This window comes from Triturus cristatus, chromosome 2_2, assembly GCF_964204655.1.
Source record: "Triturus cristatus chromosome 2_2, aTriCri1.1, whole genome shotgun sequence".
Classification (NCBI taxonomy): Eukaryota; Metazoa; Chordata; class Amphibia; order Caudata; family Salamandridae; genus Triturus; species Triturus cristatus.
In genome coordinates, this window is record NC_140582.1 from 1,116,057,818 (window position 1) to 1,116,129,906 (window position 72,089).

Below are 72,089 nucleotides of genomic sequence, written 5' to 3' on the forward strand. Positions count from 1 at the left end.
TGACTGTTAGTGAAGGCAGGCTGGCTAGTAAGGAATTCACAGTACTTAGGGCCCGATTCACAGAACTAACTTAAGACAAAATCCTAAACTTACTACCATTTTGGTATTCACAGAAGGCACTTACTCATTTTGGTATTCACAGAAGGCACTTACTCATTTCGGTATTCACAGAAGTTAGGAGTCCTAACTTTAGGACTCTTAAATGCCTTCTGTGAATACCGAAAGTCTTAAAATTAGGATTTTTCTCAATTCAGTAGTAGTAAAGTTAGGACTCCTAACTTTATGACTCCTAAATGCCTTCTGTGAATACCGAAAACCTTAAAATTAGGATTTTTCTTAGTTTAGTAGTAGTATAGTTAGGACTCCCAACTTTAGGACTCCTAAATGCCTTCTGTGAATAGTGAAAGTCTTAAAATTAAGATTTTTCTCAATTTAGTAGTAGTAGTTAGGACTCCTAACTTTAGGACTCCTAAATGCCTTCTGTGAATACTGAAAGCCTTAAAATTAGGATTTTTCTCGGTTTAGTAGTAGTAAAGTTAGGATTCCTAACTTTAGGACTCCTAAACTTAGAAAAATCCTAATTTTAAGACTTTCGGTATTCACAGAAGGCATTTAGGAGTCCTAAAGTTAGGACTCCTAACTTCTGTGAATACCGAAGTGACTAAGTGTCTTCTGTGAATACCAAAATGAGTAAGTGCCTTCTGTGAATACGAATATGGTAGTAAGTTTAGGATTTTGTCTTAAGTTAGTTCTGTGAATCGGGCCCACAGTTTCCTGCATTTATCAACATATGTTATTTGCGTTTGTACAATACTTTACATGTAAAGAGTATTTTGATTTCGCAGAGTGCAATGATGTTCTACTACTCTCTCACTTGCATATCCTGAGCAAGGAGGAGGTAGTCATTCTCCAGTGTTCCATCCATTCTCTGATCTCCAGACCATCCAGGAGAGGCACATCATACAGAAATACAGATAGGATCTTCTGACTATCCTGGATCTGACTAGTCAGTTGGAGCAGGATCTCCAACCAGAGATAGAAAATCCCCACAGTATCACCCCTCTTGGAAAGGTTTTGTCTGTTTTGCACTTTTTGACCACTGGGTCTTTTCAGCTTACTAATGCCACTTCAGGTGGGATGTCACAAGCGATGCCCAGTCATGTCCTGACAGAGGTGCTTGCTGCATTGTTTAAAGATGTGAGCCACTACATTCAGCCCCCCCTGTGATGATTAGGGCACAGTGAAGGCACCTTTCTATGGTCAAATCCCACATCTAATTGGATCCATTGATTGTACACAAATTCCCATAGTGGCACCACACAACCGTGAGCAAGTTTACAGAGAACTGCAAACACTACCACTCCATTAACGTGCAAGTTGTCTGTTTGGCAGATCTGTACATCTCCAATGTCTGCGAACAGTTCCCAGGAGCTGCCCATGATAGCTTCATCCTGCAGAACAGTAACATACCAAGGCTGATGTCACAGCTCTAACCAGAGAGGATATGGCTTGTGGGTAAGTATGATGTGTGGTTTCTTGATTATGCATGGATATCATGCAAATTCATATGAGTGTGTGAATTAATATTTTCATCCTACATATTTTATATTTAGAAGACTCAGGATATCCCAACCGACAATGGTTGTTGACGCCACTCCAAAATCCAACAACGCCTGCTGAACAACGCTTCAATGGCGCACAAGGAAGGACAAGTTGGCCAAGGTGCGGACATTTGGTCTCCGGAAAGGCAGGTTCCACTGCATGGACAGGACTGGTGGATCCCACCAATACTCACCAGAAAAGGCCTGCTGCCTCGTCCACAACATTGCCCCTAGACAGGAGATACTGTATATCCCAGTGGATGGAGAGCATGGGAACCCAGCTGCAGGGCGCCAGGAAATGCCGTGATGATGATGAAAGTGGTGAGGATAATGTAGCAGATGTATGTCAGGAACTCATCCGCAACTACTTCTCCTGATGGTAAGTAAATCTGTGAGATGCGTTGTTAACATTTGCACTAGGCCCTAAAGTACAGACTGAGAACATATTTTGAGTGAATCAAACCATGCTGAGACATGGGGAAGTGCTGTAGTATTACCCTTTTAATGTGATTAATTAAGCCAATATGCACTGACATTGTTTAAAAATATTGAGCCTCTGAACAAGCAGACAAGGGGTATGTGTACTTATTTAATACATACCTGATCACTGTATTGTTCACTTGTAAGTATGTGCACCATCTCGTCTTTATGTATTGATAAGCGAGTTGTGACTCATATGTGTTGCTGTTTCTGAGAAATAGGAGTGACCATGGATTATTCCTAGGACTGTGTGTTTTAGATGATGGATGTGCACATCTTTGTAAGGACAGCATGTGCTGCAATGGTTTGGCAAGTACCTTGTTTTTCATGGAATTCTGTCTCATGGTGTGTTGTTCCCAATGCAATATGCGTGCCATCATGTGTCACAACAAATGTTTGGTTTAAGGCTAGTTAATGTAAATCTGACTTCACATGACCTCATTTCTCATTGCTTATTACTTGCATGTGACTGTTTCTGTGTCTTCTTATAATGTTTTAAGTGTTCTTGTCACACTTACTGACATTTACATGTGTAATCCCACGAAATGTAGGCAACACATGAATGGTAAGTTTCTGGGTTCAAGGACTGTGGTGAAGACAAGTGTCTGTGTACTTAATTTCTATCTGTTATTTTGATAAAATGATCTTTAAGGCAAACCACATGAGCACGTCATATGCGTTTTGATTAATTAACGGTTCTTGACATGAAGTGAGTTAATGACTACTTTGTATTGTGATATCAAGTTGTGAAAATGGTGCTAGTACAGATTTTAGCTAGTCCTGCTGCAGACATATATCTGACCTGACACACATTTAATCAGTCTCTGTATGTACAGATTCAATGATGTAGAAGATGAAACAATATGTGTGTACCCACATGTGACCTACCACTGTACAGAGGGAATTTTTTTCTTTACAAATATACTATTTTATTTGACCATGAATGATTCAACACATGAAACAATGTTAGATACTATCTGATGGACAGCAGTATTATTGGGGTATATCTCAATTTATTTAAATGAGAATACAAGTATTAAAAATAATGAGTGATTGTGAGAACAACACTGATAGGAGTGTGGATAAAAACAAACATTTGAAGTGGAGGATACAATCATGGTGGATGAAAGAAGTAGAGTCCCTAGTTTCCGGGTAGCAAAGTCCAAATGACTCCTCACATCAGAGTGGGAAATGTGGGGTGGTCGAGTCAGCAACATGAATGTTTGGCACACACAGCAACAACATTAGTGGTGAGGTGGTTCTCTGCCAGTGGTTCTGGTCTTGCCACCCTTCCCTCTTGAAGTTCCTCTTTCTGGGTGAGAGGGTATCAGAAGCTGCTGAGCATGGGGTGCCTTCGGATGCAGATGCAAACTCCTCTGTCAGGGCCTCCCTTTCTGTGGCAGCTGCAGAGGTTGTTGGTGATGATGGCTTTGGCACACAGGGAAGGGTAGCTATTGGGGATAAAGCCCTGCAGAAGGTGTTATTGATATCCCTCAGCACCCCTACCATGGAGGCCACCTCAGAACGCAGGCTGGTCACCTCAGTGCGGACAACTGCCACCTCAGTGAGAAGGCCCGCTACCTTGTTGTTGAGGCTAGCCATATTGCCCCAAATGGCAGCGACCTCCTGGAATGTGGACTGGTACAACCCCTGCATTTCCCGTAATTGCAGTGACAACCTGGCCCAACGCATCTTGAGAGTCCTGGTAAAGAGCCAGGACCTGTGTATGGCAGCCTGGGTGCCCACCTTATCAGTGGAGTCACACTGGGGATCCACATTGGCCCTTCTCCGATCTCTAGCACCACTGCCCGCTGCCCTAGACACAGACTGCACACTCTGAGTCGGTCCTGGCTTCTGACTGACTGGTGTGGTGGTGGTTGTCTGAGAATCTAGGACTGGGGTGAAGGAGAGGGTACTCCCTATGCTAGGTGCAGTGGTCATGGGGACATATGTTGTCAGAGTTGTTTCTGCCAACATAGAAGGTGTGGTCTCAGAGTGGCCAACTGTTGAGGTCTGCCCAGACTGGCCAGGTGTGCGAGGCCGGTCGTCGACATCCAATGCTTCTGGAGCTTGTTGGTCACTGAGGGCTTTGTCGTCGTCATCTTGGTAGGAACTCTACTGACTTTCTACTATCTACTTGGCAGCAGTTACTGGGTCAGCTATGAATTCAAATGGAGATGAAAGTTAATGGCATCATTAATGTGTGTTCTTCCAGGACATTTGTGTCCAGTCCATTGCTGAGCTGAAGAACTGATATCTGTAACTAATCACATAAATCATCTTCCACATTAATAATGTAAATCTGCAATAATGTAATATCATTTTCTCAAAGGTCCAAGGCCTACTCTCTCCCCTACAGCTCAGCTGTACACTGCTGCGCTGCGAGCCCCACTCTGGTAGGGTTTGTGACAGCCTCTTCCGTTATCTCGTTTCTCTGCCCTGTGTGTTTTGCTTTGTAACCTTGCCCTAGCTTGATTATTGTGCTTTTTCTTTTTGATTGAACTTTATTGTTGTTTTTCTCCTCGTCGCATGTGCCCATCTCCCCTCTCAGCCCTCCTTACAGTGCCCTTGTTACTGTTTTTCCCGCTGTTTCCTGCGCCCGCCTCCCAGCTGCTTGACCCTCTCCCTCCCCTACTCATGGCGACCGCTGCGGGGAGCGCGAGCTAGGCCCCAGACCCTCGGTCCGAGGCCTGGTCTCTCACCTACAGCTCCACTGTACACTGCAGCGCTGCGAGCCCCACTCTGGTAGGGTTCAAGACCGCTCTCTGCCTCTTCCATTATCTTGTTTCTCTGCCCTGTGTGTTTTGTTTTCTAACCTAGCCCCAGGTTGATTATTGTGCTTTTTCTGTTTGATTGTACTTTATTGTTGTTTTTCTCCTCGTCACTTGTGCCCATCTCCCCTCTCAGCCCCCCCTTACTCTCCCCTCACTACTGTTTTTCCCGCTGTTTCCCGCCCCTGCTCCCGCCTCATCCTTTGCCCCTCCCCTATTTATGGCATGTGCCGCTGGCACACCGAAGGTGCACTTAAGGCAAGCCCATCTGCCCCCTTCCGCGTGCCAACTGCGGCCAGCACCAGGAACCCTGGACCTACGACCCTCCATCACTACAACTCCACTACCATCCATGCACTCAACCCCGGAAGACTTGGATCATGCACAGAGGCCTCGCCAAACACAACACATGGCCAGTTCTCCTTCCTCCATTGCCGCCAGACCCTCACACCACACCGGCCACCAAAACCACCGATGCCAGCAAGAAAAACCCCTGAGATGCATCCTCCTAAATGTACGCTCCTTAAACAAGCACGCCACAGAAATCTGAAACGTCTCCATCTCGCCCGACATTACCTTCATCACGGAGACTTGGACCAATTCCTCCGCTGCCCCGACATCAACATCGCCATCCAAGACAGATACAAGATCCAAAGGAAGGACCACCACAACCACCCAGGAGAGGGCCTAGCCATCACCCACAAAAGCACCTTCCACCTCACCACCTCCAGCGAAACACTTCCCACCGCTAAATACCTGCATTTCAATATCCAAATCACCCCCAATGCCACACTCAGAGGAACCCTCGTCTACAGACCCCCACGGCCCCTGGGCACCCTTTGCCATCACCGTCACTGACTTCATCGCACCCCACGCCATCGCATCGACAAACTACATACTCATCGGAGACCTGAACTTCCACCTCAACAACCCCAATGACCCCAACTCCGCCATCCTCCGGGACAACCTCACCAGCATCAGACTCAAACAACTCATCACCACACCGACCCATCGAGCAGGACACACCCTCCACCCCATCTTTGCCACAGAAAACAGCATCCATTTCAGCCACACAACGCAACCACCATGGCATGACAACCACTGCGTACACTTCACCATCGACAAACCTAGAGCACACAAACCTGTGCCACGCCCACCATGAAGGAACTGGAGCAAAGTCACTGACGAGCAACTTAACTCCACCCTCACCCAGGACAGCCACACCTGGACTGCAGACGCCAACAGCACAGCCAGAGAACTGCACACCTGGATCTCCAACTCCACAGATGAGCTCGCCCCACCACGCAACCCCGACAAGCAACACCCCAGGAAAACCACCTGGTTCACCACTGCCCTCCAGGACACCAGGTGCACCTGCAGACACCTGGAGAAGAACGGGAGAAACACCAAGACAGCTGAAAAACTACGACACCTACAAGAACGCCATGACAGACTACAATACCAAATCAGAACCACAACAAAATCCTAGCCAACTCCACCAATTCCAAGGAACTCTTCAGCGTCATCCAGGAATTCACCAACCCACACTGCGAAGCTACAGACATCACCCCCTCCCAAGACCTCTGCAACAAGCTCGGAACTTACTTCCACCACAAGATCAAAACCCTCTACGACAATTTCAGGGACCGTCCTCCAGACACCGCAGCCTCCCTCCCGCCCCCCTCGGACAACAACCAACTAACCATGTCCAGCTGGACACTCCTCAAAACCAAAGACACCGCCTCAGCCATGAAAGGCATCCACTCAGGGGTTCCCACCGACCACTGCCCTCCTCACACCATCGCACCTGAACTGAAACGCACCATCAACACCACCTTCAAAACAGGCACCTTCCCGGACGTCTGGAAACGTGCAGAAATCAGGCTCCACCTCAAGAAGCCAACAGCGGACCCCACCTACCTCAAAAACTACCGGTCCATCTCGCTTTTCTCCTTCGCAGCCAAAGTCGCAGAGAAACTGGTCAACAGAGAACTAACACGGTTCATGGAACAGAACTCCATTCTCGACCCGTCCCAATCCGGATTCCGAAGCAACCACAGCACAGAAACTGCCCTACTCGCCGCCACAGATGACATCTGCACCCTCCTGGATCAAGGCCTCATCCTATTCAACCTATCAGCAGCGTTCAACACCGTCTCTCCCCGCACACTAGTCACCAGACTACACGACTCCGGCATACAAGGAACAGCCCTTGGCTGGATCCGATTGTTCTTCACTGGAAGAAGCCAGAGAATCAGGCTATCTCCCTTCCTCTCCACAAGAGTCATCACTGAGCCCGACCCTCTTCAACATCTACATGGCCCCCTTAGCAACCATCCTATGAAAACATGGACTCAGCATCGTATCCTATGCCGACAACACCCAGCTTATCCTCTCTCTCACCCGAGACCCCACAACCGCCAGAAGTCCTCATCCTTGGAACCACCCTTTCAGCATGGGATAACACCTGGTGGCCAACCACCCTTGGGAGCCCACCCACCCTGCAGACCACGCCAAGAACCTGGCTATCATTCTCGACTCTGCACTCACCATGAACCGACAGGTCAACGCAGTCACATCCAGCTGCTTCAAGACACTCGGCATACTCCGCAAGACCTTCAAATGGATCCCCCCGGAGTCAAGGAAGACAGTCACCCACGCACTCATCACTAGCAGACTTCACTATGGAAACGCACTCTACGCCGGCATCAACAAGTCCCTACTTTGCAAACTCTAGACCATACAGAACACCGCAGCCAGACTCATCCTTGGCATCTCCCAACGAGAACACATCAGCCAACATCTACGAAGACTCCACTGGCTCCCCGTAGCGAAAATAATCACCTTCAAAATCCTCAACCGCACCTACAAATGCCTACACAACAACAGACCCAAATACCTCAACGACAGAGTCAACTCCCACGGACCCAAAAGAAGCCTCCGTTCCTCCAACCTCACACGAGCCGAAACCCTGTGCATCCACAGAGCCAGAGAAGGTGGAAGATCCTTCTCCCACATCGCAGCCAAGAAATGGAACAAGCTACCAGCAGACCTCAGAAGCGCCCCCTCCCTGATCACCTTCAGAAAGACCCTCAAGACCTGTCTCTTCAGCTAAGCAAAACCAGCGAACCGCCCCCGCGCCTTGAGACCCCCATGGGTGAGTAGCACACTTACAATTCCCCTGATTGATTGAAAGAAAGGTGAAAATCTTTTTCTCTTGAATTTGCAATTTCCTCAGTGAGTCTTCCACAATTACCTACAATGATAGAGTATGGTTCCAATGTAATTCTGTTAATGCAAGAAGGAATATTGTTTGGTAGGTTGTCAACAATGAGCTTTGATGACTTACTTTGTCCTCAATTAAGTATCTTGTTTGTCGCACATTTCTTAGTTGTATAGTTGAGTTTTTCTGTAACTCAGGACAACATAGCTCTGGGTTTGTGTGCAGGATGCCAACAACTTAAGATGCCTGCTTCAGATTCCATTTCTGTACATTTCTCAATGTGACAGATTTCATGTTGGATATTTGTGTTGCAAGATGTCTGCCAGGTAAGAGGGGGAATGAGCAGTGTAGCATTCAGGGTTGTGTTAAAGAGACCAGGCCTCATGGTAGATGTGGTCAAGTGGATGTACCATTAGCAGAAGCTGGGAATATTACAGCTACTTGAGTGGTGTGAGTTCAGTAGAAGATGGCTGCCAAGTGATAAGTGGGGTGAAGAGTATAGCATGCTGGGTGGTGGTAAAGAGACCAGGCCTCATGGTTGATGTGTTGAAGGGGATGCCCCTTTAGCTGAGGCAGAGAAGAGTTGTGCTCCTTGAGTGGAGTTAGGGAATTGAGGAGTGTAGCATGCTGAGTGGTAGTGAAGAGACAATGCCTCATGGTAGATGTAGTTATTTGTAACATCCGTGATGAGTACTGTACCATAGCTGTATATTGTACAGATCATCGATTGAACACACATTTACATGACCCCAAATTACATGCTTCCATGCTTGTAGTATTTTATGCTCCACTTACAGACCCAATTGGAATCTGATATTTCTTTTTCAATGAATATCCGTAGTGTAGTTTGCACCATTATTCTTTGCCACAAAAAACAACTTTTGAGCTGTAATCTATGTGCCATGTTCAGGGAGTGGATGTAAATGAGACAGAAAATGCCTATTCGATTTTAGACAGGACTTTGTGATATTGTGCCAGTTCTTGTAGTATGGCTTACTAGAGTCTATTCCTCTCTGTATTCCTTCCAAGCCCTCAGGGCCTGATTCACAGAACTAACTTAAGACAAAATCCTAAACTTACTACTTTTGGTATTCACAGAAGTTAGGATTTTGTCTTAAGTTTGTCTTAAGACAAACTTAAGACAGACTTAAGACAGACTTAAGACAGACTTAAGACAGACTTAAGACAAAATTAAGACAGACTTAAGACAGACTTAAGACAGACTTAAGACAAACTTAAGACAAACTTAAGACTGATTTAAGACAGACTTAAGTTAGGATTTTGTCTTAAGTTTGTCTTAAGTCTGTCTTAAGTCTGTCTTAAGATTGTCTTAAGACAAAATCCTAACATCTGTGAATACCAAAAGTAGTAAGTTTAGGATTTTGTCTTAAGTTAGTTCTGTGAATCGGCCCCTCAGAGTGTAGGATGGCCAAGACCTTCTCCTCCCAGGGCATGAGTACTAATGGCACATGGGGAGGCCCTCCACCAGTTGTCCGTGCATCCAGGAGGTGGTTGCCATACTTCTTACGAACCTTCATCTGGAGTTCGTTCCACCTCTTCCTAATGTCGTTCTGTGTGCACAGGGTGCTTCCAACAGCATTCACACTGTTTAATATCTTCTCCCACATTTCCGATCTTGTGCTGTCAGGAGAATTCTTGACATGGGTACCAAAATATGGGGCTCAGCTTTAAGGATTTCATCCACCATGGTTGTTAATTCCCTTTCATTGAAGGCTGTTTTTTGGGGGTCATAGTGAGGGGAGAAATAAAGTGTTAGAGTAGTTTGTTCAAATGAATACTTAAGAAGGGAATAATGGCTTAGATTGTGCAAATGGACTTAAAAGGTGGTGGTGGTGGTGGTTAATGAGTGAAACTTTCAAAATGATTAATAAAAGATTATTTCTAGTTGTGAAGAAGATGGCTGGTCTGTCTGGAATGGCAAAGGATGGAGGACAAGTTAGGGATGTGTTTTATAGTGTGGTTTGCAGGCATTCCCACTTGTGACGAGATTACCAATGTGTGGTATCTGGGTACAGCCAATAGTATTTTTCTGCCTTTGACTAACTGCCGTTGGCTGTCTACTGCTGTGAGACCACCAATTTCACTGTGTACTCGTAATACACCCCCGGGTGGAAAAGCTATCCTGGCGGTGTCAGCCGTGTCACTTTCAAAAAATCAGCCCACCGCTACTCAACTGCAGAACCGCCGACGGTATAGCCAGGGAGGCCGTGTGTGTTTCGGATTGCTCAACTCCTAATATAAAGGATGGTTATTTGCCGGCACAGCGGAGGCGTGGAGTAGACAGATGCAGTTCTCCGGCGGGCGGATCGCCAAACTCTTAATTAAGCCCTAAGTGTATGTGATTATCATTTTTGATCTGAGAACTGACTAGAGTTCAACTGGATGACACAACTGCATGTGAAGAAAATGGCGTGCAGTCTCGAACCAATTACACCGTTTAATATTTGGCGTCTTGACACTTATGTTGTCAAATGGAATGAAACACACAATGTCAGAGAAAGGTGTCCCGGCAGGAGTCAGGCAGCAATATCATAAGTGTCAAGTTGCATAATTGGTTTGAGACTGCGCATTGAAACCTAATTATACCACAGTCAATAGAAAGATTGCCTTGATTCATTACTATTCATCTGGACCAATTATTCAATGGTCCACATCTTGAAGGGTCTTCAGTCCACATATGAATCTCCTACCCTAAAGATGGTCTACTGGATGGATTACGCAAAAATACTGAAACCGTGACATATCTAACCCATTTTCAACAGAAAATTGTTATATAGGAATTAATGATTCAAAGTGGAATGGTAGTTTCCATCTGCAAATGGGCTAAAGAAATTGGTTACTTACATAAGTGACCAGGAGATAACTCTTGGTAAGATCCTTAATCTCTCTTGCTTGTGTGCTTGTAAATTGTGTTTTATACCCTGTAAGTTATATATTTATAAAAATTCTAACAAATGAAGTATACACCCATCTTTGTTCTTTTTGATCAAGCCTGGGCGTAGCTGATGGAGTTTTCTTACGTGGAACTCCGCGAAGTGACAAAAAACTCTGCGAAGGTGCAGATTGCAGTGCGAACTGCTGTTCACGCTGTTCTTCCTGCTGCTCAGGTACCAATTCTCCCAGAGCTGCAGCTCGTGCCAGCAAACTTACCTTTCGCGACTGGGGAAAAAACTCTGCTGCACTTCGCGAAGCGGAGTTTTCTGCACTTCGCGAGCTCCACGGAGTACAGAAAACTCCGCTAACTCCGTGAACGGAGCGGACTTCACTGCCCTGGCCTATTTTTGATATATTCAGTTTCTGATTATTGTAATTGATTTGTGCAATTCGTGAATATGCGGCCACTAACAAGGGCATTCAAAATAGATTGTGTTTAATTGAGTTTGATTAATAGTTTGAAACAAAATCCCTTGTAGGCACTGTTACCTGACAAACATTTTTCAGTACCCAAGCCTTCAAGGGTGTATTGGGTTGCCCAATTTACTCGATTGAACTTTATAAAAGCAACATTTTAAGAATTGCAACTTAAAATCTGATTTTAACATTAATAGTATTTTTTCATCACAATTCCTCAGACACCAAACATGATATTCCTACCTTCTCCAGCACAAAAGGTTTCACTTATTACATGTAATAAGGTAAGCCAATGTTATCCTATAGGAGAGTTAGGCCTTGCAATAGTGAAAAAACTGACTTGAGATTTTTTCACTACAAGGACATGTAAAACTTTATATGTCCACCTTTTTTAATACAACACACCCTGCCCCATGGGCTGTTTGGGCTTTTTGTAAGGGTGACTTATATGTATTAAAAAAGAAGGTTTAGGCCAGGCAAAATGTTTATTTTACTAGGTTGATATAGAAGTTTAAAATGCACACACAGGCTGCATGCAATAGCAGGCCTGGGACATCTTTAAAAAGGGCTACTTAACTGGGTGGCACAATAAGTGCTGCACACCCATTAGTAGCATTTAATTCACAGGCTCAGGGTACATGGAGTATCACTTTACTTGGGACTTACTAGTAAACTAACCTCACAAGTTTACCATGTTTGCAGGAAAAAGCCAAAGCATTTTAGCACTGTAAAGGTGCACAGAGCCATAAAATCCAAGAAAAATGGGTTCAGAGGGGCAATGGAAAACTATTGGGGGTGACCCTGCACAGAGGGCCATGTCGAACAGAAGGTAAGAACTTAAGGGGGAACAATAAGAAATGGAGAATGCAGATAGAAGGGAAAGGGTGTTAACAGGGGAAAGAGAAGAAAGAATTAGATGAATATGAGGAAAATTGAGAAAAACTTGAAGACTGAATGGAAGAAGATAAGGAATGATTTACTTGGTAGAAGAAAAGTAAGGCACTTGAAAAAGAAATGGAAAATGAAAAAAGGGAGAAAGCGGGAGAAAAAGAGATAGAAGATGTGAAGGAAGGTAAATATGAAGAGGAAAAAGATGAACGGGAAAAAGTGAAAGGAGACAATGAAAAGGAGTATAAAGTGGAATAGGAAAGGGTGGTGGAAGCAGAAAAAAAAACTATAAAAGAAACAGAAGGGAGGAAGTGGATGGTAAAGCATGTGAACAAGACTTACAAGGAAAGGAGAAGATAAAGTGAAATAAAAAGAAACAAGGAGACGAAGTGAAAACAATTTATGTGGGAGGATGAACAGGAAGAAACTGAAAAAGAAAAGGATTAGGAGTAAAAGAAAAACAACAAAGATTTAGCATCAGATAAAGCAGTGTTAGTGGAAGGAAAAGAGTGGAAAGAGAATGTAAAAGAGGAATAGCAGGAAGAGTGCATTGCACTGCAAATAAGCTTCCTTGTCCACGTGTCTGCCAATCAGAAAATGCGCTATTTAATGAAAAAAACAAAGTAAAAAAGGAGAGGAAAACAACAACAAAAAAATGAGTGGTGAACAAGAACAACGAAGAGGGCTGTGTTGCAGAAGGAGTGAGAAGGAAAAGTAGAAGTGGAAAAGTAAAAGCTAAAGATGTAAGTGAAAGAATAAGAAGAAATGAGTAGATGAATAAATAGGAGGAGGAATGTAAAGCAGAAGGGGATGAGAAGAAGTTAGAAGGAGAAACCAAGACAAACAAAAAATGACAAAGGGTGGGACGAAATGATTGCTTTTTAAATTTGCATACCGATCACAAATTATAACACTTATTAGTGATGACACATGTATGCAATTACACTTGAAGCACAGACTGTCATTAGTAGCCAAGCACTATCACAAATTATTTTGTTGTCTATCTGGTCTGATCCTCTGGTTGTCATTTTTCAAACAAATAACACAACAGTTTACAGTTTATGAATTTCTCCCTTTACTTGGCTCTACACAATTCCAAGGATAAAAAAGTGAATGATTGCAGTCTGCAGAGTGCTTGAAAAGGAAGCACTTCACCAGCTCTGCTCTCAACATTTTAACCATGTTATAGTGCCCGGTGAATAAGTACATATCCTTGTTAGTACTAGGGCCGCTGATTTATGGGGAACTTTCGACGGCTCTTCTCAGTTTTAAGGGCTATGAATAGCTGCTCTCACTGACAAAAACAAGGACCCTTTCAGATGTAATATCGCAATATTGTCTGTTGGGTTTATTTACAAGCACAGTGCGCTACCGGTGCGTGACTTTTTTTTGCCAAAGTAGCGGCGCACTGTGCATGCCCATATTTACAAGGCCGCATAAAGCCACCCTGAGTGGCTTTTTATTGCCTGGTAATTTTTTCCCCTTTCACGCATTACTCTTCGTGAAAGGGGCATTCCATGGATGTTGCTGTGAGTGTTCCCATGCAACATCCATGAAACCTGATGCAGTCTGAGATTTACAAGGTTTTGTAAACCTGGGAATGGGTCAGATTCCTACGCCTCCTCAGGGGAGGTGTAAGGGAGGCGTAACGAGGAGATATAGATTTATTTCTCCTAGTTTTTCTTTTTTCTATGTGTTTTGCATTCTACAGCACACACAGAAAGAGGAAAACACTCCCATGATTATTTTTGTGCAGGAAGCTGTTGCTTGCTGCACTAAAACAATCACCCCTGGAACACAGACACCCGTGCATCATGGCGCAAGCGTGCATGCATTGGCGCATGACAGCCCATTGTGCAACAGCGCAGGGGAAATGAACGGGAAAGGGCAGGAATGTGGCATATCTTGTAGATATGGTGCATTCCTGCCCTTTTCTTTTGATACACAGCAGCGCAGTAGGAAGGCTTGCTGGGCTGATGTGCCTCAAAATATTGTCAATGAGGCCCTATAGCTTTACATTGTTTATTGAATTTAGTTAGAGCACCTGCTTTACTGTAGATTAAGAGTGTAGGTGTAAGCTGCAGTGCTCCTGTTTGGAACATTTCGGAAGATGTATTAAGAGTTTCAGGCCAGTGTTCCTAGTTTGGACAGAATCGATAAACTAGGTAAATAAACGAAAATTATTCAATGTAAGAATCCACTTTGCCTGATCCAACTTCCAGTGGCCTCAGAATATGCCACCTCACTGGCTTTTCTTGCTGTGCGCTTAGGGGCATATTTATGAGAGAACAAAATGCTGCATTGTGGTAGTATTGTGTCAGAAAAACGTGTTCTGTGTTGCAACACTTTGTTGTGACATGGATGTGCCATATTTATGATATGGAACACCATGTTGCAAGGTCCAAAGTTGCGTTGAAAATTCTGACGCATCTGCTGGAAGGATGGCTCAAAGTGCCATAAATAAACACAACTGCCACTCATGTGACGCAAAGCTGATGTGCATGTAAAGCATCTTTGCACGCTATAAACAGTATCGCATCACACAGGAGCGCATTGCGTGGGAGAAAACTTCAAAGAGCAATGCATTTCAATGCCAAAAATATTTTAAATTGTAGAAGTGCAAGACAAGTAGGGAGAACCATCAGCCAGCAGTCATGGCAACAACCCGAACCCAGCCAAGATGACCAGACAGCAGATATGGGGAAGAGGAACAATTTCAGTGAGGAGGAGAACCAAATAATAATATCTGAGGTGACAAAAAATGAACACCGTCTCTTTGTCACCTCCAAATTGCAATCAGGGAAGAAGGAATCCATTTGACAGTCCATAGTTAATAAGATCAATAGTATAGGGCAAACAAAAGGACAGTGAATCAGTGGAACAATTATAAGTGCAGGATCAAAGAAAAACTGGCCAAGAACCTGAGGGCAGCAATGAGGACCAGAGGATGACCCGATGTCCAAGAGGAGTTGGACCTACTGGAGGAGCAGGTGACGTCACTCATCCCAACATACTAGGTGGCAGGAGTAGAAGGATAGGACTGAGTGGCATTTGACGACATGAAAGAACTACAGGGTACGTCAAACCAATGGACCATGGTCAGAACTGTCATGCAGCTTAGTGCAGCAACACACCTTGCAAAGAAAAGGGCAGGAATGTCTAACATCTCATAAATATAATTAACTTCAACAGTGATAGTCCATTCAGCCCAGTCCAGCCCTGCCAAGGTTCTCAGGTCCATGCATGATGTGCTGCCCCAGTCCAGGTTGTTCTTTGAATCCTGGGACTTGTAGTGTAATGTACAACCTGATTGACCAGGACTATAAGTCCCACAATACCAAGCAAAAGCCCTAGACTGGAACAGCACATCATTCACAGACCTTAGAAACTTTACAGATATTTCAGTGACAATGCAGGCCCCCTTGCACCTTGAAACAATTGTGCTTGTCTAGGTGCTAGGCAGCCAACAGTGTAATGGAATGAAATGTGGTGTGCCACAGGAAACACCTGACCCAAGAGGGGATCCTGGTGCCAAATATGTGAAGGCTTTCCAATTAGGATCATGTGAAGAGCCAGATGTGCATTCAATAGCACTAAACAATATTGAATATGATGTGCTGGATATGAATTTTTACAGGTGTTGCCTACCATGTATGAGACCACCCTATCTCCTTTCTTGCCCAAAAAGATATTGGTGTGGGGTGAATGCAAGTGATGGAGAGCAGAGGTCCATGATTGTGTGTTGAAAACGTGAATGATGTGTGAGCTAGATGGGACCCTGGTAGCATAGTGCCTTGTAGGTGTGGTTGGGCATATTGTAATGGCAGTGTCACTTAATGGGCAGCCATTGCATCTCAAGGAAGTGAGGTGTGATCTATGTTAAAAGGTAGGCTGAGCGATAGTAAGCCACTAGTGTGTATAATAGTGTGCCACTTTTGCAGCAGCTGTGCAGAGATGCCATGGTTGCAGGCATTGGTGTATCACAGTCTACATTTGATTTGTGCCTGGGTGATGGTGTCACAGGTGTGGGGAGAGAGCTATTAGAAGAAAATTGTGACTGCGGAAATTTTTTAAAAGCTGGCGGATGTGAATCTGAGAATTGTGAAGTGTCAGGGTGATGTAGGCATCCAAGATAATGGGCAGGTCTCTGTGATGGTTTGAGTGTGAGGTTTTTGTGCCTAGCCATGTAGTCAACAAGGGTGGGTACATATGACTGAATATTCTCACTCATACGTTGAGATGTACATTATGAGCCATAACTCTCACATACAGGTAGGTTTTCTGTGAAATTGTATAATTTAACAAATGTTGGTGTTGTTGGTATCTCCTGAAAATCATGGTACAAACTGGATGTCATCAGTGTGTGAGACGAAGTTGAGTTCCTTGATCAGAATGATCCTGGCCAGCAGAGTTCAGTACAAGTACAAGTGAGTGAGGCTGAGTGAAGACATTTTCGCAACTCTGTAGATGAGCATCTTGGGTTGAGAGGAAATGGAGTGTGCATGAGCATATTTCCAAGTGTGACATTGTTATCCACTTCAGAAATGGACTCTGGAAACACCTGTGTGTGATTGGAAACTACTTGATGGATTGCACACAAATAAGTAAAGTATGAGAAATACATGCCTTAACCATTCCTACTGTATAGGCTGCCTGTTATGTAAAGTTGTGTGGATATGGGTCAAATATTGACAAATATGACCCGTAGGCATCAATATAGAACAAATTGAATGTTTGACATTACAGCAAGGCAGATTGATGTTTGGACTTTGTGTACGTCAGTGTGAAGGATTATATGTAATCAGTGACAAAATAACATTACTTGGTCAGTTCTGTGGGTTAACTGATGAGGGAATGCAGGCACCCAGGAGACATAAAGCAATAGTGTCAATAAGTGAATGTAACATCACAGTGGCCAAAAATAGGATAAGGAAATAAATATGTGAAATGGGGCCCTTACCTGCACTCACCCTTTCAGGCAGGGCATGCTAGCTAGCTGTGTTGCATTGTGCGTCATTATACAAGTAGGTCCCCTTGTTTAACAGTGATGGTGTGACCAATGTAAATGTAGTGCCATTTGAAAAGTACAGTAGTGGTTCATGGCCACATTTACTTGTAGTAACATATTTTCCACATATCTTTGTCTACTTGAAAGTCACCCCCTGCAAACCTCAAATTTAGCTGATATATTTCACTTTTTCCATACATATTTGTGTGGGAAAGTTGTGGCATCACCGGGCTGACACAAATTTCTTACCACCCAGCCTTCCCCCAGGTCTCCCGATAAAAATGGTGCCTCACTCGTGTGGGAAGCCCAAGTACACGTGACAGGCAAGAGCCCAAAACGTATCAGAATTGCCTATCACAAAGCAACCTGGTTTTGCAAGGGGGTTCACCTGGGTTTTTGGCCCCGTATTCGGCGGCCAGCTAGGGAAACCTACCAAACCCACACATTTCTGAAAACTAGACACCTGGGGAATTCCAGGGAGGTATGGCTTGCATGGATCATCCAACGTTTTCTTACCTAGATGCCCTACAAACCTCAAGAATCCTCCTCAAACCGCGGGTACCCGGGCCTCCCACACGAGTGAGGCACCATTTTTATCAGGTTACCTGGGGGCACGCTTGGTGGTAGGAAGTTTCTGTCAGCCTGGTGATATCACACCTTTACCATCTGGATCAGGTGCGTAAACAGTTTCTTATACCAAGTGCGAGTTTTACGACTCGCTTTGTATGGCTGAAGAACCTGGTCGTTCTTGTCCACTCCGCCCATGTACTTGTTGTAATCAAGTATACAGGTGGGCTTGTGGACTTTGGCCATCTGACCCCAAACCGTGACAGGGTAAGTACTCTCAGCATGAATTGTAGTGAGCACGTACACGTCATGCCTATCTGAGAACTTGACTGCAAGCAGTTCATTGGAATGCAACGTAGTATTCTAGGATTTCTGGAACTTCTTGCAAACAAGCTCCTGCGGGAATTCTTTGGGGCAACAACGAATTGTACCGCAAGCCACAGTGCCAGCTTTATAGAGCTCACTGAACAGCTCTACTTCTGTATAGAAATTTTCCACATAAAGGTTATAACCTTTGTGAAGAAGTGGCTGAACAAGCTCCCATACGATCTTTCCTGTGACCCCTAGCGTGGGAGGACAACCTACAGGGTTAAGAGTTGTATCCTTGCCTGTATACACTCTCAAGCTGTACACATAGCCAGTCGAGCTCTCACACAGCATGCACAGCTTGATGCCATAGCGAGTGTGTTTGCTCGAAATGTACTGCCTAAACAGCAGCCGCCCTTTATACAAGATTGACTCATCAATGGCTATATTCTTTCCAGGAGTATAAATCTCTGGAAACCTGGCAGACAAATGTTCCACGACAGGCTGAATTTTGAACAACCTGTCATGGTCTGGATGGTTCCGGGGCAATACAGCAGAATTGTCATTGAAATGCAACATGCACTGCAATAGCAAAAAATGGTCTCTGCTCATGTATGGTGAGAAGATGGCGGTTAACCAAAACGTGCAAGTAGACCAGTAGGCTAGCAAGGTTGGCTTATGCTCTACCCCCATTTTAAGCGTGAGGCCCAAAAATATCTTAAACTCCCCTAAAGAAGTGGGAGTCCACTTGCGCGCTCTAGAATGAGGCCCAAGAGTGCTCCTTGCTTCCTCAGAAATTGTTCAGCATGCAAATTTGTTTGCTGCACATTTTCGTCAAGGAAGTCAACATCCAAAAAGAGATGGACGTAGTCAATTGGCAAAAAATTTGCAGTATCTACTTTACATCCAGCATCACCAGTGAAAGGCGGACTTTGTGGCTGAACTAAATTGGGAGGCTGCCAAGACAGCACTTCGTCTGTGCTTGAGGTCGCATGTATCTGCGGTCTGGGTTGCTCTAACCTGATACTGGTGTCCTGCTGCACAGACTGTGCTGGCAAAGGGACACCACAACTGACATGGTCTCCTTCAGAATCGCTGGAAGATGAGTCGTCGGATGGAATTGCGCCAACTGAAAAATCACTCCCAGATTCGGCTCCATTGTCTTTTCCCTCAGATGCTGTCTTAGTAACTGCTGTCTCAGTCTCTGATCCTGCCTCAGAGCTTGTTAGAACTGGGGGTCTCTAGGTGGCAGAGGTAGGAACCTTTGACCAAAGAGGGACCCTTCCTTCTAGTCAGGGGAAGGGGGTACACTCCTAAAATAACCCCTGCTCACCCCCTTGGTAGCTTGGCACGAGCAGGCAGGCTTATCTCAGAGGCAGTGTGTAAAGCATTTGTGAACACATACAGTAACCCAGTGAAAACACTACAGATGGACACCACACAAGTTGTAGTATAAAAATAAGTATTTTTATATAGACTTAACACAAGACCACAAACGACAAAAATCCACAATACTGGACTTTAAAAATGGTGGAAATATCTTAGTTCTCTTAAGATGTAAAATGCAACACTTTGAGTTCAATGTACCTTAGGATGCGTAATGCTATGCAACAAAAGTGTTGCAATGAAGGTGATGCGTCGGTTCCTTACACGCAAAAACGGTGATGCTTCGGGTCCCTACTGATGCATAGGGGATGCGTCGGTTCTTCTCTACTAGGGGAGGTAATGCGTCGGTTTCTTACTGCGCTTTCATGGCGATGCGACCTGCAATGCCGTGATGCGATGAAGATCCGGTGCGATGAAACAAAGATGGCGTCTTCTTCTTGATGAAACACAATGCGTGCATGCCCGACGGCCGTGCGGTGACTCAACGATTCTTCTGAGCGGCGGCATCTGATGCGACATTGATCCTCTTCTCCGGCGATCTGCAAAATAAATGAAGCAAGTTGACCTGTTACCATACTGAGGGTGTACAGGCGATTGCCCAGACCGATATTGAGGGTATTTTAACTTGTTTCATTTATTTTTCAAATGCACTTTTTGTTAAGAATTTGGTCCTGACGAAGCGCCACCGACCTTTTAGGCGAAAGAGGCGCGAAACATGTTGGCCTTTGATCAATGATCCCTGGGCATAGTGTGCCTTCAGGGTTACAATTTTTTAGCAGTCTAATTCTGCTCAGGGTACATCTATATAATTCGCTGCATGATGACCCTCCATGTTTTCACTAACTTGCACGCACCCTTTTTACCCTCTACATTGAACCCACTTTCCACACACCCACATGCACCATCCAGCGGTTCTTAAAAGATCTCCGTCAAAGTGACCCTTCGGGGGCCCGTAGGGAATTGCAGCGCCGGCCCTACGAGGAGCAATCGCCCGATGATGAAGCATGACACCTTTCGGGGTGTGTGAGGGCAACAGAGGAAATAGAGTGGTCTTCCACTTACCTGAGTGGGCCTTCAAACTAGGAATTCTTTCACTCTCTATTTCTCTTTTTTAAGGGCTCGGGTGACTTTTTGCACCTGCCCGTAGGAACTTTGTCCTCCTGGTGATACAGTACCAGACTGCACACAGGCTCTGCAATGGCAGACCTGAGACACACTTTTACAGGCTGCTCCTGTAGATGGCACAACCAGTGCTGTAAGCCCACCAGCAAAAGACACACAATTGATGGACGGAATGCAGAACAAATCAAAACATTCACCCACAGTCAAGAGATCTGGGTTAAATCCATCATTCTTTTGCTCACCATGCCACCCCAGTTTAGACCTGGCCATATGCAAATCAGTCTTGACCCTGTGCCTCATGGGAACAGTCTGAGCATACCCTGCCAACTTATGGCGAACAAAGCAAAAACCAAAGGAAATGATGGACGGAGTGTTGAACATTGCAAGCACTCACCCCGTCAACTGATCTGGGTTTAATCCATCACCGTTCTTTAGCCCACTCTGCCACCCCAGTTCAGACATGGCCATATGCAAATCAGTCTGACCCTGTGCCTCATGGGAACAGTCCAGCCCGAACTGCCAAGCCAAGTCTTCCCTGGACCGGAAACAAGCTTCCTAGGACCGGTTTCTGGCATTTCAGCCGTCTTCAGCCAGGCTTGCTTGAATCCAGTGGCAAAGTGAGCAAGGGACTCACGTCTGAGCATACCCTGCCAACTTATGGCGAACAAAGCAAAAACCAAAGGAAATGATGGACGGAGTGTTGAACATTGCAAGCACTCACCCCCAGTCAACTGATCTGGGTTTAATCCATCACCGTTCTTTAGCCCACTCTGCCACCCCAGTTCAGACATGGCCATATGCAAATCAGTCTGACCTAGGACCTCCTTATTTATCTGTGACAAAACAGCCCCCACACCATGCTCTGAAGCGTCTGTCTGAACGATAAACTCTCTGGAGATGTTGGGTGCCAGGAGCACGGGCGCCGTTCAGGGCCTCAAAAGCTTTCTGACAGGTGTCAGTCCAAATTACTTTCTTGGGCTGCTTCCTGGAAGTCAGCTCTGTCAAGGGTGCAACAATGCTGCCATACCCCTTGATAGACCTCCTGTAATACCCAGTGAGTCCTAAAAAGGCTCTCATCTCTGTCTGGGTTTTGGGGGTTTTCCAAGCCAGGATGGTTTCATTCTTGGGCTGTAGGGGCGCCACCCGGCCGCTCCCCACCTGGTGTCCTAAGTACACCACGGAACCCTGCCTGATCTGGCACTTACTCGCCTTGATCGTGAGGCCTGCTCTCCACAGCACCATCAACACTTCCCAGAGGCGGTGATGATGTTCTTCCCAACTGGCGCTCAACCCTGCAATGTCATCCAGGTAGGCGGCACTGAACTCTTCCAGTCCAGCCAACACCTGGTTGACCAACCTCTGAAAAGTGGCTTGGGCATTCTTCATCCCAAAGGGCATAACCCGGAATTGGTAGTGCCCATCTGGTGTGGAGAATGCTGACCTCTCTCTTGCCCCATCAGTCAAGGTGATCTGCCAGTACCCAGACGTCAAGTCAAACGTGCTGAGGTACCGGGCAGCCCCTAACCGATCGATGAGCTCATCAGCTCTGGGGATGGGTGCACCTCAGTCCTAGTGACTGAATTGAGCACTCGGTAGTCCACACAGAACCGGAGTTCTGGCGTGGCACCCAGTGCGGCAGCCTTTGGGACCAAGACCACTAGACTGGCCCAAGGACTGTTAAAGGACTCAATCACCCCTAACGCAAGCATCTTGGAGACCTCCTCCTTGATGCAAGCTCTCACCCTGTACATTTTGTGCTTCACAGGCAGACTATCTCCAGTGTCTACATCATGGACGCACCAATCAGTGACACTGGGAATCAGGGAGAACAGATCAGAAAACTGTACCAGCAACTGGTGAGAGTCATTCTGTTGCTCATGGGTCAGGGTGGAAGAGAGGTTTACACCATCCATTGACCCATCTTGCTCTGTCGCCGACAGGAGGGTCAGGAAGAGGCTCAGTCTCCTCCTACATTTCATCATCTGTTGGTAAGAGCATGCCCTCTTTGGACCTCTCCAAGTGGGGCTTTTGGCGGTTGACATGCAGGACCCGCAAGGGGTTCCTGGGAGACCGCAAGTCCACCAAGTAGGTAACAGGACTTTTGAGCTACACCACCTCAAATGGTCCAGTCCACTTATCCTGGAGCGCACAGGGCTCCACAGGGGCCATGACCCACACTTTCTGACCAGACTGAAGCTCCACCAGAGTGGCATTCTGGTCGTACCACTGCTTCATCTCCTCCTGGCTGGCTTCCAGATTTGCCTCAGCGAGTTGCCTGAAATGCCTAGTCTGGTTCCTGAAGGCCAGCATGTAGCTATGTACATCCTGGGGAGGTTTCCTTGGAGATTGTTCCCAGCCTTTCCTTGACCAGACTCAGAGGTCCTCTCACTGAGTGACCGTAGAGAAGCTCAAAGGGGCTGAACCCTAGAGATTTCTGTGGCACCTCACGGTATGCAAACAGCAGGCTTGGTAAGAGGACGTCCAACTTACACCTCATAGGTTCCTCAAGACCAATAAACATGCCTTTTAGGGTTCGGTTGAATCTGTCAACCAACCCATTTCTTTGGGGGTGGTAAGGAGTGGTGAACTTATAAGCTACCCCACACTCCTGCCACAGGGACTTCAAATACTTGGAAATGAAAGTTTTACCTCGGACAGACACTACCTATCTAGGGAAACCCACTCGGGAGAAAATTACCATCAGTGTCCGTCCCACCACGGGGGCCGTCACTGTCTTCAGAGGTATGGCTTCCGGGTACTGGTTGGCATGGTCCACCAAGACCAGGATGAACCTGTTGCCCATGGCTGTCTTGGGATCTAGTGGCCCCACAATGTCAAAACCCACCCGTTCAAAGGGGGTGCTGACCACAGGGAATGGCTGGAGAGGAGGCTTTTCCTTCCTCCCACTCTTTCCACTTGCCTGGCAAGTCTGACAGGTCCTGCAATGAGTGTCTGAACTCTTGCGCATTTGGGACCAATAAAAGTGGGTGACAAGCCTCTCAAAGGTCTTGTCCTGCCCCAAATGTCCTGCCATCGGCATATCATGAGCCAACCCCAATAGGAAGGCTCTGAAGCGCTGGGGTACCACCAGCACACAGGCGGACCCAGGCTCAGCAACCTTAGGCTCAGTATATGTTATGTTATGTTATGTTATGTTAGGGGCATTTGTAGTGCGCACAGCTGCCCCAGCTAAGGGGCGTCCTGGCGCATGACAAGATAAACATAGCCACACCTAATAGAACAGAGAGAGTGATAAACAGAGAGCACAAAGGGGAAACAGTTAAAATAGCACAGTCTTTAAAGCTTTGCGAAATAAAAAGAGGTCATCCAACCGGCGAATCTCCAGTGGAAGAGAATTCCACAGACTAGCTGCTTTCACCCGAAAAGACCGACCTCCCATTCGACTCAACTTGAATCTCGGGACCACCGCGAGCGCTTGGTCCGCCGATCTCAGAGCGCGAGAAGGTACATAAAAGGACAAAAGATTCCAGAGGGTCCGAGGAGCTAGACCCTTCAGGATCTTAAAGGCCAGGCATAAAACTTTAAACTCAATTCTAGTCTTCACCGGCAGCCAGTGTAGAGACCGAAGAGTTCTGGAGACAGAGCAGGACCTAGGCAGGCCAACTATGGCTCTAGCTGCTGCGTTTTGGACGCATTGGAGACGATTGATTTCTGCCAGATTAACCCCTATCAAAAGGGAACTGGCATAGTCCAAGCGAGAGATTACAGTAGCCTGCACCACCAGCTGCCTCGTGGGGGGATCAAAAAACTTCAGGACAGATCTTAGACCTCGAAGTACCCCAAAACAGCAGGCTGCAGTTTTCTTGGAGTGCCCCACAAAACTGAGAGCGGGCTCCAGCCACACTCCCAAGTTTCTCAACTCCGTAACCGGAGTTGGAGCCGGCCCAAGCTCCGGTGGCCACCATCTGTCTCCCCACAGCTCTCGCCCCTTCCCGACGACCATAACCTCGGTCTCCTTCGCGTTTAGCTGGAGACAATTAGCATTCATCCAGCTCGCCACCGCTCTCAGTCCATTCTGGAACCTGGGGGCATCGCACTCAACATCCCCGCTGATAGTGACCGCCAGCTGAGTGTCGTCAGCATAAGAGACCATCGTCATGCCCCACTGCTTAACGACATCAGCCAGCGGCCTCACATAAAGATTAAAAAGCGTGGGACTCAGCGAGGATCCCTGAGGCACCCCCAGGCCCAGGAGGTGGAATTTGGACTGGTGAGGAGGTATGGCAACGCAGAAGGAACGGTCGTCAAGGAAGGAGCGGAACCACTGTAAGGCGACACCACCGATGCCCATCTCCTCCAGGCGACGTAAAAGGATGGGGTGTGAGACGGTATCAAAGGCGGCGCTTAGATCTAATAGTATTAGCGCCGCCGTCTGTCCCACATCCAACACCCCACGTAAATGCTCAACCATAGTGAGAAGAGCCGTCTCCGTACTGTGCCCAGCACGAAACCCATGCTGGGTGTCATCCAAGAGAGCCAGATTCACATGGGCCTCCATAACTTTTGCCGGCCAAGGAAGTAGGGAAATAGGCCGGTAATTCTCCAGTTTCGAAGGATCCAATGAAGGCTTCTTCAAGATAGGGGAGACCACTGCCCGCTTCCAGTTAGCTGGGACCATGCCCGTCACTAGTGAGGCATTAATGAGAGATCGCAATATGGGGCGTCCTACAAAGGACTGATCTCTAAAAAAGACAGGCTTTAATGGATCCAAGGGTGAACCAGACTTCATTTTTAGAGTCACCCTATCAAATTCCTCAGAAGAAAGCAGAGGAAAGGACTCCATAATGGGGCGGCCCAAGATCATCACCAGAGGTCCCAATAATGGGGTCGCGGAAGAAAACGTCCGGTAAATGGCTTGCACCTTCTCCAAGAAGAAGGATGCCAGAGCCTCACAATGAATGGTAGAGGCCAGTACCGGGGAAGAAGTTCTTTTGGCCAAGAGATCTTTAAGGGCCTTAAATATTGATTTTGATGGATTAGAGCTGTTGCGGAATTCTTCCGAGTAGAACGCCGCGCGGGCTCTACAAATGGCACGATGGTACGCCTTAACAGAGATTAAGTACAGCGTTTTCTTAGCCGCGTCGCAGTGTTTCCGCCACTCTCTCTCAGCCCGCCTACAAGTGCCCTTTAACGCCCGAAGGGCGCTATCGTACCAAGGGCTCGATTCTCTAGCACGAGATTTACTTGCCGTAATAGGGATCAAAAAATCAAGCGCCCTAGTGATCCATTTGCAAAACTGGTCATAACCCAGTTCCACACTATCCAAGGGTCCCAGCGGATCTGCAGCCAAAACCTCATGGAGGTCCTCAAGTCTGAGTTTATTCCAGTGCCTTCTAAAAATTGGTCTCGGAGGAGGTATAAAGGGAGTGACAGGCAGCGGAGCTCGAATGGCCACTAAAAAATGATCCGACCACCCCACAGGTGTAATAGAAGAGATGGTAGCTTCCGGAAGATTAGTAAAAAAAGGATCAAGCGTATGCCCTCCCACATGAGTGGGTTGGGCTACCTTTTGATCCAGTTGGAGGGCCTCAAGGTCAGCTAAGATGCTATTAACAGCCGGCATACTCCTGTTCTCAAAGTGGAGATTAAGGTCTCCCAAGATGGAGAAATTAGCACAGCCAATAGACAAAGAGCTGACAGCATCAGGGAAAACTTCTCTAAATGCCACGTCACTGCCTGGGGACCGATAAACCACCATCCCCGAGATAGAAAACTGAGGGTTGATCGAAATATTAAAAGAGGCACTTTCACATCCAACGATGTTTAAGACCTTCCAACTACAGGGGAAACTAGATTTGACAGCAAGGGCGATACCCCCTCCTCTAGATGTCCGATTCAGAGTGAAAAGTAGATCCAATGTGATCCAGACTAATCACCTGTTGCCTGGTCTGTAGCCTGCTGCCGCAGACCCACAAGAGTAGGGCATTCCTTCTGTTCCTTGCAGAACTCTTCCCTGGAGGGTCTTCCTTCTTGCTGCCAATGGGTCAGCTCAGGCAGGTCGCCCAGTTCAGCTACCTGTTCCCTCGTAGGCTCCAGGGCATCCCCCTCAAGGTCTGCCTCATCCTGGACCGTGGGAACCTTGGGGGCCGGTTTCCCTCGCCCCCTGCCTCTTCTCTTTAAGGCAGGCACCTGGGACCCCCTCTCAGGCTCCAGGTCCTCTTGACCACCCTTACTGGCTGCCATGGACCGTGTGGTCACACATGCCCAGTCAGGCAGACCCAACATCTCCAAATAAGCACTTTGCTCCACTTTAGCCCAAGGTGAGCTCTCCAAGGGGCATATTATCAAGGATGGCGTTAAAATTATCGCCGGTTTAGCGGCAGAAAACTGCTGCTAAACCGGCGATAATGGCCTTGATAATATGCCCTTGAGATTTACAATCGAAGCCCATGTTCACACCAGAACATGGGCTTCTATTGGAATTCTCAAGGGCATATTATCAAGGCCATTATCGGCACTTTAGCGGAAGTTTTCTGCCGCTAAACCAGCGATAATTTTTAACACCGTCCTTGATAATATGCCCCCAAATCGTTCCCTAACAAACAGCCCACAGGACTGGCTGGCCTCACAGCTACTTGAAGAGTACCAGAGACCCCCGCCACTCAAAGGGAACTTGGGCCAACTTGCAGTGACTCTCTGTGTTGTCAGTGGCCACAACTGGGTAAAATGAATTGGAGACAACCTGCTCTTGAGACACCATGTGACACTTGACAGCTGTCACACTGGCGCCTGTGTCTCTAAGAGCCTCCACTCTATGGCCATTGATGGTCACCCACTGCCTGTACCTCTTAGTGTTCTCCGGCAGTTGGGTCCTGGGGACCACCTCACAGTCTTCTAAAGTGACAAGGGACATCTCTGCAGGACCCCACCCACCCTGGACACCCATCTCCTCCCCCAGGGCTACACTCGCCATCTGCCAAGGTGGAGCATCAGTGGGTGCTGGTTCGATGTAAGGTATTTAGTGTTGGACAGGAAGAATGGCGCTCGAGCTAATTATGCATCTGTAAGATAAGCTATGTGTATGTACAGTGCTGCACGGTCGAGGGAGAAAGACCTTGAAACCCCCATATATATGTGAGTCCAGAAACACAAGTTCAAATGTAAAACAAAGTCCAGGGCACACGTAAATAGTATCAATATATGTTTCCGTGAGGTTTCGTGTTCAAAACAGAATCTGTGATCCACACCAGAGTAGATCACAGGAATAGTTTAACGTGTGTTTTAATGAATGAAAAAGTGCGAAAGCAACCAGCCGACACGTGTTACGTCACATGAGGGAGTGATCCCGTGACTTCTTAAGGGCTGAATAAGCTGCAATGTAGGATGAGTGTGACAGCAAGCCGGTGATAATTCCAACCCGGCTGGGTAATCACGTGGGGTATTGAGTACTGAGTGCAGTTCCGGGTGACGGGTGCGCCACGGAACCCTGCCCGATCTGACAGTTACTCGCCTTGATCGTGAGGCCAGCTCTCCGCAGCGCAAACTACACTTCCCAAAGGTGGCACAGATGTTCTTCCCAACTGGCGCTGAACCCTGCAATGTCATCTAGGTAGGCGGCTCTGAACTCTTCCAGTCCAGCCAACACCTGGTTGACCAACCTCTGAAAGGTGGCAGGGGAATTCTTCATCCCAAAGGGCATAACCCAGGATTGGTAGTGCCCATCTGGTGTGGAGAATGCTGACCTCTCTCTTGCCCCATCAGTCAAGGCGATCTGCCAGTACCCAGATGTTAAGTCAAATGTGCTGAGGTACTGGGCAACCCCTAACTGATCGATGAGCTCATTAGCTCTGGGGATGGGTGCGCGTCAGTCCTTGTGACTGAATTGAGCCCTCAGTAGGCCACACAGAACCAGAGTTTTGGCATGGCACCCGGTGTGGCAGCCTTTGCGACCAAGACCACTGGGCTGGCCCAAGGACTCAATCACCCCTAACGCAAGCATCTTGGAGACCTCCTCCTTAATGCAAGCTCTCACCCTGTCAGTCATATATATGTATATAGATACATATAGATACATATATCATCTACCCCCCCACAGAAAGCACATAGCTATAAAATAAATATTGCCCCCACAGGGGGCTGTTTGCACCCCCCAAGTAAAGGCAAAGTATTAATAAAACAAATATATGCCCCAAGGGGGGGGGGGGCGACCCATTCCCAAGGGCCGACCCCCCAAATACATCCCTGGTGTCTAGTGGGGTTTCCTGGCTGTGGACCACAGGGCTGCCTCGAACCAGCCTGGAAAGCATTTCAGGACGGCCTCGTTTGAAAGGGGGACTCTCCCCTTTCAAACAAAGTCTTCCCGAAAGCTGGGGAGGCCGTTTTCAGCCTGATTTCCCCATCACAGTCGAGTGCGGCCTTACCTGCGGCTGTCCTCGGCTCCGGTGGGGAAATCACTGACGTCAGAGCGCCTTGCGGCGCGCTGATGTCACAGATGGGTGGGACGGGTGCGGGGGGAGACACGGAAAGCCTTCCTTGTCTTCCCAAGGGGAAATGTAAAAAAAAACAATCTCCGGTGCTTTGCACCGGAAGTTTAACGGCCAATGGACGTGCACCGCTCCAGGGAGGTAGTGCTTGCATCGGCCATTGGCTGACACAAGCACCAAACATTAAACATCTGTACACGCAATAAAGAAAGTGTGGAACCTGCACTCTTAAACTCCAATTTGTCCAAAACTACAAACAGTATTATATATGCTTTTGATGAAAAGACTACATATGCCATGGTGGAAGTGTACAATCATAGCCCCCTTGTTTACATCTCAAGAAGAGTGAGATAATGAGTTGTCTACAGGCCTCTGACAAAGCAATATATAACTCTACAGACTGCAAGTCAATAGCTATATCATGTACTCAATTGAATCCACTCAATGGCACCTACCCCAACTATGAAATTATGATGAACTAGAGAGGGTAGAAAAAATGTAATAAACAACCTATACCCACCTAGCTCACACTGACTAGCCTTAACACTACCTTAAACTATCTTAACTTATCTTAAACTACCTGCACCTATGTAGTCGATACTAACAAATCTTAACATTAGCCTAAACAATTTTAACTTATACTAGACTATTTTAAGTAATAAATACACATGACAAGTTAAAAATCATCCCCCCTCTCGCCATAGTAATCATTGATTGGTGCAATACAAATAGCAACTACACCTAAACATTTACTAACTAACCTCAGTGACCTCACTGACCTTTTTGTCAGCGTCTGTTGCTCCCCACCTCGTAGCTCCACCTGGTGGCTGTTGCCCCTCTGCCCTCCAGGTCTTGAGTTCAAGGCCCTCCTCCACCCACACGATCCCACCTGCGCCTCATCCCTGGTGGTCCAGTGGTGAGTCTGTCTCTGCTTTCCTGTTCCTTCTCATCTCTTGTTCTGCTTTTCTAGACTTTTTCAAGTTCTATTTTCTTCTGTATTTCTATTTTTCCTATTATTCTGTTCCTCTTTTCATCCTGCCCTTGTCGCTGCACTGTTCCTGTGGTTGGCCCCCTTCCAATGTCATTTCCCACCTCCCACCTCTCAGATGACTATCCCCTCTCACCTCCCAACCACTAACTAGTTGCGGGCACTGTGTGGTGAAGGAGGGACTTGACTGACATGTTTGTGAGGGTCTGTTGCTCCCCCACCACGTAGCTCCACCTGGTAGATGTTGCCCCTCTGCGATCCATGTCAAAAGTTTGAGACCCTCTTCCACTCGTAGGATCCCGTCTGTGCCTCATTCCAGGTGGTCCAGTGGTGAGTCTTTCTCTGCTTTCTTGTTTCTTCATATATCTTGTTTTGCTCTTCTAGACTTTTTCATGTTCTATTTTTCTTCTGTATTTCTCTTTTCCCCTTATTCTGTGCCTCTTTTCATTCCGCCCTTGCTGCTGCTCTGTTTCTGCTCCCCCCCTTTCCAGTGATGATTCCCTCTCCCAGCTGACCAGTCCCTCCCATCTCTCTACCTCTACATAATGGAGGCCGCTGTGCTGTGAAGGAGAAACCTTTCTAACCTTTTTGTCTGCATCCTTTTCTCCCCCGTTGCACAGTTCCAACTGGTAACTGTTGCCTCTCTGAGCTCCAGGTCTCAAGTTTGAGGCCCTCCTCCACCTGCAGAATCCCGCCCGCACCTCATCCCTAGTGGTCAAGTGATGTGTCTGTCTCTGCTTTTCTGTTCCTTCTCATCCCTTGCTCTGCTTTTCTAGCCTTTTTCATTTTCTATGTTTCTTCTGTATTTCTCTTTTTTACCATATTCTGTGCTTCTTTTCATCCTGCCCTCACCGCTGCTCTGTCCCTGTGGCCCACCCCCTTGCAGCTACGCCTCCCACCTCCTCCCACCTCCCTCCCACTACTTAATGGCAGCCGCTGAACGGCCACGCGACTGAAGCACCAATGGCAAACCCGCCTGCACCTATCCATACCTGGACAGTGCCCAGTGCCATGGACTCTGGCCATGATGCTAGCATCCTCCACACCCTCAACACCGGATGGACCACAGCCTACCAACTTGGGTCGCCGAATGACACTCAAGGCCCATTCACCTGTTGCATTTGCACAATCTCTGGCCTCCGCACACCAGGCCCATCAACCGCATTTTCCTAAGAACCAGACTCAGCCACCTCAGCTGCATCCAACTCAACACACGCTCCCTCAACAAACACGCTGTGGAGATCTGGGACCTGTTCGATTCCATTTCCCTAACATCGCCTTCTTCACAGAAAACTGGATGAACCCCACCTCAGCCACAGACATCTCCACCACCATCCACGATGGATATAACATCATCCACAAGGACCGCACCAACCGACCAGGAGATGGCATTCCCCTCATATACAATAACACCTTCCGCCTCACAACTAGCTTCGACAACCACTCACCTGACACGGAGCACCTCCACTTCCAGGTCAGGACCAACACGAACGCCACCCTAGTCTACAGACCTCCTGGTCCCTGTCCCCCCTTCGGCAAATCCATAGCCATATTCATCGCACACCACACTCTTGCCTTTATGGACTACATCCTCCTTGGTGACCTCAATTTTCACCCTGACAACCTCAACGACCACAACACCTCATTCCTACCGGAAAATCTCATCACCTCTCAAACCCACTCAGCAGGACACATGCTGTCATGTCCTTTAGGCTAGTCCCATTGGTAACTAGTCATAATATCGAGTTTAGTATATCAACAATACTAAAATTTCGATGTTATATATATCGATGTTAAAAATTTTTTTTTTTTACATATCGAAGTAGAAAATATTGAATCGAAAATTCGTAATAAAAAATATAGTTTTTTACTGTTGTGTAAAATGTTGGGGGGAAAAATATAGAATGTATAAATATATATTTTTTTAAATATCGTTATAGTATTATTTTATAATAAAATATTGTTGTTTTTTATGCAATAATAGTTGTTGAATATTGTAAAAAAAACAAATCTGTAATAGAATTTTAAATTTGTAAATTAAATTTCAAAATTACATTGAAATTTAAAATTTTGATTTGAAATATTTACTTTATGAGTGCAATATTGCGCTTATAGGGAAGTATTTATGTAATTTAAGTTTTAATAATTAATGTGTTTAAAATGTATGAATTTATGGAATTTTGATTCTAATATATTACATATTTTTTTATTTTTAAGTGATATGAAAGATAAAAATATTTTTGAAAATAATTATTTTAAATGTGGATTTATTAACAATATTTAGTGAATATATTTGAGTTTATTAATAGATTAAAATATTTAATGTTATCTAATTTATATAATAAAAAAAGAAAAAACTAAGGGGCAGATTTACAAGCCCCTTGCGTCACTTTTGCGCTGCAGTTGCGTCACTTTTTTACGCAACAGCGGCGCAAACAATGCGGCCTATTTACAACGTGACGCATCTAGGGAGATGCGTCACGTTGTAAAGCCCTGCATCACATTATACCTGCGTTAGGTATAATGTATGCAGGGTGGGCGTTCCCACGCAGGAAGGCCTCGTAAAAGTGACTCAGTGAAATCTACAAGATTTCACTGCGCCACTTTTAGGACGCCACTGCATCAAAATCTTACGCCTGCTTCGAGCAGGCATAAGTAGTGACACAGTGTAGTGGGAATAGGCCTCAACACGCATTGCTGGAGTTGCGTCGTGCTTGCAACACGCCAACAGATGCGTCAGAATTTCTGACACATCTGTCAATCCTTGCGCCATAGTGCACCGTATTGTAAATATGGCACATCTATGGTGGCGCAAGGGTTTCTAAGGGTGGCGCAGGGAAAGTGACGCATGTGTACAGATGCGTCACTTACTTGTAAATCTGACCCTAAGTTGTTTTGTTGGGGAGTGTGGCCAAGCCGCGGACCATGGTGGCCACGCGGCATTGAAGCTCCGCCAGCCTTTCCAGCCAAGCTGCTAATATCTCCCATGAAAACGAGGTTGATCACCATGAGCCTGCCGCCACTCGATCCCTGAGCGATTACTGTGCCCGGAGAACCTGCCCGCCTGTGAAATGGTGCCGTCGCTGAAGAGCTCTTCGACATGAGGCAAGAGGAGCACAGCCTGAGTAATGGCGGTGGCCACTGCCTGTACCATTCGGCATCCATAGGAGGAGGGGGAGCCCAGAAACTGCGGCCGGACAGGATGGAGAGAACGCGACTGCGGTGAGTGCACCGGGCGCGGAGCCTGTAATCATGCTGCCCTACCTGTGCCAGATCTCTGCCTAGACCGAGCCGTGGCCCGTTGGTCGAGTAGTGAACCTCTTCATTTTTCCTTGGACCCAGCGGGGACAGGGCCCTTGGGCGTGCCCTAGTGGCGACCACCAGGCTGCTCACGGCAGAAGATTGGCTCGGTTTCCTCCCCCTCACACAGACACTGTTGTGCTGCCAGTCAGGCGTGCAGACATTTCCACTGGGCCTCCCGAGCAGCCGCAAACAGCACAACTAGACTTGCTTATGTTACGGCCGCCACATCCTTACCTTGCAGATGGTGCATTCCACACTCCTAAAAGGAGAGCCCCCTCACGCCACAAGCGCCCAATATCCATAACCTGCCACCACGTTGATCACTCCTGTTGGGCCCTCACATTTGCTACATCCACCATTGGTGCCTGCCATTATTTCTCCTGCTGAGCAGCTAATGTACACATTTGCCCCCTTGTGCTTCCGCTGCTATACACGTCTGGCAGATTTTACACAAAGACAGTCCACATCACTTGCTCTCTAGGTGATGACCCTGGAGCTACCCCCCTCCTGATTTGGGTTCATTTCACAGAGTGCCGCGTCCTGGACCCTGCCTTCAGATTGTAGTTTAATCCTGGGCTGTCCTATTGCCACTCGTCTCCTGCACTGGCGTGCAGCATGTGCCGCAAAGACTCCAAACAGAAGAACCTTCCCTTCGAGAAACTCATAGAGACGGTCCCAGAGAGCGGTTCAGGCATGGTAGAGGGCAGACAAGAAGCGGAGCGGCTTAACGACCCCATGGCTCAGGCTGGCTCGCTGCTGCGGGAGATGAGAGTGGGATTCAGAGACCTTGACGGTAGATTTAATGCCCTTGACAAGAGCCTCGCAGATCTGGGTGCTAAAATCCAAGTGCATGACAGCCTCCTGGATGTCGCAGAAGCCCGTATATCTGACATCAAAGATGGCACTGCACAATCCCTTAAAAGCGCATCCTCAAAGACGTGTCAGTCAAAAATGAAGACCTAGATGCGCGTAGTCAGTGGAACAACATTCGCATTCTGGGGGTGCTAGAATCTACCGCCACTGGCCACCTGGACGTCTTTGTAGAGACACTGTTGGCTGACATGTTCGGGAGAGACTCCTTCACTCCTGGCTTCGTGGTAGAGTGGTCCCACTGCACACTGGGCCCCCAGCCCAATCTGGGCTTCCCTCCAAGACCCCTCATTGTACGTGTTATGAACTTTAGGGAATGTGACACTGCACTGCACCTCACTAGAAAATGAGACGACACTACATGGCAGGGCTCCAAGTTATCGCTCTACCCGAATTTCACCATTATGGTCCAGGAGGCCCGCCGCAAGTTTAATGGAGTTAAAGCCACCCTCAGGAACCTTGGCTTAAAATACGGCATGTTGCACCCCGCCAGACTGCGTGTGGAAGTAAACGGCAGGACCCGCATCTTTGACAGCCCCACAGAGGTTCAGGAATTCTGCTGCACGTACAAGCAAAACAATCAGGCAGTTGCAGATGGCATTAGACCCTCCCCGCCACACAGCGGCTCTGATGCTATTATGGAGCTTTTCTCTGGGGCTGGCTCTGGTTGATCCAATCTTGTTGTTCCTTTTCCATTGGGATAATACTCTTCATCATTAAATGCTTAACCTAGCTGGTTAACTGGCTTGGCGTTGCCACCCCCCATTGGTGTACACCATGGTTTTGTTTTTGGTTAAACAAATGTACCTCTCTGTTTTTTTTCACTTCCTCGTTAAGTCAAATGGTACTCTTGGTATCTTTGTCAATTTTGGATATGCCTTGCTTGTTTGGTAGTGAGGCTGGGTGGGGGGTGGAGGGGGACAATTGCTATCACATGGTCATGTTTGGTTGTTCATATATCTGTTCACTGTAACGGTCTACATTGAATCTCTGCTAGATGCATTTGTCATCCTTGCCAAGACCACTAAATGGCCCAGCTAGGTAGCATTGTAGGTCCTTCGGGCCTGTCCCTGGTGTCATGGAACGTTAGGTGCCTTAATGACAATCGTAAGAAAAGGCACGTGATACACTATTTGCTACGACATAAAGTTGACGTTGCCTTTCTACAAGAGACGCACTTGCCCGCATCTGACTCTTCCCGCTTTGCCTCCAGCTGGGGTGCGCATAGATATTTTGCCAATTTTAGCAACTACGCCAGAGGCACAGCCATTCTCATACATAAACGGGTTCCTTTCAGCCTCCGCATGATTGTTAAAGATGGCGAGGGCAGATATACCATTGTTGTTGATACATTAATGGGACACAGGGTGGCACTGGTGTGCGTGCACTGCCCAAACACCGACTCCCCAGAATTCTTTCATTCCTTCCTCACTCAGCTCATAAATTTGGTGGGGGGTGACTTCAACTTACTCCCTGATCCGACCCTAGATAGCTCCTCCAACACCTCAGATTCCAAACCCCGTGGACGCCGTGCTCTCTTGGCCCTATGCAAGCAACTCTCACTTCTATACATCTGGCACACACGCAACCCCTCCCTCACTGAATACACTCATTATGCAGGCCACCACAACACCTGGACTAGGATTGATCACTGGCTGCTCCCACCAGGCGTCTCTAGTTGGTATCACTCAATCATGACTCTCCCGAGAACGTACTTGGACCATTCTCCTGTTTTGCTCCTTCTCAAGGTCCCCCGCCCGGAGGGTTTGAGAGACAATGGAGCTTCCCTAGGCGCGCCCTTGAGGATGACTTGTTTCAAAATGCAGTGCGCAAGGCAATTGAAGACTACTTTGCAATCAACACTGGCTCAGGAGACACTTGGGCGGTGCTGTGGGAAGGGTTCAAGGCATACATAATGGGTGTATGTATTGATAAACATGCCGGAGTACTCAAAGACCTGCGCACCACACTGTTTCACTTAGAACGCAATCTGACAGACTTAGACAATACTCAGATACATGCTCTCGATCCAGACATGGAGGGGAAACGATTGGCCCTTCTCACAGAATATAGGGACACTGCTGATCATGAGATACTCTTTATGTGCAAATACCAAACTGGTAGGCGGTACCAGGAGGGCAAAAGGCCAGGGCAGGTGTTAGCCCAGATGCTTTGACCCCCATACAGCAAAGCCTACGTCACTGAATTACGGTCATCCATAAACCAGATGCTTTCCGACACTTCGAAAATCCGTGACAAATTCCTGGCTTATTTCAAAACCCTATGCACTTCCAAAACAGGGAGAGGACCCACCACCCAAGAATCCTATTTGTCTGAGATTGCATTAGTGTATCTCGAGAATAACATGCAAGATTTCTTGGCGGAACCTATTTTCGAAAATGATGTCCTTGGGCCATTGACACCCTTCGGCCATCCTCTGCCCCTGGGTTGGATGGATTCACATGTGACTTCTACAAGGCTTATAAATATCTCTTGGCGCCGCAACTCATCGAGGTATACGCGGAGGCCCTCGAGGAACAAATTTTACCTTCCACCCTTCGCGAGGCTGTCATTATTCTTCTCCCCAAACCTGGCAAAGACCCGCAGTTATGTGGATCGAACAGGCCTCTGTCACTATTAAATTTAGGTTATAAAATCCTGGCTAAAGTTATCGCTGGTAGATAGAATTCATTATCTCACCAGCTCAATCGGGCTTTGTTCCCCACATCGTTAAGTCTCAGGACTCTCTTTTCCGTTCTTCTCAGAATAAATCCGGAAGTACCAGCGGCCACAATTCTGCTCGACATGGAGAAGGCATTCGACTCCTTAGAGTAGCCCTTTTTCTTGTCAGTCATGCGCCGCATGGGAATGTCTATGGATTTCATGGCCACTACTGCGCTACTCTACTGTAGCCCAACGGCACGGCTCACATTAAATGGTACGCTCTCCTGGCATTTTTATCTATATTGCCGTACACGACAGGGCTGCCCGTTATCGCCCCTTTTGTTTATCCTCGCTATGGACACCATAATTAGACATTTCCAAGGAAAACATTTACAGAGAGGCCTACAATTCTACATGGGCCCCCTTCTTGTCTTGCTTTATGCGGACGACACTATCCTCATTATTAGGGAGCCACAGGTCAATCTAGAACCCATCATAAGAGAGATACTCCACTTTGGGCAACATTTGGGGTTTTGCATCAATTGGCATAAGTCCGTGATTTTCCCCTTGACATCCAGCACAAATCCTTGGGAGTGTGAGTTCCCCCTGGAGTGGTGCACTGATTCCGTTAAATATTTAGGCATTCACATTCAATTAGACACTGATCAGATTGTTCGTTTTTTCTTGACGCTCAGATCGCACCTGATTCGATTGGTATGGGGGGGGCAAATGGACCCGGGTTTCCTGGCAGGTGCTCACTCTTCCTTATGATAGGGAAAGATACGGGGTGCTGGATCTACACTTGTATTATATGGTAGCTCAATGCAGCTATGTATACGCTTGGTATCACCCGGACGCCAGGATCCCATTCCTTCGCCCAGATTCTGACCTAGTTCTTCCCGAGCGATTATCCACGGGTCTGCCAAGGGCTTACCCAGAGACCCAAACGACATACAGACAGTTTCCACAACCAGCTGGGACTGGGAGAAGCTTGGGTGGGTCACCAACACGGCCACCCTGTACTCTACAGCTCTACCGCTCCCCAACGCCCTTTGGCTAACAATTACGGGTGAAAGGCTAGTACAGCGCACCTTGACTTGTTCCCTAACGGTCATGCCTTTTCGGTGAGAAACGACACCCGCTTCCCTAACGCCACATCCATGGATAGTTTTGTGCTGGGTCAGATTCACTCAGCTATACGTGCCACGTTGCCTTGTTTTCCCCTTGAGCTGGACTCCTTTTGCTCCTTTGTCTCTGGTTATTGAGAGCGAACAGGGAGTTCACCGTATATCTAACCTATACAAAGCATGCACAGGGATCATCCCGGTCAACGATGACAAAGATCCGCAAGGACTGGCAGGGTTACCTGGGATGGCTGATTACAGATGATCAATGGGCTACATGCTGCGCAGTCACGAAAGATGTCTCCCTAAACAGCTGACAAAGCTGCTACACTTTCTATGCAGAACATACATCACACCTGCCAGAGTCCACAGACTTGATCAGTCCAGACCCCACTCCAGCTGCAAATGTGCTGCCCCTCATGCCGACTTCGCACACCTCGCATGGACCTGTACACTCTTGCAACCATACTGGGAGGCTGTACACAAGACACTGGGCAAAATGATGAATTTGTCCCTTGCTCCTACACTAGAAATTGCGCTGCTGGGCTATGTGGTGAACTTTCTCCAAATATTTCAGAAGTTTGTGGCTCTAAGTATCTTGTTGGCCAAGAGAGAGGTGGCTATCCTCTGGGGCCACAGGACAGTTCCCACATTACAGAGCTGGATGGGTAGCTTGGCTTCATGCAACACCAAGAGTGAGGTATATTCCATCACAGTGCCCTCTTCATCCTGTCCCAGAGACATCTGGGGTCCTTTCAGAACATACATCGCAGCCCGACAGTGAGACTCCACATCACAACTGGAGCAAGGCATAGTTGCCACGGGGATTGGGTAGCTTGGTTGTAGTTTGCAATCTAACTTCAGCAATGTTTGATAGCCGGCTCTAATTGTACGTATTCCTTAACATAACTGTGGATTTTGTATACTGAGTTATCAGCTGAGACAATCGCCATGTAGATGTGAGGAGATGCTCATACATGACAGTATGAACCAAACCTTGCGAGCTGTTACATTGGTGCTAAGCTGGGTCTTTCCGATATTTGTATCCATGACATGTATCTACATGACCGCACTTGCTTCTTTTCAACTGATTCTGATGACAGTGAACACTTTTGCTCATGTTGTTACCTTTGTGATAAAATGTAAATAAAGTTTAAAAATAAACAAACATGAAGTTGTTTTGTTTTATAATAATTATTTATCATATATTATTAGTATTTTTTTTATTTTAAGAAATATTTAATAATTTTTAAATAATTAAAATTTTAGAGCAGTGGTGTTATCAATTATTAATTATGTATAATATGTTATAATTAAGTTTGTTAATGTGTAGTGTCCAGCATCTTCCCTTATTTAATACTAACTGGAGTGGGAATAGTTAATTATATATGTTTAGTGTCCAGCACCTTACCTGAGATATATTAACTGTAGTGGGTATAGTCAATTATAAATGTTTACTGTCCAGCACCTTGCCTGAGTATATATTAAGTGGAGTGGGACTAGTAAATACATATCTTTAGTGTGCAACACCTTCTGTGATTTAATACTAACTGTAGTGGGCATAGTACATTATATATCTTTAGTGTTAAGCACCTTCCATACTTATATATATTAACTGGAGTGGGAATAGTAAATGATATATGTTTAGTGTCCTGCACCTTCCCTGACTTAATACTTAACTGGAGTAGGAACAGTAAATTATATATCTTTGGTGTCCAGCCCTTTCCTTGACTTAATAATAACTGTAGTGGGAATATTAAATTATATATCTTTAGTGTCCAGCACCTTCCCAGATTTATTTCTAACAGGAGTGAGAATAGTAAATTATATATTTTTAGTGTCCAGCACCTACTGTGACTTAATACTAATTGCAGTGGGAATAGTACATTATATATTTATTTAATATATTATATTATATATTATAATATATATATTATATATTATATAATGTCCAGCACCTTCTCTGAGTATATTTTAACTGTAGTGGAAATAGTCCATTATCTATGTTTAGTGTCCAGCATCTTCCCTGACTTAATACTAACTGAAGTCGGAATAGGAAATTATATATCTTTAGTGTCCAGCACTTTCCCTGGCTTACTAATAACTGTAGTGGGAGTAATAAATTATATATCTTTAGAGTCAAGCACCTTCCCTGATTTAATTCTAACTGGAGTGGTAATAGTAAATTATATATATTCAGGGGTCGATTCCGACCCTGGATTTTTTTTTCCCGTACGACTCGTATCCGTATTTTTTTACGTACGAATCGTACAAGTCCTGTACAAACGGGGAAGTACGATTCGTACGTGAAAAATACATACGAATCGCCTCGGGAAAAGTCTACGAGACGTACCCGGACAGTTTTAATACAATTCGTAAAACTGAAGTCCGAGCGCGCAAGTACGATCCGTACCGCCTGTCCGAAAACACAAGCGCATGGAAAAGGCCCCGTACGGATCGAACTTTGTACGACCCCTACCCCGAGTACACTTGTGCCCGGGGTACGAGTCGGACGGCCCCCCCAGTCTCCCACCCCTCCCGCGTACGTCCGCACCGTACCCCCATCCCCCGTATGTATGGACCGTACCCCCACCCGCATATGTCCGCACCGTACCCCAGGCGTACCCCCACCCGCGTATGTCCGCACCGTACCCCATGTGTACATACCACCCACGTATGTCCGCACCGTACCCCAAGCATACCTCAATCCTCGCGTATGTACGGTCCGTACATACGCGAGGGTTGGGGTACGCCTGGGGTACGATCCATACATATGCGGCCGGGGGGTACGCCTGGGGTAAGGTGCAGACATACGTGTGTGGGGGGTATGCCTGGGGTACAGTGCGGACATACGTGGGTGGGGGGGTATGCCTGGGGTACGGTGCGGACATACGCGGGTGGGGGTACGGTCCGTACATACGGTGGGGTGGTAGGTACAGTCCGTACATACGGGGGTGTGGGGTACGGTGTGGACGTACGGGGGGTGGGGGGTACGGTCTGTACACACGGGGGTGGGGGGTACGGTCCGTACATATGCAATGTTAGGTACGCACCGTACATGATGACACGTACGATGTGGGTGATGGTGTGTACGTCTCTGTCGGGTACCCCACAAGACTTACTTTGCTTGCGAAGTGATTCCGCAGAGACGACAGGAACACCCGTCCCTGCCCCCACCTGACCTCTCCCGGGATCAGGACCCAACAGGGATGAGATGGGCGCAAGGAAAGGAGCCAGAAAACGGGAATGAGGTGGGAATGCGTGGAAGGTGCTGCGCAGGATATCCCCGGGGCAACTGGAAAACAGAACAAGAATGAAAATAAGTAAGATCCCCTGCTTCCGCCCCTTATCAAGCCTTCCCTAAAACACACACAAGCGTTATCCTGCCAGGACTCACCGGTGTGTCTGCTGCTCCAGGCCTCCAACTTGCTCAAGACGGATTGAATACTCCAGGGGCGTTCCCCAGCATGGACCCCCTTGTGAAGGTTCGAGGAACTGATGGATGACTCGCTCCTGCGCTAGTCACAATGGAAGAAGGATTGCGCAAGGCTCTGACTCCCTATAACGTAAGAGGTGGCGCTTCTGCGCTGTTGGGAAAAAGAAAACAAGCCTGTTGGTGTTTCCAGTGCGGAAACCAAAATACACAAGGTCAGCGCTCCAGCGCGGTGAGACGAAACAAAGTGATTGGCGCTCCAGCGCGGTAGCGAAGACGAAACAATATATGCGCTCCAGCGCGGTAGCGAAGACAAACAATATCCGCTTTTCAGCGCGGTGAACTAATACTCAAAAGCTAAAACAAGATATGCGCTCCAGCGCGGTGTACAGGAAACCGCAGGTGTTACCGCTACAGCGCGATAACCCGGAACACAAGGTAACGCTCCAACGCGTTCAGCAACAGTAGACTGGTGCTCACAAAACGGTGGGTTACTGGATACTCCCACTCGACGTGAGCCTCTGGCGAAATCTGAAGCACAGAGCCGGCGGGAAGCGCGGGCTAAAAGCGTTTCCCCCGGAAGTGCTTCAGTGCTCTGCAGGAACTAGACCGGGGCTCATCTTCCAACCGGAAGTGAGTCTCCCGGCAGTGTTGTGTGTGTTTACAGGATGTCGGGGGAACGGCAACCGCTGTGACCCCGACAGAACCCCCCCCAAAAACAAGCCCCCCCACCGAAACCCCGGACCTCAGAAAGGGCAAGCAGGGCGAGGGCTCAGGGGGTGACTCAGATGAAAAGCACGGACCAGAAGGGGAGCATGACGGACATGGGACAATGGTTCCCAGGATCGTTCATCCGGACCGTAACCCCTCCAGTCCACCAAGTAGAAGAGTTTACCTCGGACACGACGAGACCCCAAGATGGCCCTGACCTCATACTCAACATGGCCCTCCACCACCACCGGAGACGGAGGAGAGGGAATCGGTGCACCAGAGCGGACCGCCCGCAGCAGGGAGACATGGAAAACTGGGTGGATCCGCATGTGTGGAGGCAGCGAGAGCTTCATGGCCACAGGGTTGATCACCTTCTCGATGGCAAAGGGACCCACAAAACGAGGCAACAGTTTCTTGGGACCATGCACGTTAAGGTGCCGAATGGACAACCACACCTTGTCGCCCAAACGGTAGTCGGGCTCCTTCTGTCTGTGTGCGTCGGCATGCGCCTTGTAGGTGTCTTTAGCTTTTGCCAACACAAACCGCGCCTGCTGCCAGAGGTCGCGCAGGGTCTCATGATAAGCACGCACCGATGGTAACTGGCTGTCTCGAGGCACCTCCCAAGCAGTGGTGCGGGGGTGACGGCCGTGAAGACAAAAGAAAGGAGACACGCCTATGGCTGAATGTTTGCTGTTGTTGTACGCAAATTCCGCCATCCATAACACCGCTGACCATTCCTTCTCCACCATCAGAAGCAAACAACGGAGGTACTGTTCCATGGTGTGATTCGTTCTCTCCGCCTGACCGTCGGTCTGAGGATGATAGGCGGAGGATAAGCGTACGTCCATCCCGAGAATGGTGCAAACCTCCTTCCAGAACCGGGACACGAATTGAGAACCCCGGTCCGTTATGACCACCGAAGGGATGCCATGGAGGCGGACCACCTCGTGAACGAAGACCAACGCCAGCTCCGATGCGGTGGGCACCTTTAACAAGGGTATAAAGTGCGCCATTTTGGATAGGTGGTCAACGACGGTGAGAACCGTGGTATGCCCGGTCTTGGTGATGGGGAGATCAACCACGAAGTCCATGGAGATGGTGTGCCAGGGAAAGGGCGGCACTGGAATGGGCCGTAGTAGACCCACAGAAGGGTCGGACCTGTTCTTCCCTAGAAGGCAAATGGTACAATTCGCCACATGAGTACGGGTGTCGGTTACCAATGATGGCCACCAAAACTGTCTTTGTACGAGGTCCAGTGTCTTGTGGTAACCGGGATGGCCAGAGAGGACTTGATCATGGCACAGGTGTAGCGCCCTTTGTTGGCTGGGTGTTCCAGGTAGATACAACCGTTCTTCATGAAACAGCAGTCCGTCGGCACGGTTCGGTCCATCGTGTTCCGCAGCCAGGACCACCGGATCTGACCGTGTCATCTCCCTTTTCACGAGAGACAGGAAGTCAGAGGATGCAACCACTCCCTGGAAGTGTTTCTCAGCCAGTATAGGGCTTGGCTCGGTGTTTTCGGCATAACCGTCCCGTTCCTCTAGTCGTGAAAGGGCATCCGCTTTGGCGTTGTCTTTTACGGGTCGGAATGTAATTATGAAGTTGTATTCATTGAAGAATAGAGTCCATCTCAACTGTCGGGCTGTGAGGGCACGGGCTGAACGGAGAAACTGAAGGTTCCTGTGGTCGGTGTAGATGGTCACCGTGTGTTTGGCGTCTTTCAAAAAATGGCGCCATTCTTCAAACGCCGTTTTGATGCCTAAGAGCTCTCGGTCAGACACCGTGTAGTTGCGTTCGGCTGGTTGTAGCTTTTTAGAGTAAAAAGCCACCGGATGCAGTTGTCCTGTGCTGGTGCTTCGTTGGGATAACACGCCCCCCATCGCGTCCTGTGAGGCGTCCGCTTCCACTATGAAGGGTTGCTCGGTGTCAGGATGCACCAGTACGGGGGCGATGGTGAATCGTCTCTTGAGTTCTTGAAAGGCGCTGTCAGCGTTCTGGTCCCACCCAAACTGTACTCCTTTCCGTAATAAGCGCGTGATAGGAGCTACCAGCGCGGAAAATCCTGTGATGAACCTACGGTAGTAGTTGGCAAAACCTATGAACCGCTGGACCCCTTTTACGGATTCCGGAGAAGGCCAAGTCAAGATGGCTTCGACTTTCTTGTTGTCCATCTGGATGCCTGCCGGAGTGATGATGTGCCCCAGGAACTCCACCGAGGTGACGTGAAAGACGCTCTTCTCCAGTTTGACGTATAAATGATGTTCCCCTAGTCGTTGGAGGACTGCGCGCACGTGCTGTACGTGGTCCTTGATGGTTCGGGAATATATCAGGATATCGTCGATGTAGACAATACAGAAGACGTCTATGAAGTCCCTCAACACCTCGTCTATGAAGAATTGGAACGCTGCGGGGGCATTACAGAGTCCGAAAGGCATAACTTGGTACTCGAACAGACCGAATTTCGTCCGGAAGGCGGTCTTCCATTCGTCCCCTTTCCTAACTCTGACGAGGTGGTAGGCACCCCGCAGGTCGAGCTTCGTGTAGACCGATGCGTCTTTTACTTGCTCCAGGAGGCTTGAGATCAACGGTAAAGGGTATCGGTTTTTCACAGTGATGGCGTTCATCGCCCGAAAGTCAATACAGGTCCTCAGATCGCCTTCCTTCTTCGACACGAAGAAAAGAGGAGAGGAAACCGGAGACCTGGAATGGCGAATAAAGCCATTGTCCAAGAACTCATCCAGATACGAACGAAGGTGAGTATTCTCCTTCTCTGTGAGCGAATATATCCTGCTGCAAGGCAGCGTGGAGCCAGGGATCAAGTCAATGCGGCAGTCGAACGATCGGTGAGGAGGCAGAGTGTTGGCCCCCTTCTTATCGAACACCTCCGCTAGGTCCTGATACTCCTCTGGTATGTTTGCTTGGGAAACCGTCCCCATGCCATCTATCGGTAAGGACCGCGCCTGTATGGAGCGAGTCCCTGTTAGATTGTCCTTCATGTAACAGGTAGTACAGCAGTATTCAGAATCCAGGTGTATTGTTCTGGCCACCCAATCGATCCGGGGATTGTGCTTCACTAGCCATGGTAACCCCAGGATGATCTTGAATTGAGGAGCGTCGATGACGTCGAAACAAACAGCCTCAGCGTGCTGGTTGACAAAGGACATGGTCAGGTTCTCTGTTTGATGCCTGATAGGACCGGAAGTCAAATCCGTTCCGTCAACAGCCTTGACCGTTTCAGGTTGCTCCTTGGCTACTATGGCTATGCCCAAGGTGCGTAGATAAACGGTGTCGATAAAGCTGCCTGTCGCACCGGAATCCAGCATGGCAGTAACCGACCAGGTTCTGCCCGCCTGATTGTGTAAGGTGACGTCTATTCCTACGTGACGACTGCCGTCCAGTACTGCAGGGATCGCTGAGGTGTTATACGAAGAACCCAGAGGACGGATCCCCTTGTCTACTGGGTTGTCTCGTTTCCCATCAACTCGCTTTTGGTAATGGGTAACGCAAACGGCCTTTTACCTCTTGTTTTGGAGGGTTTCACTGGACATTCCCTGACGAAATGTCCGCTCTTCCCACAATAGAGACATTGGTTTTGTTTTCTCCTTCCTTCCCTCTCCTGACTGGTCAACGGCCCTCTTATGCCCCCTATCTGCATGGGTTCGGATGTGTCACTAGGAGTTGTTGCTTCTTCTTTGGCTTTTTCGGCGCCCTTATCTCCGCTGGACAGGAAACGAAGGTCACTGTTTCTCCCTTTATCGGTCCTTCTTTCCTGTAGTCGGAAATTCATCTTCACCACTAAGTCTATGAAAGGACCTATTTCCTCAGGCGGGTTGGGCAACTGGGAGATGAGATCCTTCAGATCTTCCCGTAGGCCTCGGTAGAAAACTGACACCTTTTTATCCTCTGGCCAATGGGCCTCGATGACAAGCCGGCTGAATTGGGTAACGTAATGTAGCAGGTCTTGATTACCTTGCTTTAGGTTTAGCAACTCATTGTCTGCAGCCTGTACAAAGGTGTGACGGGCGAACATACGCCGCATGGTTTCCTGGAATGTTGGTAAGTGATGAAGCATGGGATCGTCGTTTTCCACAAATGAAATGGACCACTGAGCTGCGTCTCCCCCCATGTATGATAAGATGTAAGCGATCTTGGATGCGTCATCGGGAAAAGCCGTGTGTCTGGCCATAAAGTGCAAGTGGCATTGGTGGATGAAGATCCCATTCTTGGTACTGTCGCCGTAGAAACGTTCAGGTGGTGCCAGTTGTACAGGATGGGGTGTGACGACTTGTATAGCAGTGCTCGGGTCGGTGGCAGCGGAGGGCCCCCCAAAGGTGAAGGTTGGTGGGCGCAACAACCCTTCTTGAATGACTCTGGGACTAGGAGTGGTTCCCCAAGGACGGGTGACCCCGGACGCCACTTGACTCTGTAGGGCAGTGATATCGTGGCGTAGGCTTAGGTTTTCGGTTTGCATGGCAGTCAGCATGACTGCTATGTCGTGCAAGGTGACCTCCTGGTCGTTCATGTCGTCTGGGCGGAATAGGTAACGTGGGCTTCAGATTCTGTCGGGTACCCCACAAGACTTACTTTGCTTGCAAAGTGATTCCGCAGAGACGACAGGAACACCCGTCCCTGCCCCCACCTGACCTCTCCCGGGATCAGGACCCAACAGGGATGAGATGGGCGCAAGGAAAGGAGCCAGAAAACGGGAATGAGGTGGGAATGCGTGGAAGGTGCTGCGCAGGATATCCCCGGGGCAACTGGAAAACAGAACAAGAATGAAAATAAGTAAGATCCCCTGCTTCCGCCCCTTATCAAGCCTTCCCTAAAACACACACAAGCGTTATCCTGCCAGGACTCACCGGTGTGTCTGCTGCTCCAGGCCTCCAACTTGCTCAAGACGGATTGAATACTCCAGGGGCGTTCCCCAGCATGGACCCCCTTGTGAAGGTTCGAGGAACAGATGGATGACTCGCTCCTGCGCTAGTCACAATGGAAGAAGGATTGCGCAAGGCTCTGACTCCCTATAACGTAAGAGGTGGCGCTTCTGCGCTGTTGGGAAAAAGAAAACAAGCCTGTTGGTGTTTCCAGTGCGGAAACCAAAATACACAAGGTCAGCGCTCCAGCGCGGTGAGACGAAACAAAGTGATTGGCGCTCCAGCGCGGTAGCGAAGACGAAACAATATACGCGCTCCAGCGCGGTAGCGAAGACAAACAATATCCGCTTTTCAGCGCGGTGAACTAATACTCAAAAGCTAAAACAAGATATGCGCTCCAGCGCGGTGTACAGGAAACCGCAGGTGTTACCGCTACAGCGCGATAACCCGGAACACAAGGTAACGCTCCAACGCGTTCAGCAACAGTAGACTGGTGCTCACAAAACGGTGGGTTACTGGATACTCCCACTCGACGTGAGCCTCTGGCGAAATCTGAAGCACAGAGCCGGCGGGAAGCGCGGGCTAAAAGCGTTTCCCCCGGAAGTGCTTCAGTGCTCTGCAGGAACTAGACCGGGGCTCATCTTCCAACCGGAAGTGAGTCTCCCGGCAGTGTTGTGTGTGTTTACAGGAGGTCGGGGGAACGGCAACCGCTGTGACCCCAACAGTCTCGTAGCGGGCCCCCTTTTCCTCGTGCATCGCAGCGTACTTAGCTTTTCCGGCACTTTCTGGCTCCTGTAAAAATATAGCCGTGCGGAGTGCTGTAGGTACGAATCGTACTTGCTGGTACGTAAAACGCTGCCTGACTCTGTGCGGACGTCGCATACACGCTGTCCAGGATCAGAATTGTATGTATTTTTTAGCCGTACGGTGTTTTTTACGATTCGTACGGAAATGGTATTTCTGTACGAATCGTACTTGCTGGTTTGTATGGTGGAATTCCCGGGTACGAGTCGTACCCAGGTTTTACAGGATCGGAATCGGCACCTTAATGTCCAGCACCTTCTGTGACTTAATTCTAATTGGAGTGGGAATAGTAAATTATATATCTTTAGTTTCCAGCACCTTGTGACTTAATACTAATTGTAGGGGGAATAGTAAATTATATATCTTTAATGTACAGCACCTTCCCTGAGTATATAGTATTAACTGGAGTGGGAATAGTAAATTATATTTGTTTAGTGTCCAGCACCTTCCCTGACTTAATACTAACTGTTGTGGGAATAGTAAATTATACATCTTTAGTGTCTAGCACTTTCCCTGACTTAATAATAACTGCAGTGGAAATAATAAATTATATATCTTTAATGTCCAGCACCTTCCCTGAGCATATATTAAGTGGAGTGGGAATAGTAAATTATATATGGTTAGTGTCCAGCACCTTCCCTGACTTAATACTAACTGGAGTGGGAATAGTAAATTATATATGTTTAGTGTCCAGCACCTTCCCTGACTTAATACTAACTGGAGTAGGAATAGTAAATTATACATCTTTAGTGTCTAGCACTTTCCCTGACTTAATAATAACTGTAGTGGGAATAATAAATTATATATCTTTAATGTCCAGCACCTTCCCTGAGCATATATTAAGTGGAGTGGGAATAGTAAATTATATATGGTTAGTGTCCAGCACCTTCCCTGACTTAATACTAACTGGAGTGGGAATAGTAAATTATATATGTTTAGTGTCAAGCACCTTCTTTGACTTAATACTAACTGGAGTGGAAATAGTAAATTATAGAGTTTTAGGGGTACATTAGGATGTCGGGCGGTGGCACCACTGCGGTGCCGGCGGTGCGGAAAAATGCTTTATTCTGCCCGCGAGCAGCGGTCCTCACGCCTGCCATATTAGTATGACCAAACATAGCCCATTTCCTGACTGCTGCGGTGCGACACGCACCACTGTCAAAGTGCTCCCGCCACCGTGGCGGTGGGAGCCAATGGAGACTCACCGCCGTGTGAAATGACATCCTCCCCGCACCACAAATTAGGATGACCCAAACAAGCAGACGCACCGTGAAACCGCCCAACCTGAGTCGGCGGAAGAACGACAGCGGAGCGTGAAACCAGAGTCCTGGTCCACAACACCCGGTCATGACTGCCATGGACCCAGCTCTACACGTCTTTCCGGTGCTGTACCTGCTACATCACCAGGAACTCATGGACTGCCGCTGACGTCGCCGCAGGTACGCAATAACACAACAAACAACACACAACATATGGACTGACACAAGGTCCAAATCCACATCAGACATCCTGGTGGGGAAAGGGACACATCCACAAGGGCACCCACACATCACCCACCTGCCACCAAGTCACCCCTTTGCATCCTGGAAACACATCTTCCGCGACCATGCAGTAATGTCCGGGTCACTTCACCGCAGCGGCGAACACAAGGAAATACATGCGCACAATGCAGAAGGGAGGGCGAGGCATGGGCAGGGCACAAAGACCACAGTGCCACAACCCCTCCCACCACACACTAGCACACCCCATGAAGGCACATGCCATGTGCCCCTCCTGTGCACCCCATGCTGAACAACAAGCCAGGTCAATACACACCCTGCACCACACAACAAACAACCAGGGAGAGAGACACTGCAGGAGTGTCTGCACAGGAACACACAGCACAGTAGCACAGGGCCAGGGAAACACACACACCACCACACTCAGGGAAACTAAAATGAGGACAAGCACCAAATGAACACATACAAGGAACAAACAACCAAATGGACACACAGCCTTCATAGTCACACATACATACCACAGACTGACACACAGACACATACACACCCCACATGCCAACAGCAATGGAGCATAACAAATAGGAAAACCAAAGTAGAATGCGCACAAATGGAAGGCCAACGAGACACACAACAAGCATGTGTACATCACATGCAAGACAAGGAACAGAGAACAACACCCTCACACCATCAAAGCACACATGGCTGGTACAGTCAGTGAGGACAAACCACAGACGTCACAGTGCAACAACACGGGGTAACAGCAAGGCAAACCATGTAGAGGCACAAGGATGAAAGGGAGGCCCTGAAGTTAAACTGTGAAAAGCCACACATCTATACAACTACTTCACAGGAGTACATCCGCAGCACTACACATAGGGACCATTGACACACGCCATGACTGACAAACACCAGTAGGAATCTACACACATTCCCCCCTCACACCAACAGCACACAACACCAGTGCCAAACACACTGAAGGCTGGCAATACTTGTCTGTCAACACACACACAAACAATCACCCACCCTGGTGGTAGCCACAAACATCACACACACAGGGATGCCACCACTAATGTCTGCACAAAAACAACACACAAACACATAACCCAACAGAAAAACACACAGAACAACAACAAGAACAGACATGCTCTGTGCAGCTAAACTGGGGAAAGGCAATGGGAGCACAGACACAACAGGAGGTCACAAGATCATCACTCAGGAACAATGCACAAACAACATACCACAACACATACAAGAAGTGCACCATCACAGAAAATCACAGCCACATCAAACAAACAACAGATGCACAGGCAAACAAATCACACAGCAAACACAGCAGGACATCAGGGGATGCATGCCAGGCAATGACAAGGCAACAGACACATACAGCACTGCATGCACAACAGGCTGTGTGTGCACACCAGGCATACCAGCCACACATATCCATCAGTGACAGAACAGCAACCCACACAACACCATACAGCACAGCACAAAGACAACAGCACACACAGGAAGTGAAGCAATAACAAAGACAACACACATACATCCAACACAACACCAACAGATGCACAAGTCCGGGACACAAAGGTGGAAACAACTTGACCAGAGGACTGGGCAGCACACACAGTTGCACTGCATAGGAGCAACCATGTTGGACTTGGCCCTTTTTGCAGGGTCATCCCTAAACTTTTTGCCTTCCTCCAGTATTTTTTCTGACCTGTTGTTGGCTGTTTTATGACTCTGGGCACCTTACCACTGCTGATCAGTGCTAAGGTGCATATGCTCTCCCTATGGTAAAATGTATACATTGATTGGTGTCCATGTTTGGCTTATTTGGTTTACTATCAGCCCCAGTAAAGTGCACCAGGAAGTGCCAGGGCTTGTAAATACAAATGCTGCTGGTGGGCTTGCAGCACTGGTTGTGCCACCCACAGAAGCGGCCTAGTAAAATGTGTCTAGGGTCTGCCACTGCAGAACCTGCGCGCGGTCTGGTACCGTCGCGCTGATTGCAAAAGTGCACCTACTTGCCAGTCCCCAAACCTTCACTTAACTACATATTAGCCACCACTCTGGTAGGCCCAAGGGCAGGGTGCATTGTAGGTATAAGTTAGGACATGCCGTGATGTGTGTGGCATGTCCTAATAGTGAATTACAGCCATTTTCATTTTTCACTATTGAAGGCTACCTGCTCTCCATAGGCCAAATGGGCAGCTGGAATTTCTACACGCTGTAATCCCAGTGGACTCAGAGAGCATGGTAGAAAGTCAAGTTTAGTATGCCTGAACTCAGAATAATAACATACTTCTTTTAGTAAAGTTTATTTTAATATCCTGTGTTTGTAAATACTACTTTTAGAAAGTTAGTATTTACTGACCTGGCCATTTCAGTCCGCCTCTGCTGTGTGTGTGTGTTCTGCCTAGTAACAGTAAAGGAGCAGGGCTGGGGAATTCCAGGAGACAGGCTGGCTGCCAGGTGGTGGGTAGAGAGATTACACCAGGATGGGTGGGAGGAGTACACCTTTGACTCTGAATAGACCTGTGCTCTGCCACCACAATGCCGGCTCCGCCCCCTGTGGAGTGGCTGATGTCTTGGCCCTGCTGCTGAAAGGAAAGAGCAGAGTCACCACAACAAAGTGCTCCAAAACTGGACTGAGCCAGGCCCAGGCCCCCTGGCTACAAAGAACAGAAGAATTGTGCTATAAAAGAAGGATCCCTGCTCCTAAGAAATCAGATCCTGTTTGCGCCAAGAAGAAACTCTGCCTGAAGGAGAAGGACCTGGAGAAGCTGAAGGAGGAATACTGTCTCTCTGCCTGAGAGACTGACCTGCAGTGGGTGCCTGTCTGCTGGAAGGAGAGGAAAAGACTAAAGGAAAAGACTTTGATTCAACTTGTGCCATCAAACTATCTCCAAGGGCTTGCTGGTGAACTTGCCCCCTGAACTGCGCCCCAGCAACAGTGGGCGCTACCTTCCTCCAAGGAGAAGAGAAGCTGCTGGAGGTGATCCTGTCACCCTGACCCTCAGAGACCCTGTGTGCTCCCCCCTCCCTCCGAGCACCGCGACGTCTGCCACCGGGGCTGTTGTAAGCACTGCAAAGGCCGGCCTACCTGGCCCTAGCCCAGCAAGCAACTGCCCCCCGAGCCGTAGCTCGCAACGCAAAGAGGAGACCCCGGACGTCCAAACTCCGAGCCTCTGAGGCCCTGCGCCGCTGAGGTCCCCGTGAGGACACCAAGCACCTGGTTCGCCAACCTGAGAGAAAGCCGACGGCGCTGCAACACGCTACGAATCACCCCCGAGCCGCCCCTCCCGCTCCTGAACCCATCGTGGCAGCTGAGACCCTCCCCGAGCGCCCCACGAAGCCTCAGCGTCCTCTGGAGATCCGGGACTGAAGCGCGACGTGGGGCGCCTTTGTGTGGGACTGCGAGGCCGCCACGAACCCCCTCTGTGAAGAACAGGTACTGTGCACTGCAAGCGCACCGGTACGGAGCTTCCCGGGCTTTGTACGGTGCTAGCGTCGCGCTACGCGACTCACGCGAGAAGGGTGAGCCTTGGTACGGTCCGTACTGCATTGAAAGACATTGCCGGTGCTCACGCGAGAAGCGGGAGGTTTGGAAAGGGGCGTACTAGACGTGTTCGACGTGTACCTACGAAGGTACGGTCCGTACGGCTCACATCCGAATACGCGTGCTCACGCGAGAAGCGTGGGAATCGGCAAGCGTACGAGTGCTCACGCGAGAAGCGTGAGAAACGGCAAGGCACGTTAAAAACCTTGTAAAAAGCGTACCAAAGGCGCTACGAAGCGCACAGACCCCCAAAGAAGCATTTTTGAAGTAGAACATTGCCATTTTAAGAACTGTGGACTGCCTAAAAGCATTTAAAGTAGCTGGAACCCTATTTAAGTGAAGAACTGTATTTTAACAAGCCTGCGTAAAGAAATCTTATATATAAAGAACTTTATTTTGATATAAATACAGCCTTGTGTCTTTGTGTGGTGGGGTGGTGGTTATTGTGTGGGACAACTTGAACGCTTAACCTAATGCCCTCTGGAAATCTAGCCTGACTGCTCGCGCCACGTTACCTAGAGGGTGAGCAGGGGTTATTTTTAAAGAGGTAATCCTACGCCCTGACTTAGAGGAAAGGGTCCCTGCTTGTCGCAAGTGCATACCTGCGCCAACCAGAGACCCCGGATTCTAACATTGGTGGCAGCGGTGAGGATTTACGGATTTGCGTTCTTGGTGTCTGCGCAGGGATTACTAACCATTGCACAATGAGGACAGTCCAGTAGCTTGAGCCACAGAACTTTGAATTTTTATTTCGCTTGCCAAGAAAAAAGATCCCTTGTGTTTGGAGTCATGCCTGGCCCAAACAGCATTGAGAAATCAATCTCTGAAATCCTAGGAATGGAAAGGGATGCGTCAAAACTGGACAGCTACACAAAAGTAGAACTCAAGCACTTCTGCAAGAAGCTAAAGGTTCCACATGTAGGATGCAGGAACAAAACAGAGCTTTACAATGCGCTGAAAGCCTGGATTGAACCAAGGGGTGCAACTAAGGAATTTACACCATTGAAACCAGCGGAAAGCGTTCGCAGTTTTGGCAGAGGCCTGTCATCAGAGGACCTGGCAGACAGACAGGCCACCAGGGATCATGCAATTAAGTTGGCAGAGCTGGAAGTAAAAAGCCAATTGGAGCTAGAGAGCAGGAAAATGGCTCTTGAGGAAAAGAAAATGCAAATGGAGCATGACTTCATAATGAAGAAATTTGATATGGAGCTCGAGAGGCTGGAGGCCATGAGTGTCTCAGCCCAGCAACAAGAAAGGTGCGTAGCTCAGAGATTGAGCTTTTCTGAGTGGGAGGAGGAATCCAGCTCAGATGGTGGCAGCAGTATTGAATTCTCTAGCGCTGAAAGAGTAGTACGCACACCCAGAGATGTGGCGCCTGACTTGAAGGAGGGGGTTAACACACACCAGGAGGTTCAAGGGCATGAGGTAGCTCCAGTAGTGCACGGTATCCCTGAAGGGAATAGGGTAAGGGCGCAGGGGTTCATGGTCCTAGTGGCGGAAGGGACACTCTACTGACTCTAGATGAGAGGTGCAGGGAGAGGGGTTCCCCCAAAAGTGAAGTCCTGGTAGGTGTGTGTGGAGACCGCCCAGAAGAGTGTGGGTTGTGTGACAGAGACAGTCAGATACTGCCTTGCCAGTCTCAGGAGAGTGGTGTGGAGTACGTGTGCGAGGCACTGGATGGTGAGGTGAATGATAGTTTGGTCAACCCTGCTAGGGGGCTGTGTGATCCAATTGTGGGAGAGCATATTGTAAGTCCCTGTTTTCCAGAGCTAGGCCAACACCTGTGTGAGGGTGAGATCTCTGACCGCAGAGAGCTCACATTGGAGACAGACCTTTTGGTGGAGTCCAGAGGGTCTGGAAAGGCATTGGGGAGTGATCCCAAGAGGAGTGGTTTAGGAATCTCCAAACCCAGTGTGGTGGAAGTGGCTCAGAGTAGACCAGCTAGGTCCTGTAGTAGTGAGAGGGGTGTAGGCCCTCACGTCCTGTCTTTAAGGGGAAGGAGTGAGAATGGGTTATGTCCCGGTAGTGCCCAACCTCAGTCTCAGAGCCTGGTTGGTTCTTTAAGGGAACACCAGGTGGGGAGCCTAGTCTGTCCTGAGGGGCTGCCCGTTGTGCAGGATCCCCTAGTGTCTGGTGAACGGGGAGTGTCTGTAAGCAGGCCTCCCTCAGTTCTGGTGTCTGGCAGTACCGCTCCAGTAGGGAGGGTGCAGAGGTCCAGATTGAGGGGTGAGAGGGGGAAAGAGTCTCCAGTGGAAAAACCAGTGGGTCAGGGGCCAGCCAGAAGGGCTGCGTCACCAGTGAATGACCATGGTAACACCACTTCTGTCCTGGGGGATCTTCAGGCACTGTCAGATGGACAGGGGTCGGGAGATCAGGGCCAGGAAGACTGTCACACCACACATGAGTTATGTATCACCCTCAGGGGGGGCATGCGTGCTCCCCGGGAAGTCCTGGTGCACCATGCGAGCGTTCAACCGCATGGGTTGGTCCCAGGGTTGGGAAGCCAGGGTCAGGTGTTGTCTGACCTGGAGGGTGAGACCACTGTAATCAGTGTCCTGACCCAGATTGCTTCTAGGGGTACCACTCCAGTTGGGAGGGTACAGCCATTTGGATGGGGGTGCAGAGGGAGGGAGTCCTCACCTCTGACCCCGGCTCAACTGAAGGGTTTAGATCCTAGGTTGGAGGGCCAGGTTCAGGGTGCCCCCCCTGACCTGGACGCCCAGTTGCAGGATAGAACCCCTGAACTGGTGGGAAAATTGGGCAGGACACCTGCCCCAGGTGCCCTGGCAATTCTGGAAGGGGGTACCACTCCAGGTGGGAGGGTACAGAACCCCAAGGAGGAGGACCGGGTGTGGGAAAGGCCACCCCAGTCTTTGGTCCAGCCGCGGGGTACAGTCCTGGGGCTGGAGGGTCAGTGCCAGGATGTCATACCTGACCTGACAGGAGGGAGAATGGACAACGGGTGCCAAGCACCTGGGGCTACTGCCCCCCGATCCCTGGGGCCACAAAGGATTGAGAGCCCTGAGAGGCATACGGCCTGGGTCTCATCCCTGACTACTGTCAGTGGCCACTGTAGCATTTTGCTGTCTGTCTGTTGGGACACACCTGTGGGCCAGTTAAGGTTAGGTGCTGCAAAGGTGGTGTCCACAGGTGAGGAGAAGGGTTCCCCATGGATTGGCTTGGTGGGCCCTGAGAGTATGGACAGAGGGAGTCCGATAGGTTCAGATTGGCGTTGAAATGGAGTCCGCCCCTGCAGTTGCGGGCCAGGCCCTTGTTCTATCGCCCCAAGCAGGGAAGACCAACACGGTGGTGATTGGTCTACCCTGCGTTTTGGCTGGAAGGGGGTTGTGTTGGACTTGGCCCTTTTTGCAGGATCATCCCTAAACTTTTTGCCTTCCTCCAGTATTTTTTCTGACCTGCTGTTGGCTGTTTTATGACTCTGGGCACCTTACCACTGCTGATCAGTGCTAAGGTGCATATGCTCTCCCTATGGTAAAATGTATACATTGATTGGTGTCCATGTTTGGCTTATTTGGTTTACTATCAGCCCCTAGTAAAGTGCACCAGGAAGTGCCAGGTCTTGTAAATACAAATGCTGCTGGTGGGCTTGCAGCACTGGTTGTGCCACCCACAGAAGCGGCCTAGTAAAATGTGTCTAGGGTCTGCCACTGCAGAACCTGCGCCCGGTCTGGTACTGTTACGCTGATTGCGCAAGTGCACCTACTTGCCAGTCCCCAAACCCTCACTTAACTACATATTAGCCACCCCTCTGGTAGGCCCAAGGACAGGGTGCATTGTATGTATAAGGTAGGACATGCCCTGATGTGTGTGGCATGTCCTAATAGTGAATTACAGCCATTTTCGTTTTTCACTATTGAATGCTACCTGCTCTCCATAGGACAGAAGGGGCTGCTGCAATTACTACACGCTGTAATCCCAGTGGACTCAGAAAGCATGGTAGAAAGTGAAGTTTCGTATGCCTGAACTCAGAATAATAAAATACTTCTTTTAGTAAAGTTTATTTTAATATCCTGTGTTTGTAAATACTACTTTTAGAAAGTTAGTATTTACTGACCTGGCCATTTCAGTCCGCCTCTGCTGTGTGTGTGTGTTCTGCCTAGTAACAGTAAAGGAGCAGGGATGGGGAATTCCAGGAGACAGGCTGGCTGCCAGGTGGTGGGTAAAGAGATTACACCAGGATGGGTGGGAGGAGTACACCTTTGACTCTGAATAGACCTGTGCTCTGCCACCACAATGCCGGCTCCGACCCCTGTGGAGCGGCTGATGTCTCTGCCCTGCTGCTGAAAGGAAAGAGCAGAGTCACCACAACAAAGTGCTCCAAAACTGGACTGAGCCAGGCCCAGGCCCCGTGGCGACAAAGAACAAAAGAATTGTGCTATAAAAGAAGGAGCCCTGCTCCTAAGAAATCAGATCCTGTTTGCGCCAAGAAGAAACTCTGCCTGAAGGAGAAGGACCTGGAGAAGCTGAAGGAGGAATACTGTCTCTCTGCCTGAGAGACTGGCCTGCAGTGGGTGCCTGTCTGCTGGAAGGAGAGGAAAAGACTAAAGGAAAAGACTTTGATTCAACTTGTGCCATCAAACTATCTCCAAGGGCTTGCTGGTGAACTTGCCCCCTGAACTGCGCCCCAGGAACAGTGGGCGCTACCTTCCTCCAAGGAGAAGAGAAGCTGCTGGAGGTGATCCTGTCATCCTGACCCTCAGAGACCCTGTGTGCTCCCCCCTCCCTCCGAGCACCGCAACATCTGCCAAGCACTGCAAAGGCCGGCCTACCTGGCCCTAGCCCAGCAAGCAACTGCCCCCCCGAGCCGTAGCTCGCAACGCAAAGAGGAGACCCCGGACGTCCAAACTCCGAGCCTCTGCGGCCCTGCGCCGCTGAGATCCCCGTGAAGACACCAAGCACCTGGTTCGCCAACCTGAGAGAAAGCCGACGGCGCTGCAACGCGCTACGAATCACCCCCGAGCCGCCGCTTTGTACGGTGCTAGCGTCGCGCTACGCGACTCACGCGAGATGGGTGAGCCTTGGTACGGTCCGTACTGCATTGAAAGACATTGCCGGTGCTCACGCGAGAAGAGGGACGTTTGGAAAGGGGCGTACTAGACGTGTTCGACACGTACCTACGAAGGTACGGTCCGTACGGCTCACGTCCGAGTACGCGTGCTCACGTGAGAAGCGTGGGAAGCGGCAAGCGTACGAGTGCTCACGCGAGAAGCGTGAGAAACGGCAAGGCACGTTAAAAACCTTGTAAAAAGCGTACCGAAGGAGCTACGAAGCGCACAGACCCCCAAAGAAGCATTTTTGAAGTAGAACATTGCCATTTTAAGAACTGTGGACTGCCTAAAAGCATTTAAAGTAACTGGAACACTATTTAAGTGAAGAACTGTATCTTAACAAGCCCGCGTAAAGAAATCTTATATATAAAGAACTTTATTTTGATATAAATACAGCCTTGTGTCTTTGTGTGGTGGGGTGGTGGCTATTGTGTGGGACAACTTGAACGCTTAACCTAATGACCTCTGGAAATCTAGCCTGACTGCTCGCGCCACATTACCTAGAGGGTGAGCAGGGGCTATTTTTAAAGAGGTAATCCTACGCCCTGACTTAGAGGAAAGGGTCCCTGCTTGTCGCCAGTGCATACCTGCGCCAACCAGAGACCCCGGATTCTAACGAACCATGACTGCCAAACAGCACCAGAACATCACATGCAACCCATGGGGAAATGGGGAAATGTCCTGAGTGGCACACTGACCCTGGACATAGAACTGCACCACAAAGCACAGTGTCACAAATGAAGTGTGACACCAAAGTGAAGTGTACTGCATGCCAGTAGGGGACATGGCAGGAGTGTACCATGCACAAAGAGAGGGAGTGCAGACCCACAATGGGGAGGCATCTGAAGCACAGATAGGGGGTGGCATGACAACACACACAACATGCTACACTGGAGGCAAGAAGGCACCATCTGAAAGCAAGGCATGAGAAAACACAACCACAATGGCAGTGTGGAACATCAGGTCTGCACAGTCCCCACAAGCAGCCACCAGACACATGGATGTGCAACAAAACACAACACCAGTCACACACTCTGCATACCCACAAGTGACAAAAACAACAAGTAGGAGTCAGACAGAACTGCAAGGACACACCAACACACTGCACAGTGCACTACATACAACTCACATATGTGAATACAACAACATCCACAGGGCTGAACAATCAAAACAACTGGCATACAACTCCTGGGTGACACATGTGTATAGTTCACAATGCAGGGGCATGCACACATCAACATTCCCCACAAACTCACTCCCTTCACACTGCACACCACCTGACCATCCAAGAGCACACATGGAAAGTAAGCCATGGGGCTAGGATGACTGGCCATCACAACATGACCACACACATACACCACTGGGCACACATAAAGGAAGAACACGCATACATGATGACCCTGGACAGCCTGCCTGCAAAACTGTGTGCAGAAACCCACTCTGTGTCGGCAGTGCCCCCCAACCTGACATGTGTGCAATATAGCCAACATGAACTAATCAAGTAAATGACAACTGCTGCAAATTGTAAAATTACACCATTGCCCCCACAAGTATCTGGTTTAGGAAGAACTGAAGACCGTGTCACCCCAGAAAACTGATTCGTAAGTGAGCCCAAACATTGCCCATGTTGAAGTGGCATGCAGTGCATGTGGCACAGTAAAGCATATACACACAGCAAAAGAACTTTATTCAGTAAGGACACTGACAAAATAGACAACGGGAGCAACTGTCTTTATTCACATATTGCACAGATAGGCACCATGACAAGAGAAGAGCAAGGCACAAAATGCAGAGCATGTCCATGAGTAGCTGCACAGGCAAGGCCAAAACAGCAGTGAACGACATGCCCAGTGGCCAGAGCAGAGTGCAGAGCATGTCCATGAGAAGCTGCACAGGCAGGGGGCAAAACACAAGGCCAGTGGCCAGTCCAAGGTGCAGACTGAGTCCATGAGAAGCTGCACAGGCAGGGGGCAAAACACAAGGCCAGTAGCCAGTCCAAGGTGCTGAGTCCATGAGAAGCTGCACAGGCAGGGGGCACACAGCTGTGAACGACAAGGCCAGTGGGCAGGACAAAGTGCAGAGAATATCCATGAGAAGCTGCACAGGCAAGGCCAAAACAGCAGTGAACGACAAGTCCAGTGGCCAGGCAGAGTGCAGAGCATGTCCACAAGAAGCTGCACAGTCAGGGGGCAAAACACAAGGTCAGTGGCCAGTCCAAGGTGCAGACTGAGTCTATGAGAAGCTGCACAGGCAGGGGGAAAAACACAAGGCCAGTGGCTAATCCAAGGTGCAGACTTAGTCCATGAGAAGCTGCACAGCCAGGGGGCAAAACACAAGGCCAGTGGCCAGTCCAAGGTGCAGACTGAGTCCATGAGAAGATGCACAGGGAATGTGTGCGACTGTACCTTTCCATGGTCAGCAACACAGTCAGGGGGTAACAATGTGCAGTATAGGTCCTCCTGTGTGAGAGAAAGGTGTGTGAGGGTAACTGACACTCAGACTTGGCTGTCAGGCGGACTGGGATCTGGCTGTGTCTTGGGGACTGTCATGGCACCTGAACGGGGAGAGAGCGGACCAGCTGAGGTAGAGCTATCAGTGTCTTGGCAAGCCGGAGGGCTCCTTGGACCAGGTGGTGTAGTGGCACGTGGAGGTGGAGTCATGCAGAAGGGAGACATGGTGTGGCTTGGAGATTGTGGAAGGATGCCTTTCCACTTCTTGGGGATTCTAAATGGCTTGCCTGACTTTGGATCAATGGGAAGTGGTGTGGGCACAACAGGCACACTCACCACTAAAGCTGCATCAGGTGCAGGCACAGGCACCCCCTCTGATGATGTGTTGGACCCAGCAGAACGCTTTGCCTGATTTCGCCTCTGCCCCCCCCCCTTCCCCTGTTTACTAGGTGTTACCCCTACAGAGCACTCTGGCACCTGCTTCACTGGGCTTGGAATGGGAGTCGAGGTGCTGGGTGAATCTTCCTTGGAGCTAGGTATACCCTTGGCATGCACCACCTCTTTGGTGGGCACAGACACTGTATGCTTCTCTTTGCACAATGCTTTAGTTGCAGGAGAGTCCTTGGATGGGGATGCCTCTGAGGCATGTGTGCCTGAGGCCTGCTGCTTTGCTTTTTGTCCGCAGGTGTCACCTGACGGGCTTTTCTCCCTGTGCTCTGGGGTGGCTTTGGTCTTCTGTGGGGATGGTGTCTGCAGCCTGGACCGCTTGGGTTGCTGCTGCTGTGTGCTTCGTGTGCTGTATCGTGACTTTGATGTATGTGGACCATGGTCACTATCGTCAGACGTGGCCACTGCCAGGGGGGTGGACAAAGGGACCGGAGCTGGACTGTGAGTATGTGCCTGTTGAAGGGCAGACATCACTGTCGATGACAAAGCCTGGACTGTCCGGTGCAGCCCACCCATGTCTGAATGTATGCCCTCCATGAAAGCAACCACCTGGGCCAATTGTTTGTCGTGGTCAATGAAGGCATTGAGGAGAGCTGTTTGGCCTACACACAGCTGGCACAAAAGGTCCACAGACTCAGCACTGACTCAGCACTGATGGCAGCAGGGGGGACAGGGGCAGAGGCAGCGGTGCCAGGGGTGAAGGACACTCTTCCCATCTTACTGAGGTGGACACGGGCAGCACCAGAGGAAGTGGCTGGGAGAGTGGGCACTGGCCGCTGTGTGGTGGAAGATGATGCAGAGTCCCCGTTCCCTGTGCCCTCCAACATGGATGCATCCCCGCTGGCATCAGATGATGTGGTGCTTTGAGTCTCAGGGTGGGATTCCTCCAGTAGACTCCTGTCCCCCTCTGAGGCGCTGGTGACATCTGTGTCACTGGGCTCCTGTGCAGCTGTTGTGCTAGTTTTACCACCACTGGTGTCCGTCCCCTGTCCCTCCGTGACCACAGGAGATGCTGCATGAGAGAGAGATGTAGGGTCAGGTCAGTGACAGAACAAACATATGCAAGCAATGCATCAGAAAAGATGACCACATCTACATGTTGCACACCACCCTGTGCAATCACATCGTGCCAACTCACTATAGAGACTCAAGCAGTGCGTGGAAACTGGAAACTCAGGCGTGAGTGAGCCATGTGATGACCACACAGCACAACACCCTGCTTGTGGCTCTGTTCAACCAGACACAAAACTAGCTCTGAGCACACATAGGGACATGATGGGGGCACACTACTTGTTGACAATGACAGCTCTCGATGGAACAGGAGGGGACAACACAGACCCAGACTACAACATGACAGTCCTCAATGGACATTAGCCCATGCCACCCACCATGTTGTACTGTGGGGACAATTGAATGGTGCACATTGCTGTCAAATGTGTAGGCCTCCCCAATCTGGGCGCATGCAATTGATGCATTAATGAAGGTACAGTCAGATTGGGCACACTGCCGTTACCTCCCATGGGATTCCCAAGACTACCCCAGTGCAGAAGAAACCTGAAGAGCACAACTCAGAATATAATGTGAAAGCATAGCATCGAAATCACCGTTGTCAGTACAGGTAGGGCAAATGCATGACACCGGCAGCCAGCCCAGCAGCCACTTACATGCCACAGCATCACACTACCAACATCACATAGGCCAGCGCTGGCACAGGCACTGTACACATGCAGCCACTCCCAGCTAAAGTCACCCTTCCCAAATGCTCACCCCTGACTTGCTGCGGATGCTCCTTCAAACGTGCATCCAGCTCAGGCTGTGTCACCGCCAAGATGCTGCCCATTAGTGGTGTCATGCTGCGCCGTGCCAAACGCCCAGTGCAAGGAAGCAGCCCCAAGGTCATTTCCGCTACGTTCTTTGCCAGCCGGCTGATGTCATCCCACCTCTTGTGGCAGTGGGTGCGCCATCGCTTTGAGACACCCAGAGCTTGAACCTTTGCTGCAATGGCCCTCCACACAGCCTTATGCTGGTGTACCATGAACTGTAGGCATGGGAGACAAGAGGGGGAAATGATCAGTGATACAGTGTTATGTACTGACATCTATCAGTATAGCAGCAAGATACAAACTCATCACATATCCAACGATATGTCTATCAGAGACTAGAGTACATCTCACATGGTACATCTGCATGGGAAAATCTGATGTGAATGCATGCAGGTGTGAGGGGGAACACAGTCCCTGTACATCTCATGCACATGCAGGATGCCAGCACTGGAACCGTTATGTAGCCTGCCCACATCTCCAGTCCATTGTTGGGTTGAGCAACACATACAGCACATATCAACCTGTGTTTGGGGCGTGACCCACTGTGTCCAAGACTGCACAGCCCCAATGTCCCTGCCCTGTGAATAGATAACTGTGTCATGGATGTCACATTGAGGGACATGATCTCACAACTACAAAATGCCATTCACAAGGGCGGTTTTGTGCAATCTACAGTGCTGAGATGGCCCATAGCTGGAGTGCAATGTGAAAAGAGTGATGTCATACTCTGTAAGTGAAGTTATATGTCCTTGTCTTTGTAGACGGGGACTGTGCTGCCCAGCTGGGCTCACACCGAGATGGACTACAGGGGCACACACAGCCATCCAGCCAAGCAATCACTGTCCTGACTACAGCATGAACAACCTTCTGTGTCACTGTATGGCACAGGTCACTCATGCATACAAGTGCAGGCAGGGAAACCAGTGGCATTGGGTACACACACCCTCCCCCTGGAGACAGCATGTCAGGCAGTGCATGACACTACCCCACACTCCCAGGCACATACTATATCAGTCCAACTACATGTGTTGCCCCCCTGTCCTCTCCCCCTGTTGACGACTTACCATGATATTTGGGGCACCATATAGCCTTGGGTACTGTGTGAGCACCTCGTCCACCAGGACCTACAGCTCCTCGCTCGTGAAGAAGCTGGCACGGATCTTCTCTGTGCTTGCCATCACTGTGGACATGAGACAACAGCGGCGGAATTGGATGGTGAGGGGTCTCAGGCAGCAGTCCCTGGAGGCAGCAGCAGATGAGGGGTCTCAGGCAGCAGTCCAAGGAGGCAGCAGCAGGTAAAGGGTCTCAGGCAGCAGTCCCTGGAGGCAGCAGCAGGTGAGGGGTCTCTGGCAGCAGGCTCTGGGAGCAGTGGAAATGTGAGGCTCAATTCCACACATATATAGCCCCCTGGGGTCGTTTCAAAAGTGCCAAGCTGCAGCAATTGGTGGTCCAGGTCTGCCTCTTTCAAATGCATCCAATGACCGCCCCCACGGTGGCAGAGCACGCCTACCGCAATTTTCAAAATTGCATCATGCCACCGCTATCAAGCTTCCCATTGGCTCCAGGGCAAGTTCCATGGTGGTGACACACTGCAGGGGCCCGGTGTGCGCTAGCGCAATGGTGCATCTTTCAAATGCATCCAATGACGGCCTCCACGGTGGTAGAGCACGCCTACCGCGATCTTCAAAATTGTATCATGCCACCGCTATCGAGCTTCCCATTGGCTCTAGGTCAAGCTCCATGGCGGTGACACACTGCCGGGGCAAAGCGGTAGCTACCGCGCTATGGGTGGAGGAGCATGCCAACTGCCATCTCCCCATGTCTCTATGCCTATCACTACGCCCATGTGTGAGTGGGGGTGCTGGTGACGCACCGCCGGGGCCAGGCGGTAGCTACAATGATATGGGTGCCATACATTGACACGAGGCACCGCCCTTCAGGCGGCGGAGCATGCCAACCACCATCTCCCCATGTCTCCATGCCTATAACTACCGCATATGTGTGAATGGGGGTGCTGGTGACACACCGCTGGGGCCAGGTGGTAGCTATCATGATATGGGTGGCAGAGCATGCCAACCGCCATCTCCCCATGTCTCCATGCCTTTCACTACCACACATGTGTGAGTGGGGGTGCTGGTGACACACCGCCGGGGCCAGGCGGTAGCTACCGCAATATGGGTGCCATACATTGACATGAGGCACCGCCATTCAGGCGGCAGAGCATGCCAACCACCATCTCCCCATGTCTCCATGCCTATCACTACCGCACATGTGTAAATGGGGATGCTGGTGACACACCGCCGGGGCCAGGCGGTAGCTACCGCGATATGGGTGGCGGAGAATAACAACTGCCATCTCCCCATGTCTCCATGCCTATCACTACCGCACTTGTGTGAATGGGGGTGCTGGTGACACACCGCCAGCGCCAGGCAGTAGCTACCGTGATATGGGCGCCATACTATTGCAATGGCCATCTGGCAAACATCAACAGTGCACAGTGCCCACATGGTCAATGGCACATCATTGTGCACACGATGCCAATGTTCCATTTACTCCACTGATGGCTACACATGCCATGTTTGTGTGTGTGTCGTAGATTGGCCTGTACTCACTCACATGTCATTTATGGATTTGATGGTTGGGTGGGCAGGACAGTGTTGTTCTGGATGCTACAATGTATACACATGTCAATGTGTTGAGGTGCAGTGACAATCACAGCAATGCTCGTCTTAATGAATGATGATCCATTTTGCATTACCTCTCATGTCTGCTCATGCACACATACGTCATTCCTGCGCTGGCGGTGGTCATTGTGTGTTGGATGTGTGCCAGGTTGTAATGACTCATTAAGGCGTGATAGGTACAGCGGCTAGGTATGAGACAGTTGTTTTGATTTGTTGCACATATGCTGGATGTTATACTCCCAGGCGTGCCCATGTGAAATGTGGCCATCTCCCTATTTGCATTCACATTGACCAAGGTGGTGTTTGAGGTACTTGTCTTGTGTAAGTTGATAGGTGTGCCCTTTGTGTAGCTGGCGGTGTCCCTACATGTAAGCTGGTCTGTAACTCAATATTGATGGCAGTCATTGTTGTCGTTGTGTCATCCAGAACGTGATATGCTGTGCACATCTCATGATGTATTGCATTGACATTTGTCCACAATCATCTCAAATAGTAGGAGGCCAAATTTGATTCGTCACTTGACAGTGCTGGAGGACATGGAGGATGTTGCGATCATACGGAAATGCCGTCTGGATAGAGCCACCCTGAAAAACGTTTGTGATCTGGTGGAGCCTCACCTGCAGCCTCGCAGGACATATCCAACAGCTTTCACCCCTACTTATAAGGTGATGGCGGCCCTGCATTTTTTTGGCACTGGATCATTCCAAGAGACAGTGGCCAGCGCAGGTGGGATGTCACAACCGATGTTCAGCATGGTGCTGCGTGATGTACTTTCTGCTACGATGATATACAAGGATAGATACATCCATTTCTCCAGGGGTGCTGAATTGCCAGCTGTGAAGGGAGACTTCTATCCCCTTGGACACATCCCCAATGTTGTTGGTGCCATTGATTGCACCCATGTCGGGTTTGTGCCACTACAGGCAAGTGAGCACATTTTCAGGAATCACAAGCATTACCACTCCATAAATGTGCAGGTGGTGTGCCTGGCAGATATGATCATCTCCCACGTGTGTGCCAAATTCCCAGGCTCGGCCCATGACTCCTACATCCTGCAGAACAGCATTGTGCCCCAGCTGATGGCTAATCTGCTTCCAGAGCATGCATGGATTGTGGGTGAGTATGTCTAGTCGTATTGTGTGCTGGGTGTGTGAGCTGCTGCCCTCAGCCTCCTCAACATTGCAATGTCTATTTGTGTTTGTCATACCTAGGTGACTGCATATCCCAACCGTCCCTGGTTAATGAGCCCACTGAGGAATCCCAGGACCCCAGCTGATGTCCGCTGCAATGCGGCACATGGGAGGACACGTCGTGTGGTGGAGTGTACTTTTGGTCTGCTCAAGTCACGTTTCCGCTGCCTGGACAAGACCGGAGGTGCACTGGCATACTCGCCCGGGAAGGTGTGTCAGATTTAAGTGGCATGCTGCATGCTCCACAACCTAGCCATTCGCAAGGAGATTCCCCTGCTCCTGGATGATGGTGAGGACTCAAGGCCCCAGCCTGCAAACCAACCCGTGTCCAGTGATGAGGACAGTCGAGAGGAGGAAGGTGTTGACCTGCGTGAACAGTTCATCACACGCTACTTTACTTGAAGGTGGGTGACAATGTGCAGCATACCCATTGTCTTCTGATATTGCTGTTGTCGTGAAGGGGCATTTGAGAATTGTAACAGCAGCCAGTTGTAGACTCAGCGGTGTTTGGCAATGTTTCTGGGACAGGTCATTTGGGAACATCTACAGGACGTGTATGTTGACACTTGTTGCCCATTGTGACGTGTGCATTTTGGGTTATCCTGATGGTAGGGGTTGTGTGATGTATGTGATGCCACACCCAGACCATTGAAAGTAGTTCTGTTGTGTTTCCCTAGGTGCCTTCAACTTCTCCTTGCCTACATGCAGCCCATGCTCCTGGTACATTGTGAACATGTTGAAGGCTGTACATCCTGCAATAAAGATGGAGCAGGCACAACAACATGTGTGTTAGGATATTTTATGTGCAATGGTGAGATGCGAGGGGGGGGGTGTACATTTCCATTGGGGGAGTGGAGCAGTGAGTTGACAGTTGTGGTAGATGAGATAATCGAGTACCCAGTCCAGCAGACAGAGACCATTCACAAGACAGTGTGGGAAAGGACAGTCCAAAAAGTCAATGCAGTGGTGGAGAGGGTTGCCATCATGGCTGGCTCTGTGACTGGTGTCTGGCAGGTGCTTTGCCTACAGTTACTCCCAGGGTCTTCTTAGGATGGCCCCTTCGTCGTTTGGGGGGGGGGGTGCTGCAATGCCAGTGGGGTCTGAGGACTCACCCCTCTCTGTGGGCTCAGGTGAGGATGGTGAACTCTCATTCTGCGGCCCACCAGGGGGAGATGGAGGTGTTGTTTGTGGCGCATGCCTGTCCCTCAGTACCGCCACTTGCTGGCCCAAGAGGTCCACGATTTGTCCTATATGGGTGTCGATGGACCTCATCAGCAGGATTAGCTTGTGCAACAGTTCGTCCGACCGGCCCGTTCGTTCCTGGGCCTGTTCGTATGCACCCAGGACTCTGGTGATGTGTTCCAGGGATTGGGTCCCAGCCTCCTGGTCTCTGTGAGTGACCCTGCCCCTCCCACCTGCCCTGCTGCCAAGGACCTGTTGCCTCACCACTGTGGGCACCCACATTCTCTCCCTGCCCTCCTCTGTCGGTGGTGTGTGCTGGTCATCCTCTGGGACGGGAGGGTGTTGTAGGCAGCACTGGTGGTGGTGCTGGTGGTATTGGCAGTGGCCATACAGGCCGTGACAGCAGGTGTCTGCTGTGAAGTTGTTGCTGCCACAGATGTGGTGGGGGGACGATGGGGTCCTGGGACCTGCAGCTCCCTGGCACACCAGATAGGCCGGCTTCGAGCTCATCGTCCATGGAATCCTGGGAGTCAACATCCAAGAGTCCATGTACCGGGGGGGAGACTGGCTCTGCAGGTTGCTGGTGTTGTCCTCTGCAGTGAGTTCTTGGTCACCTGTGGGTCAGATGGGAAATGGTCATTGTAGTGCACTGACAAGCTTTGTGTTAGCTGTGTGTCATTCACTTTTTGTACACTGCACAATTGACAGATCATCACATTGTTTCCTATGTGCACTACTGTGCTTCCTGACATGATGCAGTGGTACATGCATTACTTGTCCATGTTGTAAGGTGTCAAGGCATACCATGCGACCCGTGCACAATTAATGATTACAGGGACTTGTTGCCATCTAGGGCCTGCCACAACATGTTTTTAATTGGGGAATCATTGTTGATTTGTCTGAGCTGGCAGGCATCACATCTAGCCATGGACTGGCCAATGTCATCTCCTGCATACCTTTGTCCTGTCATGTGCATATCTTGATTTGTACCACCACACATGCTTTCGTATTTTTCGAATGGTCCTTGTTGCACTTGCCCCATGGCGATGAACATGTAAATAGGTGCTGTGCATGATTGTGCCCTGACTTTCTTCTACTTGTGCATTGGTGTGTCACACTTTGGTAGCTGTGAAAGTTTCCTTAGCTCACCTGTGTGCACACTGTGCTTGGCAATGGGGTAGGTGTGCCTCATTGTGCAATGAGAGAGCTGGTGTCGTCATATGGTACCATTTAATTTGTGTCAAATGGGTGGGTGCATGTACTTGCTACTTACCTGTAATGTGCCCACATTTGGGTTTGTCATGTCACACATGTGTGTGTGCGTGGTGGCGGCTTACATCCTGCTCAGTGGGGTCACAGGATAGAATCATATGTCTACCTACCTGTAAGTTTGTTTTGTGTACTGCAATGGCTTCCAACTGCTTCTGGGTGGGGTGGGGCAGTGCTCCATCCTGCTGAGGTGGGGGCCAGGGGACATGGTGGGAGTAGTGGTACAGGCCTCCCAGACACTTTCACTGTGAAGATTGCTACCTTCTTGTTAATTTGATGAGGGTGATGTAATGGCTTCCAACCGCTTCTGGGTGGTGTGGAGTTCTACATCCTGCTAAGGTGGGGTCAGGGGGCATGGTGGGAGTAGTGGTACAGGCCTCCCACACCCAGACACCTTCACTGTGAAAATGGCTACCTACCTGTAAGTTTGTTTGCAGTACTGCAATGGCTTCCAACTGCTTCTGGGTGGGGTGGGGGGAGGGCTCCATCCTGCTGAGGTGTGGGCCAGGGGGCACGGTGGGAATGGTAATACAGGCCTCCCACCCCCAAACACCCTCCCAGGGAAGATGGCTACCTACCTGTCAGTATTTTTGGTGTACTGCAATGGCTTCCAACTGCTGCTGGTTGGGGTGGGGGGAGGGCTCCATCCTGCTGAGGTGGGGGTGCATGGTGGGAGTGGTAGTGCAGGCCTCCCACCCCCAAACACCCTCCCAGGGAAGATGGCTACCTACCTGTAAGTTTGTTTGGTGTACTGCAATGGCTTCCAACTGCTTCTGGGTGGGGTGGGGGAGGGCTCCATCCTGCTGAGGTGGGGACAGGGGGCATGGTGGGAGTGATAGTGCAGGCCTCCCACCCCCAAACACCCTCCCAGGGAGGATGGATTCCTACCTGTAAGTTTGTTTGGTATACTGCACTGGCTTCCAACTGCTTCTGGTTGAGGTGGGGGGAGGGCTCCATCCTGCTGAGGTGGGGGACAGGGGGCATGGTGGGAGTGGTAGTGCAGGCCTCCCACCCCCAAACACCCTCCCAGGGAAGATAGCTACCTACCTGTAAGTTTGTTTGGTGTACTGCAATGGCTTCCAACTGCTTCTGGGTAGGGTGGGGGGAGGGCTCCATCCTGCTGAGGTGGAGGACAGGGGGCATGGTGGGAGTGGTAGTACAGGTCTCCCACCCCCAAACACCCTCCCTGGGAAGATGGCTACCTACCAGTAAGTTTGTTTGGTGTACTGCAATGACTTCCAACTGCTTCTGGGTGGGGTGGGGGGAGGGCTCCATCCTGCTGAGGTGGGGGGCAGGGGGCATGGTGGTAGAGTAGTGCAGGCCTCCCACCCCCAAACACCCTCCCAGGGAAGATGGCTACCTACCTGTAAGTTTGTTTGGTGTACTGCAATGGCTTCCAACTGCTTCTGGGTGGGTGGGGGAAGGGCTCCATCCTGCTGAGGTGGGGTGAAGGGGGCATGGTGGGAGTGGTAGTGCAGGCCTCCCACCCTCAAACACCCTAATTGTGAAGATGGCTACCTACCTGTAAGTTTGTTTGGTGTACTGCAATGGCTTCCTGGCTCTGGGTGGGGTTGGGGGAGTTTTCTATCCTGCTGAGGGGGGCCCAGGGGCATGGTGGGAGTGGTAGTGCAGGCCTCCCACCCCCAAACACCCTCCCAGGGAAGATAGCTATCTACCTGTAAGTTTGTTTGGTGTACTGCAATGAATTCCAACTGCTTCTGGGTGGGGTGGGGGGAGGGCTCCATACTGCTGAGGTGGGGGCAGGGGGCATGGTGGGAGTGGTAGTGCAGGCCTCCCATCCCCAAACACCCTCCCAGGGAAGATGGCTACCTACCTGTAAGTTTGTTTGGTGTACTGCAATGGCTTCCAACTGCTTCTGGGTGGGGTGGGGAGAGGGCTCCATCCTGCTGAGGTGGGGGCAGGGGGCATGGTGGGAGTGGTAGTGCAGGCCTCCCACCCTCAAACACACTGATTGTGAAGATGGCTACCTACCTGTAAGTTTGTTTGGTGTACTGCAATGGCTTTCAACTGCCTCTGGGGGGGGTTGGGGGAGTTTTCTATCCTGCTGAGGGGGGCACAGGGGGCATGGTGGGAGTGGTAGTGCAGGCCTCCCACCCCAAAACACCCTCCCAGGGAAGATGGCTACCTACCTGTGAGTTTGATGAGGGTAATGTAATGGCTGAGACATGCTTCTGGGTGGGTTGGGGGAGGGCTCCAACTTGCTGATACTGTGGGACAAGGGGGCCTGGTGGGAGTTGTAGTGCTGTCTGCCTGTACACATGCCCCCTTTGTAATGTTGGTAGCTACGTTTGGGCTTAATGGGAGTGGGTGAATGTTGGATCTGTGAGACATGTTTTTGTGAGTGTGTGGTGCAGATGGATGGAATTTGTCCTAGGTGGTGTAGCTTTGTAGTTGTGTGGGACTGTACATAGCAGAGTGGTGGTAGACATTTGTTTTTACTTACCAGCCTCCACTCCCCCGGCTACTCCTGTGAGACTCTCTGGATGCAGTATGGCAAGCACCTTTTCCTCCCATGATGTGAATGTTTTTTGTGGAATGGGAGGGCCACCGCCAGTCCTCTGAGCCAGCTCACTGTTCTTGCTCCTCCTCTCCTTGACCACACTCTTCAGTTTATGCCACCGCTTCATGATCTCCTTTTTTGATCTTGGGGTGGTCCCTACTGCATTGACCCTTTGGACTATCCTTGCCCACATTTGTGTCCTTGTGGCTAATGGTGTCTGTTGGACCAGACTACCAAAAAGCTGTAGTTCCACTCTGACTATCTCATCCACCATGACTGTCAACTCACTCTCTGTGAATTTGGGCATTTTCTGTGTGCCCATGGTGTGTGGTGTGCAAAGTGGTTGTGGGTGCAGGAGTGTGAGTGGTGGTTGTGATGTGTATGGTGTGTGTTGTGAAGGGGGTTAGTTGTGCAGGTGTGGAAGTGGTGGTGGTGCTGTGTGTGGTGTGGCTAGTGATGT